This window comes from Semicossyphus pulcher, unplaced genomic scaffold (assembly GCF_022749685.1).
Source record: "Semicossyphus pulcher isolate SPU_LCO1_2020_fin unplaced genomic scaffold, fSemPul1.0.p SCAF_8, whole genome shotgun sequence".
In the NCBI taxonomy this organism is placed as follows: Eukaryota; Metazoa; Chordata; class Actinopteri; order Labriformes; family Labridae; genus Semicossyphus; species Semicossyphus pulcher.
Window position 1 is genome coordinate 3539576 of NW_027211759.1, and position 69453 is coordinate 3609028.

The following is a 69453-nucleotide window of genomic DNA, read 5'->3' on the forward strand; positions in this document are numbered from 1 at the left end:
AGGAAAGATGTCTACAGAAGGACTTTGCTTCCTCAGAAGATGTGAAGACTTTTGCCTTTCCCTCCACTATCACTCTCAGCTTTGCCGGATACAACAGGGAATACTTAATATCCGCGGCACGGAGATCCCTTTTGACATCGTCAAACTGTCGACGTTTCTTCACCAAACCGGCACTGAAGTCAGGATATATGTAGACTCGGGTCCCCATATAGGTGATCTCACGTTTCTCCCTGGCCAGTCTTAAGATCCTTACTTTGTCCTGGAATTTTAAGAACTTCACCAGGATCGGTCGAGGAGGAACAGATCTGGTGTTGGAGCTAAAGGTGGGGGAGCGGTGGGCTCTTTCAATGACCGGCAACGTGGGAAAGTTTTCTTTACCGAACAGCTGAGGAATCAGCTGGTTCACAAAGGCGATCATGTCTCTTCCTTCCTTTTGTTCCGGAATATTAATGAAGCGAAGGTTGGAGGACCGACTTCTGTTCTCGGCATCCTCAACTTTATCCTTCAGGTAGGCATTATCCTTTTCCAGAGCTTGTACCTGTTTTACCAGGTCGTCAATGTTGTCTTCATTAGCGGACACCCGCTGTTGGATCTCCGATATTTGTTCACTCATTGTTGACAGAGATCCCTGAATAAGACTCAGGCCAGCTTGAACGGTCTCGATTTTTGAGTCAAAATGAGCCGTCAGATCAACTTTGACTTGTTGAATGGCTTGGCAAATAGTTTGTAAGTTGACTTCAGCCATGACGCTGGACAAACAATTTACCACCCGAGAAAAATCACTCAAAAAAAGAGGTCTTCCACGGGAAAATAAAATTGAAGATAAAAAAAAATCAAAACCAGCGCTATGTAATTATCTCAAACCTTGCGGTTGGGGCAATTAGAGCAGTTATAGCAGAGAGCAGAGAGACAGACGCTCATGCAGCTGTGGCCATCTTGGAAAACTGTGCATTTCTAATGTTGGTCGTAAAACATGTTCATCTGCTGGCCGCTCCAGCAACAGGTCTTCAAGGTCCTCAGCCGCCTCTGCCCGTCTAAAAGCAGAGGCTGAAAGGGCTGCTCTGTTTGCTATGGCAGCCACCTTAAAAGAAAAACATGAATTGGAAGCTCAGGAGGAGCAAATCAGGCAGAAAAAGGAGCTTCTTGCATTACAAAGCCAAATTGCTGCTCACACTGCAAGGGTTAATGTGCTGAAGTCCGGAGAATCTGATGTTCAGAGCTCCGGAGCCCATTCTAATGGAATGAATTCATATCTGGAAAGGTCAAAACGCAAATCATCTCTCAGACCCTCTGCTGTAGAATTTGTTCCACAAAGTTCAAACCCCCAGTTCCATCATTCACCACTAGGAGGCAACAAGGCTGCAATGCCAATGGAGGCAAAGCCGAAACATTCAAACTCCCAGTTCCATCATCTACCACTAGGAGGCAGCAAATCTGCCATGTCAATGGGTGCACGGCCCAAGGAAAGCTTTGTGCAGGATGGAACAGGGGTTCATGCTCTGAATCCAAACCCAAGCATGTCTCAAGGACTTCAGGAAACATATCATGTTCATCACACCCAAGAACCCACCACCTGTTTTAAGCAGGAATCCATTCAGTGCAATGACCTAATGCAAACCAGCACGGATCAAGGCAAATTTCTTGCCATAATGCAACGGCAAAATGACATTACAGCTCTTCTGGTGCAGCAGCAGTCCTCATTGTCACTGCCACCAAGAGATATACCAACCTTTGATGGAGACCCACTCGAATACAGTACATTCATCGGAGCATTTCAGCACGGAGTGGAAGGAAAGGCAGCTAGCAGCATAGACCGCCTATATTTCTTGGAGCAATATACAAAAGGACAACCAAGAGAACTGGTTAAGAGCTGTCAACACATGCCACCTGACAGGGGATATCAAAGAGCAAGAGAACTCTTACAAGAACGCTTTGGAAATGAGCAAAAAATAGCCAGTGCATACATGGAGAAAGCTCTTGGATGGCCACCAGTAAAATCAGAGGACATCAAGGATTTGCAAGCTTTTGCATTGTTTCTCCGTGTCTGCTGTAATGCTATGGAGGATGTCAGTTACATGTCAGAGATGAACATGCCATCTAACATGCGTGCCATTATCCTGAAGCTACCTTATAAACTAAGGGAAAAATGGAGGAACACTGCTTATGAAATGCAGGAGAAGCACCACCGTCAAGCAGGCTACAGTGATATTGTCAAATTTATTGAGAGACAAGTATCTATTGTTTCTAATCCAGTCTTTGGAAACATTCAGGATATAGCCATCTCATCACAAAATAATAAAAATGGAAACAAAGTTTTTCAGGCTCGCATCAAGAGAAAAGGAAGCAGTTTCGCAACTTCTGTGGCAGCTGCCAATTCTAAAACTGTGACCCAAATGCAAAAGGAGAAAAGCTTGCCTGATAAACTCATAAAGGTGTTTTGTCTGCTGTGTGAAGAGGGTCACAATTTGGAGTCGTGTCCCAAGATGGAGAAGAAGTTACACCGAGAGAAAATAGACTTCTTAAAAGAGAAAGGTGCTTGTTTTGGGTGTTTATCTGTTGGACACATGAGCAAAGACTGTCATAGGCGTCTGACATGCAAATTGTGTAACCTGAAGCATCCTACCATCCTCCACATTCCTTCAGGAAAAGAGATTAAATCAGAGGACACACAGCAGGAAACACCAGAGGACAGTCGTGTAGTTTCTCCCAAGACATGCGGCCATATAAGGGCCGGAGCACAGGATTGCGTCTTGGCAATTGTACCTGTACAGGTCAAGGTTAACAAAGGCAGCAAGATAGTAACCACCTATGCGTTCTTAGATCCTCGCAGCACAGCCACTTTCTGTTCTGAGCGACTCATGAGGGAGCTAAAGGTCAGAGGAAGAAGTGCCAAATTTCTCCTGACAACGATGAACCAAGAAAGGTTTGTTGACAGTCACATAATCTCAGGACTGGAGGTAGCTGCACTCAATAGTAACGCTTACTTTGAGTTGCCTGACGTGTACACACAGTGCCAGATGCCTGTGACCCGTGATAACATCCCACTGCAGGAAGAGTTAAGTGCCTGGTCTCACCTATACTCTGTTGAAATTCCCGTCATTGATGCCGATGTGGAGTTGTTAATTGGAACCAATGTTCCAAAAGTAATGGAACCATGGGAGGTGGTTAACAGTAATGGTGAAGGACCGTATGCCATCCGAACCCTATTGGGCTGGATTATTAACGGGCTACTGAGAGGAGGCAGTGAGACTGAGAGCAGCTGTCACACCATTACAGCCAACCGGATATCCATCGCTCACATAGAGGAACTGCTGGTGACGCAGTATAACCACGATTTCAATGAAAAAACGACAGATGAAAAGCCAGAAATGTCCAGAGAAGATCTTAAATCAGACTTTCTCTTCAAGGATGAAAGAGAATGGCCCACTAATATTGTGGAGTCCACTTCTATCAGCAGTGATGATACTGAGGTCAAAGGAGAGGCCATAGTTAATACTGTGATCATCAAAGATGCACCAAATGCAACGACCCAGCTAATAACCTACTTCTCTTCATGGAAAAGGTTAAAGATTTCAGTAGCATGGCTTCTCCAGCTGAGAAAGGCATTGCAGATGTTGAGTCAGAAGAGGAAGGAAATGAAGGCTTCTGTGTCGAGCAATGGGCTTGACATAACTCAACAAAGAAAGAAAGGCGAAGAGGAGATGAGAACGCTCAGAGCCACATTGGGTGGTCAAATCTTGTCTCCTGAAGATATTTCTGCTGCTGAGAGTGCCATCATTCAGTATTGCCAGCTGGAGAGGTTCAGTTGTGAAATCGCTGCACTGAAAGTTGGAACATTAGGAGTGAAGAAAAGCAGTCACATTTACAAACTCGACCCAGTGCTGGAAAATGGACTTTTGAGAATGGGAGGACGGCTTAGCAAAGCAGCTATGCCAGATGACACGAAACATCCAGTCATTCTCGCTAAAGATCAGCACATTTCCACTCTCATCTTACGCCACATTCATGAGCAGTTAGGACATTGTGGAAGAAATCACCTGCTCTCCAGACTTCGCCAACAGTATTGGATCACTAATGCAAATGCTGCTGTCAGAAGGCTCCTCTCCTCTTGTGTCATGTGTAGACGCTACAGGGGGAAGCTGGGTGAACAAAAGATGGCAGATTTGCCAAAAGAGAGACTTCAGCCTGACCTCCCACCATTCACAAATGTGGGTGTTGACTATTTCGGCCCTTTTGAAGTTAAGGCAGGCCGCAGCCTCATTAAACGCTACGGTGTCATATTCACTTGTATGGCCAGTAGAGCAGTGCATTTGGAAATGGCATACTCGTTGGATACCAGTTCTTGCATCAATGCACTGCGCAGATTCATTTCTAGAAGAGGCCAAGTATCACACATCAGGTCAGATAACGGAACCAACTTTGAGGGAGCGGAACGCGAACTGAGAGAAGCTCTGTCTGCTTTGAACCACAAGAAAATCCAAAGTGCGTTACTTCAGTCTGGAGTGAAATGGAGCTTTAATACTCCTGCGGCATCCCATCATGGGGGAGCATGGGAAAGAATCATTCGTATGGTCCGGAAGGTACTGAACTTGGTACTTCAGCAGCAACACATGGATGGTGAAGGATTGCAAACTCTTCTGTGCGAGGTAGAATCCATATTAAATGACCGTCCTCTTACAAAAGCCTCAGATGATCCCAATGATTTAGATCCCTTAACTCCAAATCACATCCTGTTGTTGAAAGGCAAACCCGCTTTACCACCTGGTCTTTTTGAGAAAAGCGACCTTTACAGCAGACGACGCTGGAGGCAAGTTCAATTCCTCGCAGATCTCTTCTGGCACAGATGGATTCGGGAGTACTTACCTCTGTTACAGGAACGACAGCGGTGGATAAAGGACAAGAGAAGCTTTGTTGCAGGAGATATTGTTCTGGTGGCGGACTCCACTGCTCCTCGCGGATCCTGGCTGTTAGGGAAGGTACTGCAGACCTTTCCTGACACACATGGACTGGTGCGGTCTGTCAAAGTTCAGACCGAGTACAATATATTGGAGCGACCGATTACGAAGATCTGTCTGCTGTTGGAAGAGGATTAAAGACTCTTGTAAAGACTCTGAGCTTGGGATCAAATCGACTCTGGACACATGAACATCATTGAAAAAAGAAGAAACTATTGTAATTGGCTTCAAATGTTCTATGGCATTGAATTGTTATGTTATTATACAGTAACAATTAGGGGCCGGTGTGTTGCAGCCAATTTAGACTTGTGTATGTTTGTGTGCGTGAATGTGGGTGTGTGTTCATGATAGGCACTATGGTTGCTATTGGTTACCTGCGCTGCTGTGGGCATAGGTGGTGATTAGTCACATCGAGGCTAGATAGGGGAGACACAGGTGATCAGTGATTAGGGAAATGAGAATCAGGGGAAGCCACACAGTTTTTCAACCGTGTCTGTGTCTGTGTCGAGAAAATGAGTTTTTGGTACAGTCGTTTTACACCCGTCTTTTTGTAGGTGTTATTAATGTTGTGATCTAATAAAGTGTTAAACGCATACGATGGAGGACCTCATTTTTTACACACCAGCATGAGTTGGAAAGGCTTCAAGTTCCCTCAAGCGGCATTTTTTGTGGATCGATTGCCGCTACAACAGCAATAAAAAAGAGATCCAAGAACATACTGTGTGTTTGGATCAGCAGGCAGCAACTCTGCCTTTACAGTCTGTCTACAATCCCACAAACACTCCTCAAATGTTCAGCTCACTGTTTCGCCTGTAATTTCACTTTTCTGCTGCTTTCCAGACTGTTGACCAACTTTTCTTTGTGTCACAGATTTCTACCTGAACACATTGCAGGTAGAAAATCAAAGAAAAACTGAGATGAGGAAACTTTTATCCCTTTTAAAAGTTGTAAAGTAAAATACGTCTTTCAAAGAACTCTTCAGTCATTTAAAATGTTGGAAAAAGCTCTGTAATAAAAGAAAGTAGTGCGTCTTAATTTGGCTCCACAGCTGGAGAAGCAAAGTAACAGGGATGTATGAATATTATTTCAGTAGACATTTTAATGTCTCAGTCAGGCTGCAGTTTCTATAAGCTCCACTGGAGGGCGCCCTCAGCTCTCATGTGTTCTCTGCAGACTGTGGTTTATTGTTCTTCTCACCTGCCTAACTCAACTCAACATAACAAAAGCTTTACAGCACGTTAGATGACCTCACACACTGAGCATTATTTCACTGTATCACTCTCAGGGCCTTAACGGGCTCACTGTGATTCTCTCACAACACTTTTTAAGTTCAAGTCTTCAAACTACAAAACAACTTCATGAGACGACAAAAACTTTATTTTTCTGTTTTTATTTCAAATTAAAGCCGAGAAAACAAACAGCTGTTGTCTTATTCATAGACTGATCTTTAGTCATTAGTGCTGGTGTGAAACTCCTCTCATATTTACAATAATCAGACAATAAACAGGTTTTAAATTTGGCAGAAGGACATTTAAGATCTGTGGAAATTCATGTTTCTGAGTAAATTGTTTTCAGATGATTCAACAGACTTTAAAACACAAAAAAGTGCATCAACATCATCAATAATGTACATTTATTATGTTAAATGACAGTGAATATTCCTGTATTAAATCAAATGGTTGTTCTACTCAGTGTGATTGACAGGAGAGATGATCAGAGGAGCAGAGTTTTTACCATCAAAGTTAAGATCAGGACTAAAGAGTGGGTGTAGTCTCTCAGTGAAGGAGCAGCCAGTGAAGGAGTAGATCAGAGCTGCAGCATCGACGTCATAAAAAGAGACCAGACCCTCCTCATAATCCACAAACACCCCCACCTTCTCAGGCTGAGACTTCAGAGAGAGACGGACTGAAGGGCCAGCACAAGCTTTATACTTATTTTCATTCCTCAGACATATCGTCCAGTAACCCTTCTGAGGAGTCGGTATGATCTTTCCCTTCCTGTTGATCGACTCTCTGGCCACTCCTAAATCCCAGCCAGTCTTCCCTTTAACCTGAACCTCGTAATAAAATCTGCCTGAAGAGAAACTCTGCTTTGCTAAGACACAACAACAACTATCAAATCTCTCTGGAGTGTCTGGGAGATTCTTCTTTACATCACTATTATAAACTTGTTTTCCATCATCAGACAGGATGAGCCAGGGTTGTGCTGTATCAGGATCAAGTGTCACATCCACCTCATGCTGCTGGACTCTCTTCAGCTCGACCTTCTTCATCTGTTTCCTGAGCGTCTCCTCCAGCTGGTTCACAGCTCTCACCACAGTCCCCTCATATGAAGGTGGACAGACGCTGACTTCTGTCCAGTCCTTGGTGGGTGGAGCAGCGTTAAGGGACGTGAAGCTTTGCAGGAGGTGGAGGTGGTCTTCAGAGCGTGAGAGCTGCTCCACCTCAGAGCTTCTCTTCTCCAGCTCAGAGATTTCCTGTTCCAGCTCTTTGATGAAGCCTTCAGCCTGTTTCTCTGTCTTTCTCAGCTTCTCTTTGATCGTGTGGACGAGCTCGGCCTGACTTCTCTCTACAGATTCCATCAGAGCGGTGAAGACCTGAACACCTTCTGCTATCTCTCTGTCTGCATTCTGATTACTGAGCTCCACTGAGCGTTTGATCTCTTGAATCTTCAGTCGTCTCTTCTGGATCATTTCTTGAGTTTCAGCCTCTGTCTTCCCCAGCTCGGCCTTCTTTCCTTCATATTCGTCTTCCAGAGGAACAACATCATGTGTCTTGTGGTCTAAAACTGTGCAGAGCACGCAGACACACATCTGGTCGGTCTTACAGAACAGCTCCAGCAGTTTATCGTGCTTCCCACACATCCTGCCTTCCAGGTTCTCCACAGGGTCGATCAGCTGATGTCTTTTCAGGCCTGACATTGTCAGATGAGGCTCCAGGTGAGTCTCACAGTAGGAGGCCAGACACACCAGGCAGGACTTCAGGGCCTTCAGTTTGGTTCCTGTGCAGTCGTCACAGGGAACTTCTCCTGGTTTGGACACTTGTTGCTCTGAGCTGCTGCTGCTGGCTTTCTGTTGAGCTGACTGTCTGAACTGAGCAGCCACCTCAGAGATGAAAGTGTTGACCTGCAGCTCAGGTCTGGTGTTGAAAACCTTTTGACAGTTGGGACACTGACAGGAGACATTAACATCCCAGTGTTGAGTGATGCAGGTTTTACAGAAGTTGTGTCCACATGGTGTGCTGACTGGATCAGTGAACACATCCAGACAGATGGAGCACAGGAACTGATCTTCAGTCAGCAGACAGCTGGCAGCAGACATGTCTACACTCTGAGGACGAGAAGAGTGAAAAACTGTGACTTTTTGAAACAACTGTCATTTATTTGTCTAATAAAGAGAAACTATGATGAGTGCAATGTAAGAAGAGTTGTCCTGAACTCTGTTGATATAAACGTAAATGACACTGATGGAAAAATCTTCATGTATAATCTGAAGGCTAAATCTCAATCATCTCCACCACAGAGCAGTTTGATGGTAGAAACACTGTCAGTACTATTTTTTGGTACTTGTACTTTACATATTTCTATTTGTTGCTACTTATTCTTCACCTGCACATGATTTCAGAAGGAATTTCTCTACTTTGTAATTGACATCAATGTAATACCTTGCACCAACAAGGACTGAGGATTTCAATTGTTTCCAAGAGCACAAAGTTCTTCATACATCTAGGCTCTTAACCCATTAATGTCCACAGTGGAATTTTAGGATTTCCTTCACAGCACTCAAAGTACCAGCTGAGCTGAGAACAAATCCACTGAAATGTTTCAAACCTGTCAGAGTATGAGGCCACAGCACCAGCTTTTCTTAAACGACTACTTTTAGTTGTTAGTCACAAGGGGGAGCAGGTTTTTTGATTCTTCACAAAAAAACCTCTAAACCAACAGGTTAGGAATATCACATCCTTATAATTCTTCATACACGCAGAGTCCAGACTCTTACAATTTATATTCAAAAATAACTTTGATAATGCACTGCTTTTTCTTTGTCCAGGAGTCATATTTAGCAGAAATTAGGGACCTTTTCTCTGGTATTCTATGGTGTTTCTATGTTGTCCTGTGGGGTTTACTCTATGAACAACATGACTGTTTTAATCTCAAACTCATCCAAACCAAATATCCATGTCACTTATACACACACACACACACACACACACACACACACACACACACACACACACACACACACTCTACTAATACTACTACTGCACCATTATTACACAATCCTCTGAAATCTGTACAAAAAGTAGTTTTGATTTTACTTCAAAGGAATAAAAATAGTTGGACTGGCAGTGACCAACTGAGCAACAAACAAGATAACTGAATGTGTGTGAGTGTGTGTGCGTGTGTGTGTGTGTGTGTGCATGTGTTTATGCATGTGTATGTTTGTGTGTAAATGTGTTTACTCGTGGTTGAGGCACCTCAAAGGTCTTTGGCTAATCAGACTACATTCATTCCTATGGGCCCATTAGCCATTAGCATGTATCCTTGAAATACATTGAAGTGAATGGAAGCCCTGTTGGAAACGCCTGGTTTAGAAGCTACATTTCTCTTCATTTCTTCCTAAAAGTTGATTGGAAAATATTTTTTAGGATTAATTCTTGCTTGAGTCTATCTGGTCTCTAAGTGCATGAGAGCTTTTGAACATGTGACCACAGGAACCTGTATTTACAGTCGATTTTTTGTACAAACTCAAAAAACCTCACTACCCTTGTGTCGATCAGCTAAAACAAGCATGTTACAGAAATGTCTGTATCTCAAAAGCTACAAGGAGTTAAATCAAATGCTTGGTATCATTGGATTCAGAACAACTTGAATTTCAATAATATATGCATTGATTCAGTGTAAGTTGGATATTTAGCATGACAAATGATTGTTGAACTTGTTTTTGTGAATTTTTAGCGTTTTTAACACAACTTTGTGAACCAATTAAGGCGTGATTAATATTCAAAATCAAAAATTTTAATTTTGTTTTGTGTAGCCAAATGTATTTACAGTTTCCACCGCAAATCTTGTCTATCCACCTCCAACAGAAAAAATATCTGTGGGACATTTCCTTAACCTACTAAATTTAGTTGATATTCATTAATGGTTAATTCTGCTCTCAAAGTGCAGCAGATTGATGCATTTAACACAGAAAAGAGTTCTGACGTCTCTGCATCCATGTGTTGTTTGCATTACAGTGGTTAGATATGTTGTTCATTACCAGCCTTGTTGGTCCATTTTATATTTTTATATTTTTATAATTAACAATCTCAGTTTGTACATGTTAATGACATGTCCTCTATTCACATCAAAGTCAGTCACAGAGTTCCACAAGGCTCTGTGCTCGGGACGTTTCTTTTCACCCCATATGCTTCCTATAGGTAATATCATGAGGAATAATTGTCATGCAGATGATGCTCAATTATACTGATCAATGAAGCCAGATGAAACCAATCAGCTATCTAAACTGCATGCGTTAATGATATAAAGACCTGGATGACCAGAAATGTTCTGATACTTAACTCTGAAGTTATTGTGCTCGGGCCCAAACACCTCTGAGATTCTTCCTCTCATGATATAGCTGCCCTAGATGGCATCAGCCTGGCATCCAGCACTACTGTTAGAATCCTGGGAGTTCTATTTGATCAGGATATGTCCTTCATCTCCCGAATAAAACACACTTTAAAGACAGTTTTTATTTACCTTCGCAACACAGCAAGAATCAGACACATCCAGTCTGATAACGATGCAGAAAAACACAACTCTCCCAAACACAACCTGGCATTTGTCTCCAGTAAGTATCTGCTCTATGTTGCTTTTGGTTACTAAAATGACTAAAATGATGTCTTATTATTATCTTATTATTATTATTATATATATTATTAGTCATTTATGCAGGTCTGCTGAAACACTCACTTCTTTTTAATCAAGCCTGAAGACTCACCTGTTCACAGCTGCCTTTTATTAAACTATTTTAATACATTTGTTTGAATAACTATTCTAATTATTTATATCTGCACTAGCTTTTACTTTTTATATTTTGGCTTCTGTTTTAGCTGTTTTTATTTTATCTTCACTTTGCTTTTTAATGTCTTGTTTTATTTTGTGTTTCTTTGCTTTTGTTGTTCTGTTTAAAGCATTTCAGCAACAATTGTCTTGTTGCTGAAATGTGCTCTATAAATAAACCTGCCTTGCCTTGTGAAATGCAGTGATAACTTCCAAAGCCATTTGGTTCTTGTTGATATAATCATTTCATATATCAACATTTTAATCCTTATTCAATATGGAATTGAACACAAGTTAATAAGACATGTTTAGCTTTATAAATGAAATAAACTTGTGAAAGTGTATTTCTGCTGTGAAATATTGCTACTTGTATTAAGTAAAGGAGCTGAGGCTTCCTTCCTGCTTTCTTACAGTGCAGACGCTTTGCTGCTCGCTCTCCGCTTTGCTTACATTCTTTTGCTGATATCTTCATTTCTTTTCACTCTAACTTATGGACAGTGGATCCTGGACAATTATAAATCACTGGGACTGTAATTTTTTATAGATTTTTAATAGGTCTATTGGCATATTTTAACAATTGTATGACCTACGCAGGGCTACATGACTGCGGCCTAACAACAGCACAAGCCTGTACTGCAGCACTTGGAAACGTAGCACACAGCTAGCACACAGCTAAAGCTAACTAGCTTTAGCTGCCTCCCTTCTCCATGGGCGACTATTCGCCCATGGAGATTCACCGCCTAGAAGTGAATGTGGAGGTGAACGGTCTGTGTGGGAATGACACCACTTTGGCGTTGACTCAAAACAGTGGACAAGAGCAAGCTAACACACGGCTAAGGGACACAGACAAAACTACTGAGAAACAGGGGGGCTCTGTACTGTGGAATAAATCATAGAGTGGTAGTCCTCCTTGGAACTATCTGGGGCAAAGCCCAAGAGTAAATCACATCCCTGGGAAATGGGAGGACGAATAACAGGCAGAGCACAGCACGCTGAGATATGTGATGAGACCGGCTGGCCTTCACTACCTCCCAGGCAGAGCGCCTCCTCAACCCCGGTTGTTGGTAAGACACAGCGGTGGACAGCTGCGAAAGGGAGGGTTAGCAACAAACCTCCCCAACAACCGAGTGTGGCAGCGCACAACAAATTTGCTCTACTGTTGCTGGACCCTGGATCTTCATCTGATGACCTAGATAATGTCCAGGATAAGCCCGGGCCCTGTATGCCAATAGGTTCCACAATTTCTGTCCTGATAGGTAATAGAAAAAGAAAGGCGATTGTACTGCGAAACATCTCCTCCTTGGAAAAATGCCACACTGGTAAGAGCTGAAAAAAGAGAGTGTCGGAAAGCTGAACGCAGGAGGCGAAAAACAAATCTTCAGATTCATTATGACATCTATAAAGAGAAACTTCACATTTATAATTCACAACTGAGGAATGCAAGGCAATCGTTCTTCTCTGACATCATCACCAAGAACAGTAATAACACACGCGCCTTGTTTGCCACTGTCGACAGGCTAACAAACCCTCCTGTGTCAGTAGCACCTGAACTTCATTCAGCCAGGGCCTGCAATGAATTTGCCTCCTTCTTTACAGAAAAAATACTGAAAATCAGACAAGCAGTCAGTAACTCGGTATTAGGTTCAGGTTATGTGCTGTGTTTAACTAAAACCAGTTTAAACACCATGGCACAATTTTATCTGATCAACAATAAAGACCTGGAGGACATTATACAACACCTAAAATCCTCCCACTGCTGCATGGATATTATGCCTACAGATTTTTTCCAAAAGGTCTCAAAAGTCATGGCATCAGATCTGATACAGATTGTGAACTTGTCTCTTCTCTCAGGTGTCTTCCCACAGGCCCTGAAAACAGCAGTCATCAAGCCACTGTTAAAAAAGAACAACCTAGACAACTCACTGATGAAGAACTACAGGCCTATATCCAATCTACCATTTTTAAGTAAGATAATTGAGAAGGCTGTCTTTCAACAGTTGAACCACTTTTTTACAGTGAACAACTACTTTGATGTCTTACAGCATAGATTCTCAAAGTGCGGCCCCCGGGCCAATGGCGGCCCGCAGAAACATTTCTGGCGGCCCGCAATGAATTACAGTTGTTAATTTTAATCCAACAAAGGATGAATCTCTTTAGCGGCATCTATAGGGATAAGCGGTAATTGCAGGTGTGGTTTAGACCTCACTTGACCTCACTCCCAGAGGTCCACGGTGCAATGTTTTATTTAACCACTGGGGTGCTGACGGTGTCTCCCGCATCACTCTGCCTCTGGGAAGAGACTGTGACCGCAGCTGTGACAATGGAGTCGGAGCGGGAGCCGGGCCCCTCGAGAAAAAAACGTTGTTTCGGCGAGGAAAAAAGGCGGTTTGAAGATAAGTGGACAAAGGCTTACTTTGTCGTACCTCACGGGTCGGATAAAGTCATGTGCCTGATCTGCAAGCAGGTTAATGCAATGCTCAAGGACTTCAACATAAAACGCCATTATAATACCAACCATAAAACCTACGACAAACTCACCGGCGAGGAGCGCACCAGTAAGCTTGAACAACTTAAAAGAGGCTACACTGCACAGCAGTCAGTTTTCACAAATCTGGCCAAATCCGGAGAAGCTGTGACACAGGCTAGCTACGTGGTAGCTCAAGAAATAGCCAGGCGGAGCAAGCCGTTCAGTGACAGAGAATTTGTGCGAGACTGCATTTTGAAAGTGGCCGACATTGTTTGCCCGGAGCAGAAAACAAAGGTCCGTGACATAAGTCTGTCAAATGACACAGTGACACGACGAATCGAAGATCTGGCCAACGATCTCAAAGAGCAACTGGGACAACGTGTGGAGGGCCTGGAAACGGGAGCCTTTTCTATCGCACTGGATGAAAGCACGGACATTTCCGATACAGCGCAATTGCTGATTTTCATCCGAACAGTCACGGAGAACTTTGAAATAGGCGGGGAGCTACTAAGCTTGGAGAGTATCAAAGACAGAGCAAGGGGAGTCGACATTTGTGATGCTGTGTGTCGCAGTCTCGATGCATACAATGTGAAGCTGCCGTCTATGGTCGGTGTCACGACAGATGGAGCACCGGCAATGATCGGGAGAAAGACAGGTGCAGTGTCGCTGCTCTCTGAGAAAGTGGCCAACAACGGAGGTGAGAAGCTAATCAAATATCACTGTATCATACACCAAGAAGCTCTCGCTGCCCAAACGCTTAATATGAAACATGTCATGGATATTGTTGTGAAGACAGTTAATTTCCTTAAGTCCAGAGGTCTGAATCACCGCCAATTCAAGACTTTTTTGGAGCAATCAGAGGCAGATTTTGGTGATGTCATATACTTCACTGCCGTCAGGTGGCTGAGCAGAGGTGCCACACTGAAGCGTTTTTTTAACCTGAGAAAAGAAATAAGTCAAAAGGTCAAGATGTGACACATTTAAGTGACACTAAATGGCTCTGTGACCTAGCGCTCCTTGTTGACCTGAATACTTGGCTCAGCGATCTCAATGTGAAGCTGCAGGGCCATGGGAAGCTCATTTCCACACTATTTGACAATGTCAAAGCTTTCCAGCGAAAACTTGAACTGCTGCAGGGACAGCTCAAACAGGGAGATCTAACCCATTTTCCCGCCTGCAAGGCACTCGTAGATGACACAGACACAGATGGGCGCCGCGTTTTACGTCACCTGCGTTCAGACAAGAACCATAACCTCATAAAAAAACTCAGAGAGGAATTCGACCACCGCTTCTCCGACTTCAGGGACCATGAGAAGTCATTCAACCTCTTCCAAAATCCTTTCTCATGTGTCCCTGAGGAAGAGCCTGCAGAAATGCAGTTTGAGCTCATCGACCTGCAGGAGAGCTCCGAGGCAAGAGCGGCATATCGTGACAAGAATCTCATCGAGTTCTACAAAGGACTTTCCCCTTCTACATACCCTGCACTTCGCCAGCATGCTATCAGAATGGTCTCTTTATTCGGAAGCACATACATTTGTGAGCAGACCTTCTCCACCATGGCCATCAACAAATCCAAGCTGAGATCCAGGCTGACAGATGGCCATCTACATGCTGTCCTTCGTATCGCAACGCCGGAGATGGAGCCGGACATCAGAGGAATCGTGGCCAACCGAAAACAGCACCACAAATCCCATGCCAATAAAAAAAGGTATGTTGACCATAAATAACAAATATTCTGTGTGACTTAATGACAAGCTTATTGATTACAGGCAATGATAGATATTAATGATGGTAATGATGATGACTTGTTTGGTGAGCTTCTATTTTAAAAGTCCCTCTCTCTCTCTTTCTCCCCCTCCCTCTGTGTGTGTGTGTGTGTGTGTGTGTCTGTGTGTCTGTCTGTCTCTGCAGGTTTTCCTGTGGTGCTTTAGTAGCTGGAATTGCTCCTGAATAAGGTCCATGCTGATAAGACAGGAAGCAAGGCACACTGAGACTGACTTTTTGTTCTAAATAAGTTTTTACATATATTCTGAAATGGACTGCACACAGGACTGTTATATCCCAAATTTTACTGTAGAGGGCAGAAAACCCCAGGGATTTTATGTGTATTACAATGTTTCTCAAGGTTTTCTCAAGTTTTGCCAGGTTTAGCCTCATTTATTAATTGAAATGTGTTTATTGCACATTACTGGATGCAGACCAATAAATGTGAATTGTAGAGATGCAACCTGGTCATTAAAATGATTACAAATGGGATTTTTTTCTGTGTTTTCAATTTTTTTTTCCTTCGGCGGCCCTCAGTCCAACGATGGGTTCTTAAATTGGCCCTCAGCTATCAAAACTTTGAGAACCCCTGTCTTCCAGTCAGGCTTTCGACCACACCACAGCACAGAGACGGCTCTTGTCAAAGAGATTAATGACATCAGCTTAAACACAGACAATGGTAGAGTTTCAGTCTTAGTACTACTCAATCTTAGTGCTGCATTCGACACAGTTGATTATAAGATATTACTCGACCGTCTGGAAAACTGGGTTGGACTTTCTGGCACAGTACTGAACTGGTTTGGTTCTTATTTAAAGGACAGGGACTACTTTGTGTCTATAGGTAACTTTACATCTGAGCAGACAAAGATTACATGTGGAGTTCCCCAAGGCTCCATTCTTGGGCCTCTTCTGTTTAACATCTACATGCTTCCACTGGCTCAGATTATGGAACAAAATCAGCTACCATAACTATGCAGACGACACACAGATCTACATCACAGTGTCACCAGGGGACCATGGCCCCATACAAGCACTAGTTAAATGTATTGAACAAATCAATGAGTGGATGTGCCAAAATTTTCTTCAGTTAAACAAAGACAAAACTGAGGTAGTTATTTTTGGAGCTAAGGAGGAGCGATTAAAAGTCAGCGCACAGCTTCAGTCATTCGTGTTGAAAACCACTGACCAAGCCAGAAATCTGGGTGTAGTCATGGACTCAGACCTGAACTTTCAAAGCCACATTAAAACAATCACAAAGTCGGCCTACTATCACCTCAAGAATATATCCAGGATTAAAGGACTTATGTCTCGGCAGGATCTAGAAAAACTGGTCCATGCATTTATCTTCAGTCGACTCGATTACTGTAACAGTGTCTTTACAGGTCTCCCTAAAAATCGATCAGACAACTGCAGCTGATTCAGAACGCTGCTGCTCGAGTCCTCACTAAGACCAAGAAAGTAGATCACATCACTCCAGCTCTGAGGTCTTTACACTGGCTCCCTGTCTGTCAGAGAAGAGACTTCAAAGTACTACTGCTGGTTTACAAAGCGCTGAACGGTCAAGGGCCAAAATATATTTGTGATCTCCTGACACAGTACGAACCATCCAGACCCCTCAGGTCGTCAGGGACAGGTCTGCTTTCTGTCCCCAGAGTCAGAACCAAACATGGAGAAGCAGCATTCAGTTTTTATGCTCCGTATATCTGGAACAAACTCCCAGAAACATGCAGGTCTGCTGAAACACTCACTTCTTTTAAATCAAGCCTGAAGACTCACCTGTTCACAGCTGCCTTTTATTAAACTACTTTAATACATTTATTTTAATAACTATTCTAATTATTTATATCTGCACTGTAGTTTTTACCCTTATTTTTATTTTATTTTATTTTTATATTTTAGCTTCTATTTTAGCTGTTTTTAGTTTATCTTCACTTTGCTTTTTAATGTCCTGTTTATGATGTGTTTCTTTGCTTTTGTTGTTCTGTGTAAAGCACTTTGAATTGTCTTGATGCTGAAATGTGCTATATAAATAAACTTGCCTTGCCTTGAGTACTTCTCTAAACACTGGTTAATGTTCAGCTTAAGTGGAACTTCTTGTTTGAGTGGCGTTCGTGTTTTGAATTACTGTCAGAAACACGTCAGGGAGAGTCTGCTAGTTAGCTTAAGCTAAGGCTAGCTGTGGCTGTCAATCATTAACTAGCCGGAGTGAAGTCACTGTGGTTTGGTTTTAACCTGTTTCGTAGCTCAGGTAAATCTAGGCTACGTGTGTTTTTTTCATTTAAGTTACATATCTCGACGGCACAACAGTTTTATGTCGTTTAAAACAGATGTTTAAAACAGAAGTCAGGTTCTGGTTTGAACTAAAGTCAAACTAAACATTTAGTTGGTGCATGTTTGATTCGTAGGGCTGTGTACTCACCGGTGTTTGTCAGAAAAAACTTGATGAATTCAGTTGAATTTGTCTTCAGAGAGAAACAGGGACTCGTCTCGACCGCAGCTCTGCTGTGGCTCAGACAAACTTTCACTTTCATTTCAGGACACGTGACGTTGAAGCTTCTCCTCTTTCAGTGCTGCTCCTCCTCTCACTGGAGCTCTGTAAGGGAGGGTTTAACGCCTCTTTAGGAAACACCCCGACAGAGTTTTGGTATAAGATGAGACTTATTGTTTTATTCAACTGTTACAATTACGATTACCTCAGCCTTTATCATTACTCTGCTTCTCTCGCTAATTTATTTATTTATGTATTTTTCTAATCTTCACCCTAGTCTACCACTATTATTGGCATTGTAACCATAAGTATGTGTCTGTTGTTGTAACAAGGACATATGTTGTTGTTGCTCTCTTTGCCTGTCTCTATCCTGCATCTCCTTCTATCCCATCTTGTTAAAAGGAAGTTTTTCTGCTAATGTGCCGAATATTGCTAAGTGCTACTCATGGTGATTCATGTTGGGCCTCTCTTTAAATAACATAACAAAGAGTCGGTCTAGACCTGCTCTGTCTGTAAAGTGTCTCGAGATAACTCTGGTTATGATTTGGCGCTATACAAATAAAATTTGATTTGATTTGATTTGAATTTGATTCTCAGCATTTGTACAATGAAAGAATACAGCAGCATAAAAGAACACACAGATACTCAGGAGGCAAGAAGTCATATTTAAGAACATACTTTTCTCTTTTAAAAGACAAAAACACTTTTACACATTTATCACTTTTACTTTAAAGCATGAATTATACAATGTGTGAGAGTGGAGGAGATGAACAGTTGCTGCGTTCACGTCATTTGTTTCAGAATCAGACTGCATGTCTATTAATGTCTTCATCAAAAGACTGCACATCACATTACATGACACGATGTTTTGTTTCTTTTAAAGATTATAATGACTGTTAAAGCTGCATAATGTTTGTATTGATGCAACCAGGAGCACTTCATGTCCATCCGAGTTGAAGAGAATTCAAATGGACATGGACATCATCAGAAGACGCCACCTTTGTCACAGGTTGGAAACTGAAGCTGCTCCAGGGTTTGTGCCTCTGTACAGATTCTCCCTCAGAAACACCAGCGTCTTCCTCCAGGCGTCTTCCTGAGCGTGGGAATGTGCCACCGTCTCTCCTCCCCACAGAGCGATTACTGCAAAGACAACACACAGCTGAAACACACTCCAAAACTCAGTCTGAAGTCCGGCTCATTAAGAGAGTGTCCGAGTCTGACACTGAACGCACCCTCTCTACGTAGGCGGCCTGATTCAAAGAGACTCGCTCTAGAGTGCAGCGTGTACGGAGGTTCAATCAGGTGACCGGCGTTCGGGTATGAAAGGACAGTGAGCAGGTGGCTGTTCCCGGCGCGCTCCATCATCTCCTTCATCTGGAAACAGGAAGTAGAAAAATTCCAATTAGGTCCACGATGTGTTTCATGTTTCTTTAACTGCACTCCTTAGTTATAGCGTATTGTTTTTCATATCTGTGAGGAAACTTTACAGAACACACACAAGATTTTAAGAACTAAACTTACTGTGTGATTGTAAGACAACTTTACAGAAATCAATTAAAACCATTTCAATCAGTTAAACATCCTCTAAGAGTGGATCGAGCCTGACCTCAAGAAAGCAGTGAATCTTAGAGAACTCGCAGTCTGACTTATAACCTCTCCAAAGTCCAGAAGCTTACGGGACAAATCTTAAGAGAATCTAAACATTATCATTTAAAACATTACACTTTCTGTATTGTTTGGTTTCCACTAAGGTTAGGATGATTTTTAAGGTTATATGAAGATCACTGTCTTGTTTGAGCAGGCAGCCTCAGAGACAGTATGTCGATGTGTACCTTAACATTACATTTTGGTCTGCACCTTGTTGATAATTTAGAAATTTGCACTCTTTCCTACTTTGTAGAGGATTTACTGAAGTCCAGTGTTCTCTGTTGTATACTATAGATATTGACATTTATTGATTGTTATATAAATTTAAATATCAATGATATACTGTAAAATTCGTTGTATAAGACGCACTTTTGATACTTTTTTTTTTCCATCTAAAAAGTGGGCTGCGTCCTATAAACCGGTTTGACCAATGTACCAGTATAAAATGCAGAGAGGTATGTTACTGTGTTACAATATTTTACCCAGAAGATGGCGCCAAGTGGTGCGACACACCTCCAGATGAAACTGTTTCTGGGTCCGAGCCGCTACAACGTCTCCTATTTATAAAATGCCGCAGTGCCGCTTCGTCACGAACATGCACCGTCATGATCGCCAGTGCAGCTGCCACCGTCACAACAATCAACGTGACCGCAACGGTAGCAAGATTGCAAACTCTCCAAGGTGAAAACAGATGGTGGGCTGTAATCTGTGTGTTTTAAATTGAAATAGTGTTGAAATAACTTGTATACAAGTTTTATTAATAAAAAGCTATAGAAAACCTTTTTGCCTCTGTGATACGCCCAAAAACAGACTGCGTTTTATATTCCGGTGTGACTTATAATCTGGATTTTACGGTAGTTGTCTCAGGTGTTATTTGAAAATTGTTCTTGGTTGTTGCAGCTTCTGGCTCCAGTAAAAACTTATTTTTATTTTGTTTTGAGTTTAGTGTCTTAATTTAAAGTTCTGTGACTAAAATGTTACTTTCAACTTCACCTTGTACTGACAGTGAGTGCTCATTCAACACGCTGTGTTTTCATACGATATTGGACATTAAACGTGCCAGCATTAAAAAAACAAACACTAGTCAGTGGGAGAGCTCTCCTGTGTCAAATAGTGGAAGACACATGGCAGGCAAAAAAACACAGCAGCTTTTACACCTGTAAGCTCTCTTTATTACCTGTCTTAATGTTTGCTGTGCTTGTAAAATAATAAAATACATTTGAAATGGGAAATTTATTTCTCAATGAAATTCTTACTATTTATTACTTTGAAAATAAATAAATAATAGAGTTTAAACAACCTACAGTTAACATATTTTTAGCTAAAATAATTTATAATTCCATATATTCCTGTAACTATATTTCTGTAGCGATCAGATAAGACGAAAACAACTTCTGTCATCCTGTGAGCCTGTTAATCACACAGGATGTGCTCATGTCGTTAGACTCACGTCGGTTGCAGACTCGTGGGCGGGCCAGTTCTGATCGTCCTCTCCTACAACCAGCAACAGAGGACACTGGATCCGTCCCACCTGCTCAGAGACAAACAGCAGCAGCGCTTCAGATTAGAATGTTTCTGCTTCGCCTCCAGAGTCATTTATCTGTGGATTGACCACAAATCAGTCGTAGCGAGAGGCAAATTTATTCACACATACTTCTAAAATTAAATTAAATACTAATTTAAATTCTATAACAGTTTAGTCTCTTGACAAATGCTCTAACCTTAAAGATATTATCGCGACCTTTTTCATTAAATAAATGTCTGTAAGTCTCTATCAATCGCTGAATGAGGTAACACAATGGTGACTGAGCCTATGGCCCACTGACGAAAGCATGTGCATTTGCAGTATATAGTATTATTATGTCTGTTGGTGGCGACATTCATGGAAAAAATCTCAAGCGGCGCCCAGTTAGTGACACGTTTTCCATCAGCCAGCAGTGGTTGGTCTGCCAGAGAGGGTGGGCGGAGCTAAGCGGCTGCTTTTCCGCTCTCTCTAAACAGTAATCTACTATAGCTGAACAAACAGAGAAAAGATGGATGACTACAGATACAACTTCAACAAGAAGTGAAAATCCAAAGAAACAAACTCGACGCTCAGATGAAGCAAACAGTCTGAAAAGCAAAGTGAGGAAAATCAAGAGTTAGAAACGTGACAAAGAGAGCCAGCCATAGACGTCTGGTTAAACTGGGAAGAGTGTTCTCATAATTATTGATTATTGTCAGTGGGAGGCGCTCAAGAGTGCAAACATTGAAATCTTTGAGTTTGTATCTTTAATCCAAAAGGCAACTGGACTTGGCTGAAGTTCTTTCACTTCTCACCTGACAGGCTTATTCAGTTCTAAACTGACGGGTGGACAGAGCTATAAGTATGAGCCTCTGTAGGTCATTAGATTCAAGATATTTCTTGTCACTTCGCTTATACAAATGTTGAGTCCTTGATGATCCTCAGGGACTTCCTGAGGCACCACTGGGCGTACAGCTCCCACATCCTGTGATGTGCCGGGCCGTGCGCACCACCCTCTCCAGCGCTTTACGGCCCATGCTGGTGCAGCTGCCGTACCAAGTGGTGAAGCATCCTGTCAGGAGCCAGGAGGCCAAATTTCTTTAGGCGCCTGAGGCCATACAGTCTTTGCTGGGCTTTTTTAACAACCACAGCAGTGTAGCTAGCCCATGTTAAGTCCTTGTGGATGTTTAGCCCCAGGTAGGTAACCTTAAATAAGCTACAGATTGAACATAAGTAACCAAAAACTAACCTAAAATAACTAAAACTAACCCTAACAAAGTCGCCCTCCTCCAACGGCACCAGTCCCTCTTTAGTGTGCTCATAAATGTGTAATCAAGGGTGAGTCGTTAACCTCGGCTGGTGACCCAGAAACTACCTGTAAACTACACAGCAACAAATGTTTATTGATTATTCATACATTTTAACTCCTTTCTAGTTTTGTCCTATAAAATAAAGACAAATATTTTAATCCTGCAGAATAAACATTAAACACTGTGTTGGAGCCATTTTTTGCTTGAATCTAATTATTTCTGAGAGTTTGAGAATTGTTTGATGTGAGATTTTATTTGCATAATTACTAACCTGATTTACCTTATTAAATGGCTCTTTCACTTTAAAATGACGGTCTCCTTGCTGAAGCTACAATGCATTTTAAAGGGCAGCAGGGGGAGAACATAACCTGCATGTCCATGTAGGGCAGAGTAAGGTGGAGACAGACAAACATGGGGAGACCAACGACTGTATATATAGATGGACGACGCGTCTCCATCTGCTCCCATTGTACGAAAGTGATGCCAAAATAGCCCCATGATGGGCGCTGCCATCTTGAGATGGTGACGTCATTTGGAGCCAGAGTCTGCGCAGTAGAGATCGGTGGGTTGATCATTCTTTGTGAACTTGAATAATCCTTTGCTCTTGAGCTTTTTAGCCTAAAAAACAAATGAATACATTCCACAGACAGGCTACGTGAAGCAGTGGTTAACCGGATTTGTTGTAAGAAACCAGAAAACAAATTCTGGGGAGCACCTGGTAGTTTAGCAGTTAAGACTTAAACCATGCAGCTCCACCTTCGCAGGTTTAATTCATGCTGGGATATCTTGTACCAAATACAGATAAAAATACCAGTTCACTCTGAAATGAAAAACAGTTACAACATAAGAAAAGAGCTGTTCAAGGAAAAGAAGAGAGAAAATCCAGCTTCACTCACATCCACTTTGAACGCCGGGTCAGTGGGGATGGGCAGGGGCAGATCTCGATAGATCACCTGCTGCTCCTCGGTGTAGCGAGTCTTCCCGGCGTTTCTGATAAAGTAAGAGTCAGAGGATGAACAGGAACAAAGAGACAGGACTCGAATGCAGACTGCTGAAGCACAACGGGTGCAGCTGAAGTTGTTATAATATAAACTAAGAAGATGATGAGGCAGACAAGAGCCAAAACCAGCAAAATGCAAATAATCAATGTCCCATAGACATGAGAGGGCTGCACGGTGGGGAAGTGGTTAGTGCTGGCGCCTCAGAAGGTTCCTGGCTTGAATCCCGGTTCAGACGTAGTGGCTCTTTCTGTGTGGAGTTTGCCTTTCTCCCCGTGCATGCATGGGTTCCCTCCAGGTACTCCGGCTTCTTCCCACAGTCCAAAGACATGCTCGCTAGGTTCATTGGTGACTCTAAAATTGCCCGTAGGTGTGAATGTGAGTGTGTAAGGTCGTCTGTCTCTATATGTCAGCCCTGTGATTACCAGGGTGTAACCCCGCCTCTCACCCAATGACAGCTGGGATAGGCTCCAGCCCCCCGTGTCCCTGAACAGCATCAGCGATATATAGATAATGGAGTTGGAATGAGCACTAGTGAAGGGCTGGAACGCTTGACCCGTGACGACAACAAACTGGTAGATGCAGAGAAAGTTTCTATACAGGGGAGGCAAGAATATTTATCTTGCTTTTCAACTCAGCAACAAGAGAAGAACAGATGGAGCTGTGCGCGCAAGATCTGTCGCAGTGTGCCGAGGCGGGGCTTTGACGGGGTTAACCAACAGTGAAGAGCATCAGAGAGCCAAACATGAGAGCAACAGAGTCATAAAGCAACCAGCTGGATCAACTTACTGTTTAAAAAAATTGATAATTTGTTCCAAAGATCCGTCAACTGGCTGCACGTGACATCCACCGATACACACTGCACATCTGAGCTGAGAGACCACACACACACACACATACACTTTAAATATACATTGGTTAACAGAAGAACAGCTTTTACTTTAAACACAGAAAGTTCTGAGAGATCTTCATTAAAGAAGTGGAGCTACCTTGCTAAAGTGGCAGAGTCTTACCTTCACAACTTTGGAGTAAGCAGCCATTTTGAGGGTGAAACTGGAGCCGAGAGAAAAACCCAACATGGCGATCCTGCTGCCGATGACCTGAGGATGCTGCTCCAGGACTCTATAGGCCTTCTGCAGCAGGACAACATGTCAGAAGACAAACTGTTACCGCTGCAAGACGGAGGCCAGGCAATCAACATTTTGTGATGCAAGAATAAAATATTTAAATAAATATAAATTGTAGTTTTGTGTGGATTCTATGCTTCATATAAACATAGATTGCTTTTACTATTGTACAAGATAAAGCATTGGAAATGTTTCCTTTACATGTTTGGTAGTCAAGGTGAAGGTGGCAACCAGTTTGTATTTTAGACCAAATCTAGGATGATGATTTATGCACCTAAGAGGGATCCCCCCCCCCTGTTGCTTTTCCTGAGGTTCTGCCTATTAGAGGGTTTTGTTTGTGGATTAGCAGTATCTGAACCGCGAGTGAAGGAGCGAGCGTGTTGATCATTTAAGAGATTACCTTCAGCCAATCAAAACTGCTTCAGCTGCCTAGTTACAAGTTTTTATGTCCTATACCATTTGGTTGAATTGTGGATATATAGAGCCTGATGACGCGCCGCATCACAGTGTGGTACGGCAGCTGCACTGAGGCAGACAGGAGGCTTCAGAGGGGAATTGAAATGGCTCAGAAAATTGTGGGCTGCCCTCTCCCCTCCCTGATGGACATTTACACCTCCTGCTGCCTGAAAAAGTATGGCGTTTAATTAGTGTCAAAACTTGCACGCGCACGATACGAGCGCACAAAACAGTAACCGCGAGCGGAAAACTGATCTGAGATAAATATTCATGAAGCTACACTCACAGCTCTGTTAGAATGAAATGTGTTTAGTTCCTATTTGACTCTAAAAGACGCCTCAAACGTGTCTCAGATATACTCCTACTTTTTAAGATGGATGAGACCAAAATCAAACAGCAATAGTACATCCAGACGACTTTTGTTTAACTTGTTTGTAAATGATTGAAATTAGCTGAGCTAGCTTCTTTTTTAAACAACCCAAGTGAATCTCTTCACAATCTTTTTTTTTTTTTACTGAGGCGTCTTTTAGAGTCAAATAGACACTTTACAAAGACACGCAGATCAATACAAAGACGACTGAAGGTGTTTGTCAGACTCAGAACATTTAAAACAGCACTGCAGCATATTGTGAATAGGAGATGTTGTTGCGGCTTAGACCCGGAAACAGTTTAATGTGGAAGTGTGACGTCAAGCCTTAACCACCGGATTGGTCAAACTAAACAGCCAATAATTGATTCACATTCAAATAAGCTAACCTAGCTGTTGTTACTCACGTTAAAATAAGCTAATCCAGCTGTTGTTACTCACATTAAAATAAGCTAACCTAGCTGTTGTTACTCACATTCAAATAAGCTAACCTAGCTGCTATTACCCACATTAAAATGAGCTAACCTAGCTGTTGTTACTCACATTAAAATAAGCTAACCTAGCTGTTGTTACTCACATTCAAATAAGCTAACCTAGCTGCTATTACTCACATTCAAATAAGCTAACCTAGCTGTTATTACTCACATTCAAATAAGCTAACCTAGCTGTTGTTACTCACATTCAAATAAGCTAACCTAGCTGCTATTACCCACATTAAATTGAGCTAACCTAGCAGTTATTTCTCACATTAAAATAAGCTAACCTAGCTGTTGTTAATCACATTAAAATAAGCTAATCCAGCTGTTGTTACTCACATTAAAATAAGCTAACCTAGCTGTTGTTAATCACATTAAAATAAGCTAATCCAGCTGTTGTTACTCACATTAAAATAAGCTAACCTAGCAGTTATTTCTCACATTAAATGGAAACATTTCCACTGATGGTGAAATAAGACACGATGAACGGGACCACAGGATCGAGGTTTTCTGCCTCGTCACTGTCAGAGACTGTTTTCCTTTCCATTCCCCGTCTTTAAACACCGCTGTATCCCGTACTGAGTTCTGTTTAGTGTTTACTTCACTGCCATCTTCCGTTTTGCAGATCTCTCCATCATAGCCTTCGGTTTTTGCATCTTTTAACCTTTATTGCTTTTCTCTGTGCTGTTTCGTCTCTTTTCTTTCTTTCCCGAAGTAAACAGACCAACGTCAAATTACCAGACTTCTTTCAGCAGACTGATACGTGATTACAGTTAGTCCTCCTGAGTATCCCTAGCAACGGTCTGTTCTTCATAGCAACGGCCTGTTATCAAGAAAAAGACCTTGGAATGCCGTACTTAACCAGTCAGAGTCAAGTATTTGACACAGATGTGTAATAATGTATTGTATAATAATGTAACAGTTCTTTCTCTTGGTAAAACTCCTGGTATGCATATCACTTCACAAAAACATTATAAACAAAATAACATGGAAAATTTAATACAAAGTTTTTTCTTAGTTCTATTCAAAACTTGCTTTGATATCATTTCAGAATATTTCCATGACCATCGTGATCAGGCATGCCCTGCATTGTGTGCATTGTTTTTTTGCCAAGTGCAGGGTGTTAAGAAATCTCATCGTATAAGATAACCTCCAACTCATATCTAATCTCACACCATATCAAATACCGTCTGTCAGAGAATGAACTCTGCTGCCCTGAGGGAACCTGAACGTTGATTTCAAACTGTTTGAACAAAGTCAATGAAAGCAGCAGAATCATTTGATCAAGGCTAACAGCGGCTCGAGGCGCTAAAACTCAGCTTTGTTTTGTTTTTTTACATTCCTTATTGTTCTTGAAGAATGAACTTGGATCTGAAGAAACAGTTGAAACATGTTGTGCTTTACAATGACAAAGCTGCAGCTGCTGAGCCTGGGCATCACAGAGTCAGGTTAGGATGTAAATATTAACTTTGCTTCGGCAGAAATAGTTTGTTTTGGAGTTTTGCTGCTGTGCTAGACATTGATTTGATTTTTTTTAAATAGAAAGTCATGTATTTACCTCAAAGTACTGGTCATCCACCATCTTCCCAGTTTCCATGGTGATATTTGGTGTCAGGTAGTCGAGAGTCAGGGAGGCAATGCCGTGGGATGCCAGGAGTGCTGCACGATACTCCACCAACTGCCCTCCACCTCCCCACAGGTCCAGGAGGCCGGGGAACAGTCCCAGTCCTTCAGAGGAGACAAAACACCAACATGACAATATGTTGATTTTTGATCTTAAGTTCCTGCTTTCTTTTTTTATTTTAAGTACCAGCAAGTTGCAACTAACTGAGGCAATAACTGCTTAACTTTCATGGTTAGTGGAAGTCCATAAGGTATTGTTGCTTTGAATGTCACACCTGACCTTCACCCAGAGGACACCTTTCTCTTGACTCTTCTCTGGTCATACCTGAGGGCAGGAAGAGGGTCGCAGTGAGGTCGCCCTCTGTAATCGGGACCCTGCGGACGCCTGGCGCCATGTACCAGCGTTCCACCACCACACCGGCCAGCGGCACCTGATCCGGGAAGCCCTCAGTCTGGTGACCCCGGTACACCGAGATCGTGATCTCCATGGGAGTCTGCACATTTTTCTTTTTAAGCCTGTGAGTTAATAGTCAAATAACACAAGAGCCGACTCTGATACATAGAATTATTTGGTATTGATTCGTGTAATGTAAACAGCTCTATCCTTATGGGTCTACCTGAGCCAAGGTTTGCTGCCTGGAACTGGTCTGAGGCTCCACAGGAGACCCATCTGTTCAACCCCAGAATATGTCCCACCCTGACTGGGGTCCTCTGAAACTGTAAGATAAACTGGTATAAACAAGTGTTTGTCTTTCTAAATTCTTACAAGATCTTATGATGCTTTAACTATTAATACTTTATTATGAATCCATCGATTATCATGCGCTCGTTTGGCTGTATCATGTAAGCAGTAGGTTCAGTAAGTTATTCCAGATGTCCCTGCACCCAGCGCTGTGTTCCAGCTCTTCCTCTGGGATGCCAGAGTGTTCCCTAGCAAGATGAAACATGTGCCAGCATGTTCAGGGTTTACCTCACTTCACCTTTACTATTTGGGCGCTCCCAGAAAAATAATGGAAAGCATTATTGTCTACATTATTTCTACATTTCAAACTGTAAAAACCTGTTCTGTGTGCAATTACACGATCATACAAAACCAGGGACATTTTAAATGTTTTTTTCATGTCAAACAAAAACTTGATGATTCATGTACCGTTCACAGTCCCGGTGTTGTTGGCTTTGTAGTGAGCAAACGCCTCCCAGCTGTGTCCGTCTTCACATTTGTGCAGGGCATGGATCGTCAGCTGGAAACCAGGCGGGGTGTTCTGGACCAAGATGCTGAACTTCTCGTCCACGAGCCCTCTGGGTGGCTGGACCGACAGCTTCACAAAACACTGTTTCATGTCCATCCTGAACTGAGCACAAACATGAACTGACTCGACTGTGGACGGCTCCTGAGGAGTGTTTGAGTTTGCTCTGAATCATTATCCTCTGTGGTTACGTTTTATTCTCTGGGCATTAATTAAACCCGGAAACACGTTTCCCCTTCATGCTTTAAAACAGCTAAGATATGACTCTTACACTCACTGCCTAGTTTAGTATGTGTTGATCTCTGAATATGCAAATAGCCCCCTAAATCTCCACCCAAGTCTCAAGTCCATCCCAGCTGTCATTGGGCGAGAGGCGAGGTCACACCTGGAGTGATCGCCAGTCATTCACAGGGCTGACACATAGAGACAGACAACCTTCCTCACATTCACACCTACGGGCAGTGTTTCTTTTCAAACCGAGCGAACATCAACGTGACCAGCTGACTTGGACTCAGTATTTCGCCGTGGTTTGGGGATCTAGTTCATCCTCAGGGATGCTAGCGTAGCTGTAGAACTGTCAAGTCACGTGCAGAGTTCTCCTCTGGGTGGTTGTGTCATCCGGCATGCATGATGCTCTGCTCTGTGTGTGTGTGTGTGTGTGTGTGTGTGTGTGTGTGTGTGTGTGTGTGTGTGTGTTAATCCCCTTGAGAGGTGTATGTTGTGTGCTCTTTTAGAGATAGTTTTAGAGGCATTCATTATCCACACATGTTAATGTATAAAAGTATGGAATCACTCATTACATGATAAGCACACATTTAACTGTGATGGACTTTATCTTCATGTTTGTGGCCCTTTAAAAAAAGTCCGCCCTTCTGAAAAAGACGCGAATGCACATTTGATCATTTTTGCCCCGTCTCAATCATTTACTATTATATGTATGATGCACGCATACGTGACTAATTACACGCGTGAGTTCACAATAATTCCTTTTACAAGTCTGAAGAAGAGCACGTTGGCTCAAAGCGTCACTCCTTTGTGCAGAATAAAACCCTTCATGGGAGCTTCCTGGTGTGCGGATCTTGTTATATTTTTTCACAATAATGGCACCGTCAGTTACACATGCAGACTCTTCTCAACACATGCCTAAAGGCCTGAATACTAATCTAAGTCCCTTTTGACGCTTAAAACTGCTTTTACATCCCTTAAAATCACATCTTTAAACACTTACTGTACAAGCAGCTTGAGAACAGATGCAGACCTCACAGCTGTCCTCTTCAGGTTCGGTGTCTAACACACTGATAAACATGTTTCATTATTTTCAGGACACCCCCGTGGCACTTCAGTCTCCTCCCACACTGTCAGCAGACTGTCTCGACCCAGGGTGGAGCCATGCAGTCACTGAAACTCCAGATTCTGGCTGTACTAAGAGCAACTTTGCTGCACTGGCCTGTAGATCACGTATCTTTTTCAATTAGACTCACATGTGATGGACCAGAAAAACAGTCATTATCAACAATACTTGCTGCCAAATATTTAATGGAATATCTGCAGAGGAGTACAGAGGTCTTCACTCCTGTGTCCTAAGGGTTTGAGGGGAAAAGAACTGGTTTGACAGGAGACCATGTTTAAGTAATATCACATGAGAGGGAGTGAAGTTACTGCATATCATCCCCTAGGCACAAGGCTGCAGGCTTACAGTTACACAAGCAACATTTACACAAGCAGCAAATTGTAATTATTTTTTGCTCCACCAACTCGACTACTTCCACAACTTACCAGAAACCGGACTGTTGTCGCCAAGCAACCCAAACATCCTCCTGTCGCCAAGCAACCCAAACATCCTCCTGTCGCCAAGCAACCCAAACATCCTCCTGTAGCCAAGCAACCCAAACATCCTCCTGCACTCTGTGTTTACAGGTTATCACAGATCAGCTGTCTTTTTTAATCATCAGCCAGTGAAATAAGAGTCCGTCACCAGCTTGATTAATGTAGACACGGTCTGCTGTAATGTTGTTTATCAGTGCACAACAGTTAGCTCCGACCAAGTAATCTGATTGGATAAGAGGCATTCCATGAGTGCTGATACAGAGAACAACATCACTCCACCCCAGCCGGGTGTTCTGAGTACTTATTTCCCTGGTTATTGATGAACTAAAGAGCAGCTCCAGTCAAGTTGATAGACATATAAAATGCTCTGCTTGAAATAATAAATTGTGTCTGACATGTTTTAATATGTTTAATTACCTTAAAAAATCCTCCCAATGTGTCTCCTCCTTCTCCCTCATTAAACACACCTGGATCTGCACTACCCGAAGCCCCGACAGGAGAAAGGCAGGACAGGTCAGCGAGGGCCCCTCGCCCCCCCCATTTTCAGTATCTGCACACAGGCTTGAACATGAACTCAAAAGAAAAGTTATGTGTCTCTTAACACTTACTGTGCACGCAGCTTGAGAACAGATGCCGTCTGCCAGCTGGCCGTGTGCAAAAAACTCTGATAGACGAGACTTTTATTTAGTGTCTCATGCTCAGGCTGAACCTGATGAACTTAAGTCTCCTCCCACAGCAACATCCGTCTGTTCTGGACAGAAGATGGTGCCACTGAGTTAAATGAACTCCAGATTCGGTGTGAAGTGTTGAACAAGCAACTTTGACACTGACTGGGTCTGACAGGAAAAGAGGGGGTTCACTAAGAATCATCATTTGCCCCCGCTATCTGCTCTGATATTCAGACGCAAAAACACCCATTAAGTTTCGCAGCTCGTGCAGTTCGCTCTTGTTTTGCGTCCGATAATGAAGAGGAGCTGTCAGCACCTCCACTCTCTGCTCTCCTGTATTAACTGAGCTGCACACAGGTGGATGATGAGCATGGAGAGGAGGGGGCAGCTCTTTTAACAGTTTATTGTAAAGCCCACACTCGACAGGTGTTTACTAGTTTGTAACGCAGCTTCATTCCTTGAGCGAGCCCGCAGTAGCAGCTCGTCCATATATAATCATCCTCGTCGATCATGGAGTCTTGTGCCAGGGCTGAGCCTCGCACAGCCCGGACTGAGAATATTATTAAGTGAATACTTTTTTTCATCACACAAAAGGTGGAGCTGTCGTCACGATCAGTGTAAACTCAGAGTGTGACAGCCCTTATAATACTGCGCTGCAGTTCCCACCAGCTCTCTGCAGACGGTGACATAAAAATGGCCCAAAAACAGAAGCAATATAGCCGGGACAGGAGACGTGTTTGTTTGTATTATATTTTATTTATGTAAACACATTCTATGATTGTACGTTATGACAGAATGCAGAAATGAATTGATCGCAGTCTTAGTAAATAATCCAAAGAACATTTATTCACATCTTGATTATTAATGAATCAGTTAAGATATTCATCACTCAGCTTCTCCAGCGTGAGGAAATGATGCTTCTTCCTTTGTTGATCAATATAAGCTTAAGCAATATAAAGATGTCACCTTGGACTTTAAGAAACTGGGATGGAAAACAGTTTTTACACTGAAAAATGTGCATTAAAAAAATAATTACATTAAATCACATTAAATGTACAAAACATCCTTCAAGCTTTAACTTCTTCATTTTCTCATTAGCTCATGAAGATTACTGTGTTGGTCTCCTCTCTCAAAGTAGGACCTTTCCAGGATATCATCCAGTTTTTCTTGACAATGCAGGACGGAATTTGCTCACAGCCCAAAATATTGCATATATTTATTGCTGTAAATGTCTGAAGCAAGACCACTGGTATAAATGTTCATATGCACTTCCTCTCTTGAGCGCCGGCTGCCTTTGGAAGACGAGCGGCATATCAATGAGGGGATCTGCAGCTGAACTATCGGCACACACAGCGACACGTGCTGCTGAACTACCGGCACACACGGCGACACGTGCAGCTGAACTACCGGCACACACGGCGACACGTGCAGCTGAACTACCGGCACACACAGCGACACGTGCTGCTGAACTACCGGCACACACAGCGACACGTGCTGCTGAACTACCGGCACACACAGCGACACGTGCAGCTGAACTACCGGCACACACAGCGACACGTGCTGCTGAACTACCGGCACACACTGTGGCTGTGGCTCAGTGGTAGAGTCAGTCATCTTTCAATCGGAAGGTCGGAGGTTCGATCCCAGCTCCCTCAGGCTACATGTCAAAGTGTCCTTGGGCAAGACACTGAACCCCAAAATTGCTCCAGGTGGCATAGCCAACTGGTTTGAATGTGATATCTGATTGACAGTTGGGCACTTTGCGTAGCAGCCTCTGCCATCAGTGTATGTACGTGTGTGAATGGGTGAATGTGACATGTAGTGTAAAAGCAGCTTTGAGTGGTCGCAAAGACTAGAAAAGGGCTTTATAAGTACAGTCCATTTACCATTTACTGTGTAAACGTCCCGCAGCATGCCATCAGCCACTTCTCGATCTCTGCGCTGTAGTTAAATAAACAGAACATACTCCGACCGGCAAGGGGGCGCTAGTGTTTCACTGTGGTTAGTGACATTCAGTACTTTGACAGCCCTAGAAATCCTTCCTATAAAAACAAAGAAAACAGCTCTACATTGCCTCACCCCAAACTATTTGCCCCTATTTTATTTGCCCTAATCATCAGTCTGAGGTGTTACGGTAGATTACACAGGACGAGGCTTTTATTGTTGTGGCATCTCACCTGAGGACCGAGCTGCCGCACCAAGTCAGACTTTGAAAATCAGTGTTCTAAATCGTTTCTGATTATATATTGATCTAACAGCATAATTATATTCCAGTAATTCAACCAGGAAAATTTTCGTGTCCATCATAATCAGAAGACGTCACCTTTGTTACAGGTGGGAAACCGAAGCTGCTCCGGGGTTTGTGGCTCCGTACAGATTCTCCCTCAGAAACACCAGCGTCTTCCTCCAGGCGTCCTCCTGAGCGTGGGAATGTGCCACCGTCTCTCCTCCCCACAGAGCGACCACTGCAAACACAACAGAGACGACCCCGAATCATTCAAAGATTCTCCGTCGTGTCACTGCGGCCCACCAGTCTGAGGTTGAACCTACCCTTCTGACGTGTGTCGACTGTTCTAAAGGCGCTGGCTCGAAAGTGCGGCGTGTACGGGGGCTCGATCAGATGACCTGTGTTCGGGTACGACAGGACAGTCAGCAGGTGGCTGTTCCCCGCCCGCTCCATCATCTCCTTTATCTTGAAAACAGGAAGTGAAAACATATTAGTGAGAGGATGTGTTTATTTGTCATTATTGTTTGTACTTGTTGGATACGACTGTCTTTGCAGAGCAGACACTACATTTCAAGTTACAGTAAGATGTCCTGCTGTCACGCCTCGGACGGGTCATCTCATTACTTACAGGCTTTGTAATTAATTGATCGCAATTAATTGGATATATCAAAAATGTATGTGAGAAGCACATCACATGTAGACTTACACTTCCATACTGTAATTGTTCTCTCTTCTTCACCTTATTAAAGTTTTAATTCACACTTTAATCTGATCACTTTGCTTCAGTCCCCCAACACACCTGCACCTCTGCACACAGCTGCTGGCCCCGCCCCCTCTCTCCGTCTGTCTCTGTCTGCTGTGTTGACTGTCTCCATCAGCAGTCTGTTTCATTAAGTCACAAAAGTTAAATATTTTCTCCCGCAATTCAGTTCTGACAGCTCGTGAGCCGCGTGTGCACGAGGGACGTTATTGATGACGTAGCGATCAAAACGATCGATCGTTACTAAATGACACCTGCAGCTTTAATAAGCTTTATCAACAGCGACAATCAATGCATTTACAGGAGGGACATACGGAGATACACAGTAGGATTGTTTACATCGCGTAACAGAACAGCATATGACTGTGTGCGGACAGAGAGCGTCCGATGACGGACCCTCTTTTGCCGTTAGAACACTGTGTGAGCAGTAAACTGGTCCTACTGTTGTTTATTTGGTTGCCACGACTACAAGTGTGAGTGACGTCCTGTGACTGCTGTCACTGTTTCATTGCTGGAACGACGGTTCATTTGGAAATCTCTGTCGTTTAATTGCAACTTCGGGACACGTTATAAAAATCTGAAGCAGTGGCGGCAATTATTTAGCAAATTTTTCTTTATTTTTTTGGCTTTATTTGACAGGACAGCTGAAGACAGACAGAAAGTGTGAGCGGGGGATGACATGCACCAAATGACCGACAGACCGGGAGTCGAACCTGCGATCAGTGCAACGAGGACTGTAGCCTCTGTACATGGGGCGCCCGCTCTACCAACTGAGCTAAACCAGCGCCCCATTTTGCTAAACGTATGTAGCGGAAACACTGGTTCACTAATTCATCATAAACTTTTGTTCAACTTGGGACAGCTTACACATGCACACACACGTCAGTGTCGTAAGGGCGACACACAAACAGAAGGGATTGCTGGTGGGTGCTAACACCCAATGAAACACCTGCACCTTCTGCTCAGAGGTATAAATATCAGAGCTCTAACATTAGTCATTCTCTCTGTCTTTAGCTTATAGGTGGAAGACTTGGGAAACTGACTGTGTAATCACTGAAACCATAAAAGGAAGTAGTAACTCATATAGGCACACAGACATACTTGAGCGTTCAGAAAAGAAAATAATCAGAGAAACAGAAAAATCTTCTATTATTTTCCCAAAGAAGGGCCTCGTTCTCTCCCTGGTGAGCATGCGACCCTCCCAGCATTCTCCCTCGACAATTGAGGTTGTTCATGAGTGACGGTGAAGCTGCACACATTAAAGGGACAGGACCCGAGATCAGGCCTGGGTGTGTCGCGCCCCCGGTGATCTCCTGACAAATATACATTATCAAACAACTCACGTCCATTGCAGACTCATGGGCGGGCCAGTTCTGGTCGTCCTCACCGACGAGCAGCATCAGAGGACACTGGATTCGTCCCATCTGCTCGGAGACAAAGGACAGCTCATCTACTAACACCGTGCATCTCAAACAGAATTCCTTTCTGTCACAAAAGGCTGGAGCCTCTCCCAGCTGTCATTGGTTGAGAGGCGGGGTTACACCTGGACACCTGACACACAGAGACAGGCAACCTTTCACACTCACATTCACACCAACAGGCAATTTAGAGTCACCAATGAACCTCACGAGCATGTCTTTGGACGGAGGGAGGAAGTCGGAGCACCCGGTAGAGATGGCAGTTATCGGTCGCTGCAGTGATCCGGAGCTTCTGCAAGAATCGTTCCTTACACTCGTTCACCGAGTCGTCCGGTGACACTTCCGGTTTTCCCGTAATGACATAGAAACAACTCGCTCACTCCTTCCTCACTCTCGCTCGTTCATGAACGATGATGGCTCCCGTTGCATTCACTGCTCTTCTCGTAACATCATCACAATAGAACAGTTACTTGGCCCGACTCGTCCATTTCTAAACCTGCTGACGTTAAAATGTCTTCAGAAATAAACATCATTTAGTTTGTGTTCATCTGTTAGCGGTTTAACGCCGCCCCACTTTCGTTCCTAATCGGGTCGTATTGGTCAGGAGGACCATTCTCGTTCAGTGGACGAGTGAGTGAGTGAGAGAGAGAGATACGTTCAGTAGTCCTCTGAACCGATGACATTGTCGTTTGATGAATACAGCCCTCCTCCGAAAGGCTATCGGCGCATGCTAACATCAGTCAGTCTGGTCTCCTTAAAGGAAGATGGAAGGGATTGGGAAGCTGCGAGCAGAGCAGAGTGAACGGCAGGAACGAATCAATGCAACTGAATGGATCTTTCCGTTCACTAAAAAGAGTAGTTCTTTTTGAACGAATCGTTCACGACTGAAACATCTCTCGTACCCGGAGAGAACCCACGCACGCACGGGGAGAACATGCAAACTCCACACAGAAAAACAAACAAAAGGTTTGAACCATTTTTAAAGACATCGACATACTGAACCCGCAGTGACTGCCACTGGACAATAACTGTTTAGAAGAGTAAACAAACAGTGAAATGATGGGTAAACTACAGGAGTGGCTGCAACATTTCTTTTTCTACTTTATAAGGAAACAGAGAAATTCTCTGCTGGCACTCACGTCAACTTTGAAAGCGGGGTCAGTGGGGATGGGCAGCAGCAGGTCTCGCCAGATCGCCTGGTTCTCCTCGTTGAAGCGAGTCTTTCCAGCGTTTCTGATTGGATGAAAGAATCTTGCTGAACTTGAACTGGTCACGACTCAACTCGGACTTGAATTATGGTGGACTCATTGGCCTGAACCAGAAATCAGACTTTCATGTGTTTGTAACAGAGTTTAAGTCAACTTACTTGTTAAAATATTCCAGTGTTTCTTTCACATTTCCATCGATCGGCTGCACATGACTTCCACTGACACACAATGCACACCGGAGCTGGAAACACAACAAACGTCAGGATGTATTTTAATCACCAGGCAGGAAACAAGGTGCAACACAAAGCAGAGAAACTGTCCTAAACTTGTCCTACCTTAATAACTTCGGAGTAAGCCGCCATTTTGAAGGTCATAGAGGTGCCAAAGGACAGACCCAACATGGCGATCCTGCTGCCGAGGACCTGAGGATGCTGCACCAGGACGTTATAGGCTTTCTGCAGGATAACAGAAGTCAGGCTTTCAACATTTTGTGACAAATAAGGAAAGAATAAAATAGAAAATTTACTTAACATCAGGAAACACAAAAGCCCCTTTTACACTGCCAGTTCAAGGCGGTTTGGTATGCCTCTTGATCTATGTAACACGCACGGAGGCTGAATGGTGGCGTGAAGTCGTTCTGCCTCTGAGGGAGTAACAGAGGCGAAAAAATGCGTCTGTGTAAAGGACAAAGGCGGCATGGCGGTGGAGCTTCGTTACGGTGCTGCTGCAGAGTTGCAGTGTAAAAAGGGCTAAAGAGAATCTGTATGCGTGTGTGACAAACTGACAGAATGAGTGTTGCTTTAAATGTGACTGAACCTCGGACCCAGACTTTAATGTGTTTATTGATACAAAAACACACCCACAGATAACAAACACACATCCTGGTATCGACTGTCACCAACACCTGCATAAGTCTCAACATGATCCGAAAGAATTTCGCTCTCTGTCTCACGGTGGACAGAAATGATTTGAGCCTGTTTTCAAAATGTGTTCTGGTGGACCTCTGGGATCTAAAGTGCAATCTATACAGTCATGGCCAAAAATATTGGCACCCCTGCACTTCTGTCAGATAATGCACCACTTCTCCCAGAAAATTGTTGCAATTACAAATGCTTTGGTATTCACATGTTTATTTCTTTTGTTTGCATTGGAACAACACAAAAAAGCAGAGAAAAAAAGTCAAATCTGACATAATTCTACACAGAACTCCAAAAATGGACTGGACAAAATTATTGGCACCCTCAACTTAATATTTGGTAGCACACCCTTTGGAAAAAATAACTGAAATCAATCGCTTCCTATAACCATCAGTGAGTTTCTTACACCTCTCTACTGGAATTTTGGACCACTCTTCTTTTGCCAACTGCTCCAGGTCTCTCAGACTTGAAGGGTGCCTTCTCCCAGCTGCTGTTTTGAGATCTCTCCACAGGTGTTCTATGGGATTTAGATCTGGACTCATTGCTGGCCACTTCAGAACTCTCCAGCGCTTTGTCTTAAACCATTCCTGGGTGCTTTTTGAAGTATGCTTTGGGTCATTGTCCTGCTGGAAGACCCATGACCTCTGACGGAGACCCAGCTTTCTGACACTGGGCCCTACATTGCGACCCAAAATTCTTTGGTAGTCTTCAGATTTCATGATGCCATACACACAGTCAAGGCATCCGGTGCCAGAAGCAGCAAAACAACCCCAAAACATCTGTGAACCTCCACCATGTTTGACCGTAGGGATCGTGTTCTTTTCTTTGAAGGCCTCATTTTGTTTTCTGTAAACAGTGCAATGCTGTGCTTTACCAAAAAGCTCTACTTTGGTCTCATCTGTCCACAGAACGTTCTCCCAGAAGGATTTTGGCTTCCTCGGGTAAGTTTAGGCAAACTCCTGTCTGGCTTTTTTATGTTTCTGTGTCAGCAGTGGGGTCCTCCTGGGCCTCCTGCCATAGCGTCCCATTTCATTCAGATGGCGACGGATAGTGCGAGCTGACACTGTTGTACCCTGTGTCTGCAGGTCAGCTTGAATTTGTTTGGATGTTGACTGAGGTTCTTTATCCACCATTCAAACAATCCTTCGTTGCGATCTTTTATCAATTTTTCTCTTCCGTCCACGTCCAGGGAGGTTAGCTACAGTACCATGGGCTGTAAACGTCTTGATGACATGGCGCACAGTGGACACAGGAACATTAAGAGCTCTGGAGATGGACTTGTAGCCTTGAGATTGTCCATGCTTTTCCACAATTCTGGTTCTCAAATCCTCGGACAATTCTTTGCTCTCTCTTTTCTCCATGCTCAGTGTGGTACACACAGACACACAACACAAAGGTTTAGTCAACTTTTCTCCATTTTAACTGGCTGCAAATGTGATTTCTATATTGCCAGCACCTGTTACTTGCCACAGGTGAGTTTACAAGCAAATTAAAGGAGCATCACATGCTTGAAATACAATTATTTCTTAAAATTTTGAAAAGGTGCCAATCATTTTGTCCAATCCATTTTTGGAGTTCTGTGAAGAATTATATCAGATTTGACTTTTTTTCTCTGCTTTTTTGTGTTGTTCCAATGCAAACAAAAGGAATAAACATGTGAATACCAAAGCATTTGTAATTGCAACAATTTTCTGGGAGAAGTGGTGCATTATCAGACAGAAGTGCAGGGGTGCCAATATTTTTGGCCATGACTGTAACTTGATAGGTAAAGTTGCACCTTTTAAAACTTGGAGGATTTGACATTTCACCAAACTCAAAGAATGTTGCTTCGTCTGGCAAGAAGGTCTCGAAACATAGAGGACAACTTCTGTAGTGCAAAAACCTACATACACAAGAGGAAGAGGGTTTGGTCGTGTTTACGGTATTTACAGAGAGCGTGGATTGGCCTTGGGTTCAGTGAGGACGTATACATAAAAAACAGGGTGAAATTAAACAAAGACAATAAATAATCAGGATCAGGATTTTGACCAGAATACGTCTTTAAGGACAGCTCTGTTGTACCCCGTTAACACTGCAGAAACAAAAGGCAGAAAGATATCGACATATACTGCTGCTTCTGTAAGAACAAGATAAAGGATCATATTCCTCCCTGAATGGTCAGGCACCAACGTCGGCTTGAAGAATTCAGGCTTCCTTTCTGTGCCAAGACTTTCATCACGTACTACGGGAGTAACAGCCTTCAATTATCAGGCTCCTCCACGTCTTTCAGATTTGGTCCGAGAGGCAGACACCCTTTTTTTTTTATGGAGTAGGATTACATCTTTCCTTTTAGATAAAGCTGAACCTTCTGGCTCCATATAAAGAACAATGATTGATTGATTCAAGTGAAATGGCTTATTTATGGCTGTGGTTACACGGTTACGAGTGAGCACTGACAGAGCTATATCAACACTTTGTTTTTAGGGCTGTATCAGCCGAGAGAACCATCCGGCTGAACCCATCGTAATCCTGCGAGGAGGAAAACCCTCTTTGTAGTTTGGCTTGCACCTGATGCTTAATCCCACCACATGTACCTCTGTGACGGAGGCAGACAGGGTCCAGCTTTTTACAAACTCCTTGATAAGTTTTCTGAATGAACGTTGATTTGATTCATTCGCTTATAGACACTCACTTCAAAGTAGTCATTTTCAATCATCTTTCCGGTTTCCATGGTGATTTTAGGTGTCAGGTAGTCGAGGGCCAGAGAGGCGATGCCGTGAGAGGCCAGCAGTGATGCACGGTACTCCACCAACTGCCCTCCACCCCCCCACAGGTCCAGGAGGCCGGGGAAAGGTCCCGGTCCTTCAGAGGAGACAGAAACACGATGGTATTGTATGTTTCTGACGTTCCTACAACTCTGGCATTAAAAATATAGATAATACTGGCAGGTTCTGAATGTCACACCTTCCTCCAGACTCTTCTCTGGTCATACCTGAGGGCAGGAAGAGGGTCGCAGTGAGGCCGTCCTCTGTGATCGGGACCCTGCGGACGCCTGGCGCCATGTACCAGCGCTCCACCACCACACCGGCCAGCGGCACCTGGTCCAGGAAGCCCTCAGTCTGGTGACCCCGGTACACCGAGATCGTGAACTCCATGGGAGTCTGGACATTCATCTTCCTCATCCTGAGGGACAAAGATCGAACTCTGAGACTGATAACCGATTCATTAATGATTGGTAGCATCTGAACAGCTCTATCCTTATGGGCCTACCTGAGCCAAGGTTTGCTGCCTGGAACTGGTCTGAGACTCCACAGGAGACCCATCTGTTCAACCCCAGAATATGTCCCTCCCAGACTGGGGTCCTCTGAAACTGTAGAGTTAAAGGCATGACAATAATTACCAATTTTTGACGTTCAAAATTTGACGTCAGCAACTCACAATCTTTTCAATACCTGCAATCATGTACATTTGATTTTCCTGACTTTTCTAGGTCTAGGTTTTGAACCATGTACCGTTCACAGTCCCGGTGTTGTTGGCGGTGTAGTGAGCAAACGCCTCCCAGCTGTGTCCGTCCTCACTCAGATGGAGGGCGTGGACGGTCAGCTGGAAACCAGGCGGGGTGTTCTGGACCAAGATGCTGAACTTCTCATCTACAAGTCCTCTGGACGGCTGGACTGACAGCTTCACACAACACTGTTTCTTCTCCATCATTCACTAATGAATTCCTGAAAAGATAAACCAAATCTATATGACTGGACAGATAGCACTCTACAGAAGACAGGAAATGTTTCCTCCTAATGATGGAAGATGGTGTCACACCTCCCACATGAATGTCTGGCCAAAAAGGCAGTCGATGTGCAGTGGAAAAGGCAATGCATAGTAAAACTCCAGAGGGACATCAGGCGATAATTCAAGTTGATTCAAATTGGTTGAGGTGGAAACATTTTAAATAGGGATGCACGATATTATCGGCACGTTATCGGCATCGGCAGGTCTGTCATTTTTCTGCCGATGTTCCGGCAATAACACAACGCTTTCATTTTGCCTGAATGCTCAATGATTCCCTAAAAAAAGCAAGGTTGATTTCATTTTTGTATTTGTTCTGTGCAACAGGTAGAATTTGCCCTAGTTGTGGCTATAGTCAGGATTGTCTCAGGGAGAGCATCATCCAAGCCTGTCTAAGTTGTATGAATATTAGTTTTATTTAAAAGAAAATGTTACAAATAAATATGGCATTTTGTACATAACCTAAGTGAAAGTAGTTTTCTTAAAGAGTAGGCATGAAATCAATTCCACTACAGGGGAGACTTGATGTTCTCAGCAAATAGGAAAAACACGTGCCTAATATATCGGTATCGAAATCAGCAATCATCAAAAAGGGTTGAAAATATCAGCATATCGGATATCAGCAGAAAATCTAAAATCGTGCATCACTCATTTTAAATGCATTTTATGCTGCTGGGTAGTATATATAGGCCTAAAACAATGTATGGCACTTTATAAAGTGATCATAAGTTAGAATAATGTATGCAAAATCTCAGCGTACATCTAAACATTAGGCGCATTCGTTTTCAGACAAATATAGAGGATTTAAAAGTAAAATATTTCATCTTGAACTGTAGCGGAAATTAAGTATAAAGTAACCTAAAAATGTAAAAACTCAAGAGTACCTCAGAGTTGACTAAACGTAACCCGTAAATCTCCACCACAGAAGACTCGGTGATTTGCACAAACAGAGCTGTCGTCTTCAAGTTCGTCGTGTGAACCTCCGTGTGTTTCTCTTGTCACAGAATCCGGAAACAAACACCTTTCACTCATATAAAACTCCACCACAGAAAGGTGACCGTCAAGCGAGCTTCATTAAGTGTAAAGTTCAGCCTCACGGGTGGAGCGTCACTCTTCTTTCAGAGAAACATAACGGTTATTGGACACAAGATGGCGGTATCGAGTCACCGAAACTCCCCATTCTGTCTGTTTGTACGTCTTGGGGTGAACTTTTTGTGGGGAAAAATGAAGCATTTCGCGGTCTTTACATGAGATTTTGTCAATGTAAAACAGCATGTCAATTAATACACGATTTACACTTTATAATAATTCTTCGTCAGCATGGAGAAGCCGTTCGGCGGAGTGTGCGGCCATGGTTATTTTTCCTTCTTCTTCTTCTTCTTCTACTGTGTTTGCCGCACCTTCCTCTTCTTCTACTGCTTTTCTCAAGTTTAACCGGCGGATAACAAACAGCTCAACTGTGCATACCGCCACCTACTGTACATGAGCGTATATAGGATCACAATATTACAAGTCTTTCCGGGGTTTTCATTCATACTATGCTATTATAACAAATCTTTAATAATAATGTGTTAATTATTTTTTCTAACTCCACACATGTTACTGTACTTTTTCCCGGCACAGACAAAGAGTCATTTAAGTCATGCCGTGATAATTGCTGACTTTGTCATCCTTTTTTAATATCTAGTACTCGACTTTGACTTGTATTTGTTTTTTTTTCATATTTTCTTTCCATTACCAAAATAATCCTATCGCCTGTCACTGTGTTACTTACAGTTGGAATTGATACAAAAACGTAGAAGAGAATTAATAAACTAGACAATAGTTAATTAATAAAAAATAATATTTAGTGAGAAAAATAACCGAAAATAAAATAAAAAAATGTGAGTATAAATCTAGATAAATTATAAATGTATGATATGAATAAATAAATATATGATGCTGATGGAAATGAAAGCACTGTCAGCCTCATGTCTCCAGACGAACCCACACGCCCTCTGACCTTTGACTTCTGTAAAGAATGGGGAGTTGGAATGGGGGCGGGGCTCGCTGTTAGCCAACTGATTGCACAACAACAACAACAAAATGCAGTCTTTTGGTTGTTAGTCGGCACTGAAACATCTGTCCCTTGGGGGCCCCTGACTTTTTTAATCTAATATATCTATAATTAATCTTATTTCTTTCACTTTTTAAACAAATGAATCTCCGGCCTTTTTCTCACTGTAACTCAAATATACTGAATGTATCACTGAGGTTCATCTACAATCTGTTAAGCTTAAACCTTTCCTAACTGAGTAAAATAAGCCTATGAATACAAAATGATAACATAACCCTATTAAGGAGGAATCTTAGAAGTTTTGTGTTCTTCTCTACACTTATTTACACTGTACAACACAAAGACAAAACTGTTGGCTGACTTTGTACCACAACAAATCTGAGGACTTACCTGTAAGGTAGCCTTTCAAATGAGGCAGTGAAGGCACTAAAAAGTGGAGCAAACTCAACAAAGGAAAGTTGTCTGGATGTTTAAACAAGACAAAAACTTTAAATGACACCACTGGGGAGTACGTTCCAGCAACACACAGTCTGACCACAGATAAATGGACATAGCCAGCGATTATGAAGCAGTCCAAGCCTATTGTATCTCAGACTATGTACTGTGGTAGGCTAAGTGTGTATGCTATACTATCATATGCTTTATGCTATGCTATATGCTGCTTTGAAATACATTTAAACTTATTTGAGAAAGTGAAAGCCTCACTGTTTCTGGGCCGGACTCCCTCGTAAATATATCACTCTTTATTACCCCATTTACGCCTGGTATTAAAATGCGACCTGTATTCGGAGTCATTATCTGGATAACAACTGCTACTGGAAACTGCTAGCCTAGCTACAACATAAAAAGATAACAAATATACCTTAAAACCCACTGTATCAAACAAGATGCAGCAGCAACATTTTGTTAGTAAAAACTAAACTAGTTAAAGAGTCAGAAACGGGAGGATTTACTGTTTTGGATAATAAGCTGCTTGCTTGCTAACTAGCTTGCTAACTATGCGTTTATTCTCCATTTCTGCTGAACCAGATGCTCCTCTATCACAGAGATAAATGTGCTCTGTGTCTCTGAAGATGATCCTGATTTATTTCTCGCTCTGATGATGAATGACTCGCTCTGATGATGAATGACTCTTAGCTACCAGCGGCCTCCTGGATGCTACGTCGCTAATCATGCTAATAACAACTCAATGTGCGAAAAACATATTGAGACTAGTTACGAGGTCAAAGGTCGGCTGTCTCCGGTCTGGTGAGAAATGTCTTGAGCCACGCCTCATCGCCGCCTCACCGGCTGTCCACACACACGCACACACACTTTAAATCATTGACAACAGAGACTGGTTAAGGGAAGCAGACTGAAACGCTCAGCTGCTTTCAAATTTATTCACTCATTTAATATTCATGGGTGCAACATATCATTGTCTCCTTATTCTGACGGGGGAGGATGGGGTGAGTTAGGTTTTGGGGTGGGGTGGGGTCTCATTCAAAGACACAAAGGAGGGGACACATGTTCAGGACTGAGGCTGCCTGTTTGTTTTCATTATGTTTGACTCATTTGAGAACTTCAATTTAAATAAAGTGTTTAAAAGTGAAACTCAAAGATTATTTTAGGGTTTTAGGACATTATCTATTAGACATGGTTGCATGTTTTAGACAAATGAGTCATTCAAAGCAGCCACACCACTGATCCTTTGAAATCAACAGACACAAACTCAGATGCGCAATTATATACAGCTACACAAACTAAATTACATTCACCTCCATTTTATTGGGATGGAAACAAAAGTAGAAAGTTAACTCAAACACAAATTAAAAAACTAAGAAAATGTATGATAATGTATTTTCTGTTTCACAAAGGAGGATGGGGTTCGCTTTAAAGTTGAAATAATAACACACAATTAAACATCTAAGAGTAGATAACAAAACCACCTAAGCAGAAAAAACTTGGCAAACTTGCCCAACAAACTGTTTGTCTCTTTGGCAGTGATGAAAGATTAGCTACTGATGTAGCTACTGTCGACTTCCTAAGTACATTTTTGAGGTAATTTAACTTAGAGGGAAAAAAAGTGCTTTGCTTTGAATGAGTGCTTCTTAAGGTTAACAGGGTTAATACGTTTTATTTTTATGTAATGATTTATTTACATTTTATCAACCAACCCTAACGTAGTGCTTATTACAAGTAGAAGCTACAAAAAGCATAGTTAACTGTTAATAAGTGCATAATAAATGATTTATTAACCTTAGTAAGGCACAGTTCTCGCTTTAGATCCAGTAGCTGCAAATAAAACAGAATTAACTGACATAGTTAACTGTTAATTACTGCATAATAAAGTATGTATTAATCTTAATAAAGCAACTGTAAAGCTTAACGATGTTGGGTAAGACTTGATGAATTAGTTTGTAATGCTATTATAATTGTAAGAATTATTTTCTTATACAATTATAAGAAACGTATAAATCTTTTATTAAGGCTCTTAAGCTGTCTATAAATTGTTAACAAGTTTCTGCAAGTGCTTATAAATGTCTTAAAACCTAACAATAAACATGATTATGATGATATTAACTTATATAGTCTTATTAACATATATCAAATGTTAATAAACATCATATACGGACTTATAAGGGTCTTATTACCTATTAACTAACGCTTACAAGGACCTTAATATAAAGCGTTACCAAAGTGCTTTTTATTTTATCTACATTTATTTGCTAACTTAAGACGAATTCAGATTAAAAATAACAAATATAATCCACTAATAGATGATGATTTGTTGATATAGTTCAAGAAAAAAATGTAATTGATTATCTGGAATAATTTACAAGCTACGGAGAAGCCTAAAATAATGTTTACATAAATGTGATGAACTCATTAATGCTTCAATAATTATAATCAAACTTTACTAAATAATATACATCTATCTGTAAAGGGCAATTCTGAATAATGATTACTTTTATTTAAGTATATTAAAAGAGTTCTTCTTCCACCACTGCTCTTTGGTGTCCATGTGTAACAGCATCACAGTCCTGCAGTAATGACCTGCATTTCCTGTTCTGACCGGCAGGGGGCAGCAGGAGAGGCTTGTCTCATTGCTTCAGTGTCGAGGTCAGCAGGTTCAGGCGGCTCTGTCGTCTCCTTTTGTCTCTCCTTCACGCTGATTTTTAACCGTCTTCATCCATCTTTTTTTTTTTAACATGACGAGTTTCAGAAGAAACGTAAACGCTGCAGCAGTAATGAGATTTAAACAGTTTGACTTTTGATACACTGATTCCTTGAACTGTGTGTGTTTCTCTTTAAGAGCAATGAGAGGACAGCTTGATGCTGAAGCAGCAGAGAGGTGAACTGAGGACACGCTGGTTCTGAGTCCAAATTCACACATACACACAGAAATATTCAGCAGACACAGAGGAGCTGCAGGGGTTTTTCAATGGTCAACGTCACAGCATGAGCACGTACAGTATTAACTCTATCTCAGAGAGAGCAAAGAAAAAGGAAAGAAGGAGGGAGAAAGAAGAGGCAGGAGGAGGAGAGAGATGGTGGGTCTTTGTCTAAAATTCACTTTTTAAGAGCTTTTTCTTAAAATGCACATAAAACAAACAGAAATGAAAGTTACATCCATCTATTCATGTCATTTTCTGCACAAAGTCAATAAAATATATATAACCTTTTGACACCTCTCCTGCAAAGACAGACAGCAGAGCAATCCAACTGTCATCGCTGATCCTCCTTAATACCACGTTTGTTTAAAGAAGACCAACTTTATGTTCCCTCACTCTGCACTCTATAAATAGGCTCTTTTTCCCACTGAGAGAGAGAGTGTGAGTGAGAGAGAGAGACGACCATTTACGGCCTGAAAGTCTGAATCAGGAGACAACACTCGTCTTTGTGTCAGAGGCTGTCAAGAGGAGACGTTTGTGGGGGGTGGGTAGTATCTCCTGATGGATTAGCCTCTTTACTTCTAATACATGATGTACAGAGCAGAGAAAATCCCCCTTCTTATAAAACTACAGAGAGAGCCAGAGAAGCAGCTCATCTGCAGAAAGCAGTGAGTTCACAATTCTGTTTCATTCTATAAAATTCAATCATGTGTAAAATCAGAGGAAAATATTTTCTTTAAATCACAGAAAGATTTTAGTTGATTTCTCTCTGAACATACATTTTAAACAGTGTATAGTCTGTCTCAGAGGTCAAAGGTCAATAGAGGGGGAGCTCAGCTTCAGGGGGTATTGAAGGACTTCTTGACTTTAGTTAGAATGCTTAACCCTGATTAAACACACACACACACACACTTTCTTTCCTTTACTCTAATTTTACTAAACCAAATCCTTTAGTTTTCTATCTTCAAAAATACACTAATAACAATAACAATAATTAAAGTTTTTTGAGCCTTTTGAGTTGTAGTTTTTAATAACTTCTCCTCTGTATACTGGATCAATTTAAGGTGGATCGGATGAAAGCCCGGGGAGGAGTTTGTTAAAGTACAACTCCTCAAAACACGCTGTTTTTTGACCAAAAAAATTGACTTCCTGTTGGTTTTACAATATGGGTCCAAGAGGCTTTTTTGTAGGTCTTAACATCGTACATATCTGTATGAAATTCAAGAAAATCTAGTTTTAACGTGCTATGGGGCTGAATTTTTGAAAAACTGGAGCTGAGCCGTTTAGCCACGCCCACTAACAACACCTAAATTAATCTTCCCTTTTCCCCCCCGGGGACATGTGTCAGTGTCGTAGCTGTACTTCGTAGCTTCCTGTTGGGTTGTAGGTACGGGTTTAAGGCGTTTTTTATGGCCTGACGTTGTTAATATGCAAACCAAATTTCATCATGTAGGTGAAAGTAACCTCCACTTTTTGAAAATGTCAAGGTGGTGCTATTAAGCCAATTTGCCGCGCCTGTTTAAATCCCATAAAATGTAACGTTTTTGATGAGCATGCAAAGTTCCCTGAGGTTTTGTGCATGGTGGCCCCCTTAAGTGGTCTGCAAAGAATAATAATAATCCCAACAAACACCAAAGGGTCCTCACGCCCGTTGGTGCTCATGCCCTAGTAATATTAAAAATGCAATTAAATAATTTAATGTAATTTAAAGATAGTACGCTATCATTAATGGATAATCTACACGTTTTAAGTGGTTTCAAGGGAATAAAATCCATCAAATACTTTAAATAACATGAAAGTCTTGATTCATATTTTTACCCTTTAAAATCCCTGAAAACAAACTGATAATCTGTAAAAAAGAATTAAAAAACTTGATATATGTCAGACCTTCAAGTGATCCGTTTATATATACTGTTTTAGGAGATGGAACAGAGAGCAAACTTCTTAGTGTGCTCATTAAAGGGGAAGTCATGAACCTCTTTAAAACCTACATAATTAAAGGCTCTGGGATTTTAAAGGGGTTGCCTTAACTTGTCAGAGCTCCCTGTATCTCTTTAACATCTAAAACACTTTAAACAGTTAAGGATTAGATTTGTTTTATTTTTAATTAAAGGGAAATTATTATATTTAATATTTTACTACTCACTATTAAAGTATTTGTTGTAGTGTTGGTTGTAAGTGAATGATTAATGATACTTTAATGGGTTCTTGTCTCACACTGACAGCAGCACAGTGAGAGGTCGAGCTCCACTGAATGCCTCACATGTCAGGGTTAAAAACCCGGGTCGCCCGGGGGTCAACGGCACCACGGCAGTGATGACATCACCATTTCAAACCATCAGTCAGAGTATGTGTGTGTGTTTGTGTGTGTGTAAAGGCTGTATTTAGACTGACCTAGTTCCTCTGCAGAGCTGGTTGGATGAAAACACTCTGCATGTAAACACATAAAGCCCGTCACCTCGCTGACCTCAGCCTGACGACACATATACGTTAGCGTGTTAGCAGCCCGTGTTCGTCTTTGGTTTTTAAAACGTGTTATTTGTCAGTTTGGACAGAAGACACAAACGTTACTTTCTCACTTCCTGCTCTGAGGCTGGACGTCTCTGTCAGCTTCTGGAGGCTTCAGAGCTCTAAACTGATCCATCTTTAGAGACACATGACCTTTGTGGAGCTTATTTATATTGTTTATAGTCTAATAACATTATCAAGATGGATGCTCTGCTATTGTACTGACTGCTTTCAGTGGGATAAATATATCTGCTTTACTTGTTCCTCCTTTGAACGACTCACCGCTGTCTGTCTTTGAGTGTTGCTTCATATGATATATCATTTAATACTTATATCTGTAAAAAGTAGCATATTTAGTGTGTTACCTGTGTCGATCCAGTTGTCCTGTTACAGTGTATGTTTATCTGTGTCTGTACACTCAGAGTAATGTTAACTGAAATTCCTTGTATGTGTTCACTTGGCCAGTAAAGCTGATTCTGATTGACACAGTGTCTGAATGTGTAAAATCAGTTGCTACCCTAATGTTATGCAAATCTCAAAAACACTTAATTTATTGTTTGACTGTTGTTTAAGAAGTATTCAGATCATTCACTGTCAAAGATCTGAACACCTCTTACTTCATATTAAGTGCCGCCATCCTTGTCCACAGTCTCGTCACTTCCCGTGTGGATTGCTGTAACTCCCTCTTCTTCTACCTCCCTCACAAATCCATCCATAAACTTCAACTGGTCCAGAATTCAGCTGCCCGTATCATTACTCGAACCCCCTCCATCCACCACATCGCTCCTGTCCTCCAACAGCTCCACTGGCTCCCGGTTCAGTTCCGTATTCAATTCCTCCTGTTGACAAAACGTCGCCCCCCCCCCCATATCTGTCCCTCCATGTTCCCACTCCCTCCCGCTCCCTCAGATCCTCTTCCTCCTTACACCTGTCTGTCCCCTCCGCCCGTCTCACCACGATGGGGAGCAGAGCATTCAGCCGCTCTGCTGCCCGTCTCTGGAATCATTTCCACCCCAACTCAGAAACATCGATTCATTCCTCGATTTTAAATCACAACTCAAAACACATCTGTTAAAATCTGCCTTTTCCACATGACGCTAACTGCTTGGTCACTTTTATTGTTTTTTCTCTCTTTTAATGTGTATTTTGTGTGTATATATATATATATATATATCTATGTACGGTGTCCTTGAATGCCTTCAAATAAAATGTATTATTATTATTATTATTAAGTTGAACTCTGTGTATGCGTGCAAATATTCTGTAACATTTTAAAATCTCACTTGTGTTAAAGCAGGATTAAAATGACAAGCTGTAAGAATTAAAGGATAAGCGCCATGACACCTTCGAGTTTGGACGACTGTTTTGAAACCTTTGAGGGCATTTTGGCCGTCGCATCATTTTATGTTCTTTGAGCCAGAATGGATCATGTTCGAAGGAGAGGCTGGAGCCGAGGAGAAGAAAGGGGTATTGTGCCATCAACATCTGGCAAACGGGACTACGGATGAAAACTCGCGTGCATTTACATGTTGTTTGAATGTTGATTAATGTGCATTGTCCTTTTCTTCTTCAAATAAATCATCAAACACATAATAATCAGTTAACGTTCGAGATCTGTAACTCACTGTAACTGTGGACATATCTGAAAACACTGAATGAACAGCTGACAACACACAAGCACACAATGATCACATTTTTCAAGACTTTGGTAGCAACGCACAAAAGCATACCCTGCTTTATCGTCTATGTGACTCTAAACGGGAGCAAGATTTACTAAATGAACATCATGTTGTTTTGAAGACGACTTGAAACCAGAGGCTGAGGCCATGAAGTCATTAGGAAACATTTTAATGAGGTGATAAATGAAGTGAGACGCAGCTCTCATAGGCCCCATGAAAGCTGAGTAATTTAGGATAGTCCATTTAGTAATAATAATAGCCTACATATTATATTATAACTCTGATGACTTAATGTGTAAAATGACATTTGATGTATCTGCCTGTAAAAGAGGGCTCCATTTTCATCAGCTGCTCCCACTTCATCTGAAATAAAACCTGATCATTTATAGACGAACGTTTGTGTTCATTATGAGCATCTGCAGAGTAAATAAAGCTTTTGAACAAATGAAGGTGAGTCAAAAACATGACAAGTGGTTGGAAAAGAGGTCTCATGTGGCATACTGTGTGTACATGAGGAGGATTTTCTGCCCTTTGCTTTGTGTTTTTGTTGAAATCAGGTTTGACAGACGCTGATCATTTTAAAGTGGATTTTAAATGTGAAGCCGACAGCAGACCCCTCACATCACGTGGTCCGACTCTGATAACCTGATTAACATCCACAGATACTCATCCATCACTGGTGCAGAGCTCTGCTTCCTGGCTTCACTCCCAGACTGAAGCTGGAGGTTGTTGAGGGCGTCGGCCACAGAGCCGTGTCCCGGCCTGACCCCGGCCTCCCTCTTTACTCTGGGTCAGATTTAACATCACTGCCTGCTGCTGGCGTCCTGCCCGGCCGGCCGTGGTGCCTGGCTCTGCCTGCCGTTCCCCTCCATCATCATCATCATCATCAGCATCGCTCCGTGCTCAGAGGAAGCAGAGGCTGCTGCAGGAAACAGAAGCTCAGTGTGAGGACGAACACTGGAGCTCACATGGAGCCAGCAGGCCGACTGAATGAGATGAGTCAGATTTACATTAATGTTTATATAATACATCCTGATGACATAATGAAGGGCTTCTAGTGGTACAGACTTTAGTTCTGTTTTGCCCTAAAGTGACGGATTTGCTTTGCATGAATCCCAGCGTTTTAACATTTAACTACAGACTTTGTGTGATGGATAAGACGTACGACACAGATCTCTGGCAGAAAACCCTAAAAAAAACCAGCTTCTGTTACCAGTCGAAGCTCTGTGTTCTCAGTATACGGACATCATGGCAGAGGCATCCATCCATCCATCCATTATCTTCTGCTTATCCGGGGCCGGGTCGCGGTGGCAGCAAGCTAAGCAAGGTGACCCAGGCGTCCCTCTCCCCAACATTTTCCAGCTCCTCCTGGGGGATCCTGAGGCGTTCCCAGGCCAGATGGGATATATAATCCCTCTAGCGAGCTCTGGGTCTGCCCAGGGGTCTCCTCCCAGTTGGACGTGCCTGGAAAACCTCCAGAGGGAGCCGCCCAGGAGGCATCCTAATCAGATGCCCGATCCACCTCAACTGGCTCCTTTCAATGCAAAGGAATAGCGGCTCTACTCCGAGCTCCCCCCCGGATGTCTGAGCTCCTTACGCTATCTCTGAGCCCCGACGCCCTGTGGAGGAAACTCATTTCAGCAGCTTATATCCGCGACCTCACTCTTTTGGTCACGACCCACAGCTCGTGACCACAGGTGAGGGTTGGAACGTAGAGCGACTGGGGAATTGAAAGCTTTGTCTTCAGGCTCAGCTCCCTCTTCTTGAGGAGGGGATGACATGGAAAAGGACAATGACAGATATGAGAAAAGAGGAAATGTTGGGCTGGCATGATGTTGCTTAAATGGTAGTTGAAGTTGCACTAAAACTTCCTACCTACTTACCTTTACCAGAACTTAAACCCAACCTTACCTGAACACAAACAGCCGAGGGCAGCACAAGACCTCAGCAAACAGCTCGGTAACAGCATTAATATCATCACTAAAAGATGTCATGGACAAACCTACAAAGACCCAGGTTTACTAAACTGGAATAATGATTTATATTTATTGAAGCACAGGTGAGTAGAAAAAACATGAGTGTAAAAATATGTTGACAATCACACAGATCCAACAGAACATGTTGTCACTGCAGCATGAGAGCGTCTGGCAGCTGCAGCATAAACGTCCACACAGATCCACTTCTGGGGAAACCCTTCATCTGCCGTCGGGGCTTCCAGGTTTTACCATCGACGACGTACTCCAGAGTCATGCTCCTGTTGAGTGTGAACACAGAGTCGCCTTTCACCACGGCTGTAAACAGCGACCCTTTGCTGTTGGCGAAGTGTCCAGGCAGAGACGTCCACTGTCCCGAGCTCAGGCTATAGCAGTCCATCAGGCATCTCAGGAAGTCGTCCGACGGCCCGTTTCTAATGACGTACAGGTTGTCCCTGTGTCCGACCATGGAGTGACCATAGCTCTGGTGCCTGATCAGCGTGGTAACGAGCCGCCACTCGTCTTTTCTTGAGATATACTCGTAGATCTCTGTTGTCTCCATCGGCCTCCATAAACACACAAATATCCTGCTCATAGCTTTGGTGCACGCTGCTCCTGCAACTGGTCGAGGTAAGTGAGCGGCAAACTCCCACTTTCCAGTCTTAACGTCGTAGACTTCCACAGATGACATCACTGTTCGCTCGTACTCTCCTCCGATTGCGTAAAGACGACCGTCAAGACCCACAAGGCTCAGATTGTAGCGAAGCTGTGCCGGACTGGATATCCTGCCCCAGCTGTTGTCTTCAACATCGTAGCAGAAACAAGCCTCAACGACTTGTTTGTGAAGTCCATGAACTCCTCCGACGATGTAGAGTTTGTTGTCTAGAACAGTCACTCCAGCCATGGAGGTGCTGGCCTGTAGCGGAAGATCTGTTAATACCTTCCAGTTATTGCCTGTTTCATCCAGGTAGCAGACGGTCCTGGAGGCAGCGTGGACGGTTTCACCTCCTCCGCAGGTCACATGGGCCCCCACAGCTACAAAAACACTAGGGGTCAAAGACTCCACGTAGGAGATCATCTCTGATGGTAAGGATTTCCTAACCTCTGCCTCCAGGTCGGTGTACATATTACGGATAAACAGTGCAGCAGCGTGGTAAAGGTCCATGAGGCCAAAGGTTGCAGCCGTGTGATACATCAGCAAACAGTTGTCGGAGTCAATGAGGTTTATGAGATGCTTGGCTAGCAACGCCACCTGCAAGAAAGCAGCACATTCGATGGCTTCAACAATATCGTCGCCATCCAGTGCAGGCTTCTCTCCTCGTAACACTGCCAAGACGATAACGAAGCCCCGAGCACGCAGAGACCTGAGGTGGATTTGTTCCTGCCGACACTCCTTCATCCCAGAGCGATACAGAGCTCGGAAATAGTCACAGCTCTGAACAAGAAACATCTTCTCCTCAGAGAAGTGAGTGTCTCCAACCACGATGGTTAATTTAGCCGAGACTAAACCAGAGGCACGACATGGCAGATCTCTTTCATCTGCACCGTCACAGCTGCTGCCGTCCTCCGCTTCACTGCTCAGCGCTGACATAATTCCTTTCTGGCGGTGTTAAATATCCTGCATGAAAATGACAGAAGACGTTTCCAAAAAGTCACGATGTGGAGCTGGAGAGAAGTGACTCAGTATGAAGCAGCTTCACTCTTCAGTCGGGCTCAGTTGTTTCACAGCTTCCAAAATAGATGCAGCTAAACATAGAAGAGAACAAATGACCGGAGTCACATTCATGTTGTGGACAGGAGGGGAACAAGTGAACACAGGGGAAGTGATATCAGCTGCTGCAAACTTAAAGGGGAATTAGGGTGTTTTAGAACTCTGGTCCTATTTATATATAAATGTGAAGCTCTAAATGACTCCTGGGTTCAAAAACATTTGGAATCACGCAGTTGCACAATGGGCTGTAATGGCTGCAAAGTCCATCCTTTAAAAGTGCTTGTTTTGCCACCAACATGCTCAGATTGTTATTCTAGGTGTCTGAAAATATAACAGAATTAATCCCTACAGAGACAGACCTTTTTGTCAAGGTAAGAACCTTTTTTTTTATAAGAAACAGCCGTTACATAACTTTCTTCAAAGCCACCAGACTCCTTTGACAAAAACAGTGATTTAACCTTGCAGAACTGAGGAGTTGCTGTTCTACTGATGTGTTGATTGGTTAGTTTGGTTGTTTTATTGCGAGGTGAAGTAACCTTTTAAAACATCAAGGTCACTTTACAACACAAACAAACTAACCAGCGTAGGCAGCAGCAGGCCAACAACTCCCATGTTCTGCAAGGTAAAATAGTAGTTTTTTTCAATGGAGTTTGGTGGCTCTGCAAAGAGTGACGTAACTCTGGTTTGTGGTTAAAGAACAGCATCTTCCTCTTGAACAAGAATGTCTATCTTTGTAAGGATCCTTTCTGTGTTGTTGTCAGACACTTCAAATAACAATCTGAGCCTGTAGAGGCAAAAACAAGAACTCTTAGTGGATGGTGCATTTGCCCCCAAGAATTACAATGCAGCCATTACCGCTCGTTACGCTGCTGCTGAATTTTTCTAACATCTCATTGAGTTCAGACTCCATAATACATAAAGGTAGGGCTGAGGTCTAAAATGACCAGATCCCCTTTAAAGGATCAGTTCAACCAAAAGACAAAATAACACAATGAGGTCAACTGAAGTTTAATTCACTGTCACATGAACTGAATCTGCTGAACTGTATGTGTCACATAAATAGCTCTGTGATGTAAGCAGTAACAAACAAACTGTGCTCTTTAATCTCCTGATCATCATGTGATCAGGTGATCATGTGTTTGTCTCCAGAGAACAACACCAGCTTTCTGTTTGTGTCTTTAAATCTGTTTATTGCCAATCTGTCTCTTTACATTCACTTACAGTGTGTGGAGGAGGGGCTGACCCAGATTCGGACTCTGTGGGGAAGTAATGCCGGAGGTCATGTGACCTGGCCGCTGGCTCCTCAGTCAAAACAATCCCACCGGCTAACCTCGAGTAGTTTGTGAGCAGACAGAGAGCATTGTGGGAGCGTGGGGCTTCTCTTTTGACCTGTCCGACCTGCTGCGCGCGTTTAAAGAGCGACACAAGAAGAAGACAGTACCAGAGGTTTCAATTAGAAGATTAGAAAAACAAATACACTCTTATACTGCAGGGTATTGTTCACACCAGGAAGATATAGAAGATATTAAGTGGAGAAAATGGAGAGGAACATGTGATTTCAGATTATTATTCATGGAACAATTCAGGTAACATAGTGAAGTATTTCGCAGCTAAAGCGCCAGCTATTTGCTCAGTAAGTGGAGGAGACCAAAAACAGAGCTAAAAGAGAGTGAATATTTGCCTTACATTTAACAGAAGGACAAAAACATTACTCCATGTGAAGGATCATAATTGCTTGGTGTGTAAATTTTAGGGATTTATCTTAACCAGAATACATTATATGAGAAACGTAACAAATAATGCAAATGTAAACCAATATTTCCTCTACTTGAAGTTCCTCGTTTATGTCAGGTAAAAAAAGTCGTTCCATTACCCAAGACCTTCCGAGCCCATGATTACACTAACAACCAGTTTCACTTACTACACATTATTAAAAAGCAATCGCTATATAGTTGCATCTACCGGGTCAAGGTAGATTTGATGCTTTGAAGGCACAGCAACTGCATTGTAAATGAATATTAGGTAAGAAAATATATCATTTACATAATCTTCGGTGTAAAGCAGCATGCACACTTTGGTCTTCGGTTTGCTAACAAATTCATCATATCGAATTAAAAGAAGATAAAATATGAATAAAATAAAATAAAAATAAAAATATTTGTGACCTAAAGGGGCCAAAAACTCAGATATTGCTTTTTTAAATATCATAATGTGTATATAATTGATTGCCGGCAATTCTAAGCATTTAGAAACATGAAAAAGTTTGTACTGTAAAAGATTTGAATACAATATAAGATTTATATGTCATATATTTTTTCATTGCACTATTTGTATTGTTTTAGATATTACAGAACCACTTTGTACATATTGCTTATTGTTGATGATTGGTGGGTATTTCTGCATATAAATCTAATATATATATGTTTATACACATTTATATTTACATATATTTTGTGGTAATAATTTAATTATTTCAGAGCTTTAGTGACCATTTACTTCTGTGGTACTATTGTTACTTCTACACTGGTAAAGATCTGAATACTTACACATCAGCTGATCAGTCTTCTCTTCTGTCTGACGAGCCGCAGCACTTGCGTAGTGACCATCACTGGATCCCTGCGCCTGTCGTACTACGTAAAGTAGTCCCCTTGTTCTCAGTAGTTTTGGGCTCGTCTCCACGTGATTGCGTTAAAATACACCATGAACCGATACAATATGGCACACCACAGTTTATCTGTGTTAGTTTCAGTATGAAGTGAAAGTTCGGTGGCGTTACTTAATGATCAGCGTGGGGCGGAAGGATCTGTCTAATGTTTGTAAATATTGGCAGCGGCGGAGAGAGAAGCAGAGTGGCGCGCTTCCCTGGATACAACTAGGACTATACTATTTTTCCTCTCCGTTAATGGCCGGACTACCGATGGATTTGCACCGTTTTTTCGTCTTATTTCGCCCGTAGTAACGTCTGAGGACTAGCTTTTTGTTTGGGATTTATTACGTGAATATTTTTGTTGTATGTTCAAGGTTTTTGGGAGAAGTCACTAGCAGCATGCTGCTTTCCAAACTGGACTCCTTCTCTCACATTTCCTCCAGCATGGATCTGCCGGCGAAGCTCCAGCAAGGTAACAAACGGTGATAACGACAACATGCTAGTACTACATCGTCTTCTGTGACCCATTACATTCAGTGACCTGATTCTTTTATCCTTACCTAACCTCAAATTGGACGCATTACCAAAACCCCCAAGCTAGGTCATATCAGGTCACAAAATCGGACGGGTCACAAAATACAGCGTTACACGTGTACCAGTAATTAACAAGTTAACTGGCGGAAACTAACGGTCTTTTTTTTTGAAGAAGAAGAAGAATATAAAATCACCAGAATATTTAAATTTAATTTAAATCAACTTAGCCGATTGCATGAAAATGAGCATATCTTAACATCGTAGAGGCTACAATGTCGTATTTTAACTGAAGAATCGGAAATAATTTAAATTCATACATTTCCAATGCTACTACTGCATGACCTTTAAATAACACTGTTTGAGGGCATCTTGAACGCCAGGTGTGGTGCAGAAATGTGTAATTGTCTCGTAATAAAAGCTTCATCTCAAAAGAATATTGAAGGTATATATTCATGTTATACATTGGTCATGTTACTGTTAATAAGGGTGCTTTTTGGGGAGATGATGATGCCGTCCACCATTTTTAAACGGCTCACACAAGAACAACAGGGGTCATCTGAGGACATTTGGCTATGTTGCCGTGTGTATTCGGTGGTTTTTGTATATTTTTGTAGCTAATTGATGCAATATTTTTACATAAATGTATATATTAAGAGCAGACCCGTTTTAAAACAACAACTCACAAAGGACCCAACGATGGTATATCGACAGAGACACCGTTTCTTTTTTTATGAGGGGTTAAAAATTTTGGCGGAACAATGCAGGGTCTTAAACATTCAAATCACACGGACAAGTCCTGATTAATTTCCTCTCTGTTTTTCAGCTAAAACGGAGAAGCAGCCGTTTGAGAAACTGTACCGGCTCGGGTCGGTGCTCGGCAGCGGAGGATTCGGCACAGTCTACTCGGCTGTCCGCCTCGCCGATGGGCTGCCGGTAAGAGCGGGGAGCTGCTTTGTTTTGGTCCCGGTGTCTCGGCACATGGCGGCGGCTTGTATCGTCAAATGTACACAGGAAGCTCTTGCGTTTCCGGCGACGGCCCTACAAAATAAAAGCCGCACTAAATAATAATAAAATAGAGCGCAAACTCTTGGTCTTAAACAGTAGCTGACAATCTTCCTCCATCATTAGTTTCATCTTTAATAATAACTAACATTATTGTTGTTATATAATGAGAAGTAGTAATATGTTGTAAGTACTGAGATATATATATGTATATATATATATATATATATATTTGCTTTCTGATAAACAACAGTCTCAGATTTTAGATCTGCACTCATATTACAAGTATTGTATGTTTTTCTAAAAGACATGCAGGAGGAAACTGCTTCAGTGTAATGTTTGGTTGTAGCCACAGGTCATCTGAGAGGTTCCTTTGCAATTGATAGTCCAGAAGGAGGATCCCCAATTATAACCTCTAGTCATTATCACTCTATCAGTCTTGGTGATGCTGTATGAAACTTGCAAAACAGTCAGTGGATTGTCGCCCTTTTATATAATTGATTTAACAAAAATTATAACGCATTTCATACATGCACTCTGTCCTAGTCATCTGTCGTTGGTTTATGTATGTTTCTCCTGAAATGTCATTGATTTGACTGTTGTGATTTATTTATTTATTTTTTTGCCAACAAAGCCAACAACAGCTTCTGCAGTCAGTTTTATGTTTTGACTGTGTGCTTTTATTTGGAAGGCAGCGTGTATTCCCTCTACTTCCTGTTTTACTCGTGTCAGCTGGTGAGCTTGACATATCTCAGTCCTGGCATGTGGTCTTTGTTTTCACAAAGAAACATGGTCTATGGAGCTTTGAGCTCCCTTTTGATCTCATTTTTTTTGCTCTTTACTCTTACGGAGCAAAACATGTTTTCCCATTTGATAACATTTTCACCACATCAGCCAAAACTGGGAAAATCCTGTTAATGAATTACTAAAGAAAAAACATTCAGAGGCTGTGGCAAAGAACAAAAAGCTTCTTATTACTGTTAACAATAACAGATATTTAAAATGTCTGCTGATTACTCTATATTATAGAGTATTTTTCTTTGAAGAATGTTTTTATGTATACCATATAATGTTTATTTGTTATGTTTAACTGTGTGAATGCTGTTTGTAAATGTGGGTGTTTTTGTTTATGTGCAGGTGGCGGTGAAGCATGTGTGCAAGGAAAGAGTGACTGAGTGGGGCTCTCTGGTAAGTTTTACCTGTCTTTTAAGTACACAATTAACATATTAGTCCAACATATATGAAAAGGTCATTCAAAACGCATGCAAACCATTTTAAAATTAAATGATCATCAATTAACTTATCAGCTTAATGTTGCAGGTCTAAAATTTTTCCTACTGTAATTTAATGGGCAGTGAGTGATGAAATCTTCTGTCTGATACCCTCAGTGCGGCACCGTGGTCCCTCTGGAGATCGTGCTGTTGAAGAAGGTGGGCGGGGCGTTTGGCGGCGTCGTGCGGCTGTTGGACTGGTGGGAACGTGTGGACGGCTGGCTGCTGGTGATGGAGCGTCTCGAGCAGGGGCAGGACCTGTTCGATTACATCACAGATCGCGGTTCGCTGACTGAGCCGGCGGCGCGCGGCTTCTTCCTGCAGGTGCTGGAGGCTGTGCGTCACTGCTACACCTGCGGCGTCGTCCACAGAGACATCAAGGACGAGAACCTGCTGGTGGACCTGAGGACCGGACACATCAAACTCATCGACTTCGGCTCGGGGGCGCTCCTCAAAGACACCGCCTACACAGAGTTCGATGGTGAGTCTGATTATCCAACAGTTCTGCAAAAGCACCATCAACAGTCACATCAGTGTTTTATACTTGTGACAGCTGAGCACCAATGTTTTTAATACATGGGAAGAAGTCCAAAATGTCAGGAAATAATGTTCCTTAAACTCTGCTGTGTAAGGTGACCTTGAGTGCTTTGAAAGGCGCCTATGAATAAAATGTTATTATTATTATTATTATTATTATTATTATTATAACTAGTGTACACTGTGTAACATGTTAATTCCTAAGGCCCCTCTCTCCTCCCTGCAGGTACGCGGGTTTATAGTCCTCCAGAGTGGATCAGGTTCCGCAAGTATCACGGTCGCTCGGCCACTGTCTGGTCGCTCGGCGTGCTGCTGTATGACATGGTGTGTGGGGACATCCCCTTCGAACAGGACGAGGAGATCCTGAGAGGACGGGTCTGCTTCAGACAGAAAATCTCCTCAGGTCAGTTTGAGTAAGAAGAGCCGGCTCTGCTTAGCTCTGGTTTCAGGTTGATTGACATGAACTGCTTTTAATAAATATCTGTAAAGAGGAAGAGAGATAGCTCTGCCTGAAAGATTTAACTCGGGGCAAAGAGTCCTTTGCCATGGATGCGAGATGTAACGGTACCAAACAAGATGCTTCCTTCGGTTGCTGTCATGTGTCTTTCCCTGTTGAGGTTCCTCATCATCTCCTCCTGTTTTCATCACAGAATGCCAGCAGCTGATTGGCTGGTGTCTCAGCCAGCAGCCGTCTGACCGGCCGACCCTGGAGCAGATCCTCCTCCACCCGTGGGTGACGTGCAGCAACGGACAGAAGACTGACAACGGCAGCATCACGCTACACACCATCACAGCTGACTCTTCCTCCTCATCTGCCTCCTCTGGCCAGCAGAGCATCTGATTGGTCAATGAGAGACCGCCAGATGCCCTCTGGGCGTGGGCATGGACTTGATTAACAGCTGTCCTCTGGTGGTGTTAGATCAGTTTTCTTGGGACTGTGGCGTTACCTCCAGACGTGTTGGAGCGAGTAGCTCTTATAGAGCGTCATAACCTCTTTTGTACTCCATAGTGCCTTTAGTTTGAATGATGCTGAGGGTGAAGCTTTGAAAAGGTAACCAGGGGAGCGTTCAGGAAACAATGTGCACGGTTCTGTTCAGATTCTGCGTTGAGAAACATGTTCCCACAAAAAAGTGTGAGACGGTGTGCGACAGGCTTTGAGGTACCTTTTTATCCTCTTTGGTGGGTGCGTCAGAGTTTTACCCCATCACCAGCGTGGTGTATACATTCAGTGCACCACCGTTCCTGTTTAAATCAATGTTTTGCTGCGTTTTGTTGGGGTGGTTGTAAATCGTTTCAGAGAAACATGTTGTTCAACCCAGAAACAGGAGCACCTCGGTTCACACTGTCTTCAGAAAACAGTTTTTAGGTCTGTGAAAAGTTATAAATTACAATTGTGCGTTCTCATATATCTTGTCTTTGGTGAATGCATGAGTGAGTTTATAATGATTCCCTAAAAGATCAACCTACCCTCCCCCGTCAGACACACCCCACCCTCTGATTGATCCTCACCTGCTGACGTTATGTGATACTTGAAACACACAATCTACACTCTACCTACACACACACACCTCTGTGCAGTCTGGTTCAGGACACTAGAACCTGAGTGTTCGCTCAGATACCAAAACTTGATTTGTCTCTCTGCAGGGTATAAACGTTTTTTGTGTTACATCCTTTGGCCTCGTGGTGAAGGCTTACCTGGCTGAAATACGGGATAATGACCAACAAGATAAATCAGAAGTGTTCAGATTTAAGTGACTGTTTTTGACTCTGACTGTTTTTGACACTGACTGTGTTTACTCCTTCAAACATGTTTAGATTTGGATTTTTGTGTGGATATGATACCTCAGTGTCCGTATTGATACCACATTGATAATTATGATAAATACATATGTTCAGCCAGTTTTAAAAAGCACAGCCAGTCCTGTTTGTGTCATTTGTTTTCAGTGTCTCTCATCACGTCCTGATTGGCGTTCTGTCCTCCATCTAACTTCTCCCCCCCCCTCTCAGTCTCTGGGTATAAAATGCACATTCAATGCAAATTTTTGGTTTTGTATTTTGAATATATGTTTGTTTTTATCATGGTTTTTTTATTTTATTTATTTTGTAAAGAGACATGTACCCTCCTGTGGTTATTTATTTAAGTTGTCTTAATTTTTCTGGTGTTTTTTGTATTTTTCTTTGTACTGAGAACAAGATTATTATCAGGTTAAGAGTTCAGACTAATTTCTCATTATCATTTCATTTGTTACATGTTTTTGATGTTATATACGATTCTGACAGGAAATATTTTTTCATATTTTTTTTTTTTTTTTCAAATTAAAGCTTTTGTATATAAACTGATTTTCTGTGTGACGTGTATGCTGTTTTCAGACTCTTCCTATTTCTCCATACTGACTAAATCCCTTTTAAAAATGACCTCAGACTGCATCCATATTACTTCATGATAATGGTGAAAGGAAAATCTAGAAAGACAATTTTACATTACCCTCATATCAAAGAGTTAACCAACAGGTCCATAGTCCTCCTTAAAGGAAACAAATGTTTAAGTCACAGAGTAGCTTTAATTTAGACCAATAAATTAATCTGTTTACATGTAACACACTTTGGCTATAGGTATTTGGTCTTTCAATATTTTTAGCTATGAAATAATCCTGTAAAGACTGCAAAACTTGAGAGATAAAGCCCTTAATGGATACCTATTGTTTCACAAATTAATCCAAAAAACAGTTTTTTTCCCTATTTTATTTTCCCTTAAACAGAAAATAAATGTCTTAACTGTCGCCATCGACTAACAGTGAGATTTTCCTGTGATTTTTGCTTAAGGGTGTTTGCTCGGCTACACGTCCATATACACAGTCTTTGGTTTGTAAGGTAATGTCTTGAGTCTGCAGCGCCACCGTGTGGCCGCAAATGAGAAGACGCCTGTATAAAAATGAAACGTAATGTAATGCAAGGAAGCTAACAGGAAACAAAAAACAATCATTTGTCTTTAGAAATAATTAAAATTCATCCGGAGATATGCAATCTAATTTTCTTTTTGTCATGTTCGTAGTATCGCACTGCATTTAGTGTTTCAAAGGGTTAAATTCAACGTTTAACGTGTCAACTAAGTTCTTCACTTTATTAAACAGAAGAAACATCTTTTTGAAATAGATATTTTGATGAATTGATATTGTATAATTCAATGAAGGTAAATATTCAACATTTTGAACGGGCGCATCGGGGAACAGCTGTAGGCAGGGGTCCTTCCGTCGTCAACACCGGAACAGCACGTGAAGAGTATGTATAACAATTTGTAAATGGCTCATAAACTCTGATTTAATACGATAGCGTGTTCTTCTTTTAAATTTGTTTAATATAAATATGTATATATTTAACCCAGAGACGTACTCTGACCTAACAGTAGACAATAAGCTCAGCCTTGAAATGTGACGTTTCTTTTTCATTCGAAGCTAAACTCCGTTTAAAATCTGATTTCAGACAAAATAACTGTGCTGCAGCACATAAAAATGTTCACCAAGTTTAACCAAATGCATTTTTAGATTCATTGAGTGGCGCTCTTCAATTCGGCTCACATAGAATAAACGTATCATTTTTGGAAAATCTTGAATTGGTTTGATTACACGGTCTATTATTAGGGTGTCATTTGGCCGGATAGTGTAATAGAACTAATATTGTAAGTCGACCAAGTTGATGATGATGCGTTTTACATTCATTTGTAAAATTTATTTAAAGACTTCAACATATTATCTATAAATACACACATTTTGAACCATCTAGCGGAAATACTAAAATAATCAAACTAAATTGTATTTCTCAACATATCAGCATGTCATGGTAGTGACAACCCTGGAAAAAGAGAAACAAGTACAAATTTGGCTTGTGTTTCACTGGTTCTGTGTCATTTCATCAGAGGTGTCAGAGGTCAGAATGGGTCGCTCATCCAAAGACAAGCGGGACATTTATTACCGTCTGGCCAAAGAGGAGGGCTGGAGGGCGAGGAGTGCCTTCAAGCTGCTGCAGCTGGACGAAGAATTCAACCTATTCCCAGGTGACAGCAAGGGGACACCTGTTCATACCCTCAATCCATCCATGTATTATTAGGCAATGGGCTGAAATATGTTCCTTATCCCTTAATATGAACCTGTGCTTCATTTATTTAATGTCTGAAAGAGTCAAAAATGAATTTTTGAAGGAGTATTTTCTCACTCAGGTGTAAATAGAGCGGTGGATCTGTGTGCAGCTCCTGGCAGCTGGAGTCAGGTCCTCAGTCGGAAGCTCAGGTAATGCTTTTTAATTTTTGTATTTTACTGTGTCCATTTAAACATTAGTTATCTTTGTATCTTAAATTTGATGTTTTCATAAAACAATAAGGTAAATCCTGAGTCTGCATTTTTGTTACTTGTTTTGTTTTTCCCCTCAGAGGGCAGGAGGAGAAAGGTGAGAAGGGTGAGGGAGGTGAGGAGGTGAAGATCGTGGCAGTGGACCTGCAGGCCATGGCTCCACTGCCTGGAGTCACTCAGATCCAGGGAGACATCACCAAGGTGAGGACATGATGACTTGCATGTAACTCTGATCTTTCTCTACTACATCCGATAGGAGATAAGTAGAGAAATTTTAGTGTTAGTAAACCCATAGCATTTGTGGAGGGCTTCCCTATCCTTAAAAATAGACGTTAAACGTAATTTAGTCGTCTTTCCCTTTTAATGACTTAAATCTGATACGTCCCAGTTAGTAAAGCACATCAGAAACAGAAGAAGAATCGCCTGACTGAGTCACATGACCTGTATCATCTTCCTCCTCTCAGGTGTCGACAGCTCAGGAGATCATCCGTCACTTTGAGGGTCAGCCAGCCGACCTGGTGGTGTGTGATGGAGCTCCAGACGGTGAGACTCACTTCCTGTCTGTCCTGTCCCGCTCTTTAGTCTGTCCTTTTCTCCCTCTTTAATAATGTTTTCATTCAGCCATGAGGAGTAATTTCCTGTTCTGTCTTCATAGTAACGGGGCTCCATGATGTGGACGAGTACATCCAGGCTCAGCTCCTATTGGCTGTGAGTAAAGAGGTGTGTCTCTATTCACCTGTCAGTCTGTGATGTCATGCTAACAGCTGTTTGTCTCACAGGCTCTGAACATCACAACTCACGTTCTGAAACCTGGAGGGACGTTTGTGGCTAAAGTGAGTCCAAATTTTATTCATATGATAATTTAAAACACACTTCCTATAATAATAACCTGTCTACTTTAAATACATTTGCTGTAATAATAGGAAATATAATAATAATGATAATAACTTTATGTCTATTGAGCCTTCCAGTTTAGAGTAATAGTTGCGTGCAGTGTTGCATTGTGGGATCAGATCAGACTTTATTGAAACCCTGTCCCGTCCTGTGTGTCTCAGATCTTCAGGGGGAAAGACGTGACTCTGCTGTACTCTCAGCTAAAGGTCTTCTTCAGTGGTGTGACCTGCGCCAAGCCTCGCAGCAGCAGAAACTCCAGCATCGGTGAGTACCACAACCGTCGACCAATCACACAACTCGAACAGGAGACAAACCCCGCCCCCAACTCATGCAATTATCATTTGTGCATCTGAGGTTTTTATATTGTAGCCTGCTGCAGTCCAATATCAGAAATGGATGAATTTACTTTTGATTTAAAAGAAAGTAGAAACTGATTAAATTATGTGTTTAATACCATTTTTATTTGACCTCTTTGACTGACATGATATGTGTCTGTCTGCAGAGGCCTTTGTGGTGTGTCAGAATTACTCCCCTCCTGAAGGTTACGTCCCGAACATGTCCAACCCTCTGCTGGATCATTCTTATGGTAACTATGAGCTTGCTCTTTCTTTGAAGTAGACCTCAAAGACTATTCTAATGTGTTTGTGTGAATGTGTTTTTTTTTCTTACAAAGGTTCAAAGTATCTGTTCTATTTTTAGTCATTATAACTGTTTTTGTAGAATAAATCAGATCTCTATCAGTCTCCTGTGTGTCGTGTTCCTGCTTCTCATCTGCCTGTTCTGGTCTCTGTCCTTCAGATGTGGACTTTAACCAGTTAGAGGGTCCAAACCGTGTTATTGTTCCCTTCCTGGCATGTGGTGACCTCAGTGCCTTCGACTCAGACAGAACCTATCCTCTGCAGGTGAGGAGACCCAGGTTTATCCTGCCGCTTTTCACAGAGTCAAATAGAAACATGGTTCTTTTGTTAAAACGATTTTTTGGTTATCTTGCTTTGTTTTCAATATGAAACTAAAGTTACTGAATAACTTGAGGTAGATTTAGGTGTATTCAGGGGGGAAAGAGGGATACATTAAGGGATACTTGTTTAAATGTGATTCATGTGTTTGTTTTTATTTAGACACACACACACGGTCTCAACTTTGTTTTCACCTATTTATGACGGTTTTTTTTTCTCTTAGCTGGATGCAGGTAAACAGTACCAGTACACTCCCCCCACCCAGCCGCCCATACGCCCTCCCTACCAGCAGGCCTGCCACCTCCGCAAGAACAACCTGCTTTCCAGAGAGGACGCTCCGTCTAACTGTCCAAACCAGAGTCAAGACAAGAAGGAACCACCAGCTGAGTCCACCTGATCCTTCTGATGACTGCTCATTCGTGGAAATAAACACCTGGAGATGGAAGCAGAGTCATCTTTACAGGACAATCTGGCTTCCTGTGGATGATCTTTTTTTCTGTGTGAAGAGAAGATGGATATGTGCGTCAGTACGGAGATACATACTGTTTCCTCCCTGCTCCAGTCTTTATGCTAAGCTCAGCAAAACATGCTATGGACCTTAATCCGTAATGGATACTTAACGATCATAGGAGTATGTTTTTTTTAATGGTTTGTCTGATTTTATGTTGAGTATTTAGTGACAGGTCATCAAACAGACTGAGGAATTGTGAACATTTTATATTTAAAAAAAATAAAAGTAATTTCTTGGAGATGAACCTGTTTGTGGTTTACTTTTATTGAATTTTGTAAGTGATTAAACGACAAGAAAAAAACGTGAAAGAAAGAACTAATTGTGCTGCCATCTAGTGTTGCTGCTTAAGTGATTTTAGTTTTAGAGTTATTGACCCTTTAAAAGTTTCCTTTTATATCAGGTTTTTCCTGCATGAATTGAAATTTGAAGAGAAAATAATAAACGTTGAACTTTCGTGGATACTGAGAGTTTAGTGCAACTCTGCTCTCTCATTCTGTGCAGGAACATCCACTTGAGCATCATTGCTTTTCTAGTTTATTTTATATACATACATGTTTAAATATATTTTCTGTCCTTGTGCTGCAGCACCATCTGATTTCCTCTTCTGTGAATCAAGTAGAAAAAGGTCTTCTCAATGAGAAAAACCCAACCTACCAAAAATAAGCGATTCTACTTCCTGGTTTTCCTTTGTACGCGATGACGTAACGGCGTAAAGACTCACACAACCGCATTGTTGTTGGGGGAAGAGAAGCTCGGGCAGTTGCTGAGCTCTGCCACTTCCAACTGTCTTTAAAGAGTCACAACGATCCGTATTTGTTCTTTACAAAGTATAACACCCGAAACCGGTTCCGTCGCCCTGGATACCTGTCGGTCAATTCCAAATTTTACTCGGTTCAGCGTGAGCCGCGGCCGCCGTTGGATGAGCGGACTGAATGTGGATTTAACTGCTGCTTCGCTCCACAGGCCGCGCCGCCATTGCTGCTGGTTTTATAAGCTGAATTCGTGAAAATAAAGAGGTAAGTTCATCCTCACTCTGCCCTTGCATTTTTAATATCACCCGCTATAGTTTGAACAGGTTTAAATCCGAGAACAATCCTCACTGTTCCGAGGAAAAGCCACCTTTTCCGATCAAGGCAGTTTCTTGTTGTGTTGGTCGCCATATTTCCTCCCCCCTCAGTTAGATGTAATGCTAGCAGGCTATCGTTAGCCCAGTTTGTGGACGGAGTGTCCTAATGCGTTTAACGGGCTTCCGGAGAGGTCGCCGCCAGATAGGTGGGCACCGCCGGGTAATCTTTACTTTTATCAGACCTATGTTTGGTAGATAGCGTTGAAAGAGACGGTATTTATTGCACTGATCAATGTTGTGGTCCGGATGAGTGAAGCTAACGTTAGCATTGGCTAGCAGTAACCCGTCAACACGGTCAGGGAGAAGCTGAACGAGGAGAGGCTTCTGCTTCCGAGGATATTCAACAACAACCAGCTCTCAGCGGCTCCAGGCAGGCTCGCTGAGCCGACCGTGAGCTCGCTGTGGTCGGCGTGTAAGTGTGCTGCTCTCGGCACATTTCTTTCATTCATTGAACGTTATCACAGTCAGCCTGTTTCCGCCCCCTGGACTGTTTTTTCATTCAGCAGTCAACTGAAAGCACATCGATCTTATAAATTAAAGCTGCACACAGGGTCACAGGGGCTTTACTAAGACTTGTTAGCTGAGCTCCATGTCCCATCTGTTCCTGTAAAGATACCACTGTAATTGCATTAACAATATTGTTTCCTGCACAACAGAGGAGTGTCAGAATCCATTTCACTGGCCAAAAGTGTCGACACAGTGGGAAGATGCACAGACATACTGAACTCATCCACAGTTACTGAATCAACAACATAACTGATAATTGACTGATTGTTTAAAGGTTACCTCAGCATACTGTCAGACATTCTTTATAATTTAAAATGTCTAAAAGTGTTTTTGACTCCCCTGCGAGAGTTACCTAGGGATAATTAATTTAACATGAATGAATTTATACATTTTATAGTTAGTATGGAAAATAATTTATAGATTAATTTAATAATAGTTGCAGTGTGAATGTTGACACTATGGAACGTGACAATTGTTTTCAGTATCTGTCAGTGTACATGTAAACAGTGCACAGAATAAATGTACAGGAGGATACAGATACAGACAGCTAAACAAAGATA

At 42.2% G+C, this 69453-nt stretch overlaps 8 protein-coding genes across 10 annotated transcripts in view; 4 read left to right on the top strand and 4 right to left on the bottom strand.

The window, feature by feature from the left end:
- Positions 1–6608: 6608 nt before the first annotated feature.
- On the bottom strand, positions 6609–17811 carry LOC138613056 (E3 ubiquitin-protein ligase TRIM21-like). The gene is made up of 2 exons (XM_069686629.1): positions 17651–17811; positions 6609–8283 (listed from the first exon to the last, which is right to left on the bottom strand). Exon 2 carries the CDS (start codon positions 8272–8274, stop codon positions 6640–6642), a length of 1635 nt encoding a protein of 544 aa, XP_069542730.1. The 5' UTR covers positions 8275–8283; positions 17651–17811; the 3' UTR covers positions 6609–6639.
- On the top strand, positions 13321–17830 carry LOC138612628 (general transcription factor II-I repeat domain-containing protein 2-like). The gene is made up of 3 exons (XM_069685992.1): positions 13321–14164; positions 14479–15175; positions 17800–17830. The coding sequence occupies exons 1-3, from the start codon at positions 13321–13323 to the stop codon at positions 17828–17830; spliced, it is 1572 nt and encodes a 523-aa protein (XP_069542093.1).
- Positions 17831–18462: 632 nt separating this feature from the next.
- Positions 18463–28573, bottom strand: LOC138612936 (peroxisomal succinyl-coenzyme A thioesterase-like). The gene is made up of 10 exons (XM_069686470.1): positions 28378–28573; positions 27845–27944; positions 27553–27743; positions 27163–27332; positions 24192–24311; positions 23968–24050; positions 23077–23170; positions 20817–20897; positions 18952–19093; positions 18463–18859 (listed from the first exon to the last, which is right to left on the bottom strand). The coding sequence occupies exons 1-10, from the start codon at positions 28571–28573 to the stop codon at positions 18723–18725; spliced, it is 1314 nt and encodes a 437-aa protein (XP_069542571.1). The 3' UTR covers positions 18463–18722.
- A 3168-nt stretch (positions 28574–31741) lies between these two features.
- LOC138612797 (acyl-coenzyme A thioesterase 5-like) lies at positions 31742–42321 on the bottom strand. The gene is made up of 11 exons (XM_069686244.1): positions 42149–42321; positions 40991–41203; positions 40749–40848; positions 40471–40661; positions 40171–40340; positions 36918–37037; positions 36741–36823; positions 36514–36607; positions 35300–35380; positions 33520–33661; positions 31742–33434 (listed from the first exon to the last, which is right to left on the bottom strand). The coding sequence occupies exons 2-11, from the start codon at positions 41187–41189 to the stop codon at positions 33298–33300; spliced, it is 1317 nt and encodes a 438-aa protein (XP_069542345.1). The 5' UTR covers positions 41190–41203; positions 42149–42321; the 3' UTR covers positions 31742–33297.
- Positions 42322–52940: 10619 nt separating this feature from the next.
- Positions 52941–54445, bottom strand: kbtbd13b (kelch repeat and BTB domain containing 13b). The gene has a single exon (XM_069687028.1). The coding sequence runs from the start codon at positions 54443–54445 to the stop codon at positions 53006–53008; it is 1440 nt and encodes a 479-aa protein (XP_069543129.1). The 3' UTR covers positions 52941–53005.
- Positions 54446–57547: 3102 nt separating this feature from the next.
- Positions 57548–61397, top strand: LOC138613029 (serine/threonine-protein kinase pim-3-like). Of its 2 annotated transcripts, XM_069686594.1 has the most exons (7): positions 57548–57684; positions 57716–57724; positions 58570–58679; positions 59886–59936; positions 60137–60500; positions 60783–60959; positions 61207–61397. In XM_069686594.1, the coding sequence occupies exons 1-7, from the start codon at positions 57612–57614 to the stop codon at positions 61395–61397; spliced, it is 975 nt and encodes a 324-aa protein (XP_069542695.1). In that variant the 5' UTR covers positions 57548–57611. The 2 variants fall into 2 exon arrangements, with proteins under 2 accessions (XP_069542695.1, XP_069542694.1); XM_069686593.1 differs by lacking the exon at positions 57716–57724.
- A 2407-nt stretch (positions 61398–63804) lies between these two features.
- Positions 63805–67504, top strand: ftsj1 (FtsJ RNA 2'-O-methyltransferase 1). Its single transcript, XM_069686817.1, has 11 exons — positions 63805–63835; positions 64470–64607; positions 64770–64839; positions 64980–65100; positions 65364–65442; positions 65555–65607; positions 65679–65732; positions 65955–66057; positions 66296–66379; positions 66592–66695; positions 66973–67504. The coding sequence occupies exons 2-11, from the start codon at positions 64487–64489 to the stop codon at positions 67144–67146; spliced, it is 963 nt and encodes a 320-aa protein (XP_069542918.1). The 5' UTR covers positions 63805–63835; positions 64470–64486; the 3' UTR covers positions 67147–67504.
- Positions 67505–68004: 500 nt separating this feature from the next.
- The window catches only part of LOC138612972 (bromodomain-containing protein 1-like), a 10760-nt gene continuing 9311 nt past the window's right edge, over positions 68005–69453 (top strand). For both annotated transcript variants that reach the window (XM_069686516.1, XM_069686515.1), the window contains exon 1: positions 68005–68276. The gene's annotated coding sequence lies outside the window, so the exon portion shown is untranslated. The remainder of the gene's footprint in view (positions 68277–69453) is intronic.

What these genes read in the sequence shown, in the direction of transcription:
- ftsj1 (XM_069686817.1), top strand. Translation starts at nt 64,487, where the DNA reads ATGGGTCGCTCATCCAAAGACAAGCGGGACATTTATTACCGTCTGGCC. An exon ending in GTGTGATGGAGCTCCAGACG is followed by an intron (nt 65,443 to 65,554) that starts GTGAGACTCACT and finishes CTGTCTTCATAG; the next exon opens with TAACGGGGCTCCATGATGTG. An exon ending in CAGCAGAAACTCCAGCATCG is followed by an intron (nt 66,058 to 66,295) that starts GTGAGTACCACA and finishes GTCTGTCTGCAG; the next exon opens with AGGCCTTTGTGGTGTGTCAG.
- LOC138612628 (XM_069685992.1), top strand. Translation starts at nt 13,321, where the DNA reads ATGGAGTCGGAGCGGGAGCCGGGCCCCTCGAGAAAAAAACGTTGTTTC. An exon ending in GAAAGTGGCCAACAACGGAG is followed by an intron (nt 14,165 to 14,478) that starts GTGAGAAGCTAA and finishes TCTGTGACCTAG; the next exon opens with CGCTCCTTGTTGACCTGAAT. An exon ending in TCCCATGCCAATAAAAAAAG is followed by an intron (nt 15,176 to 17,799) that starts GTATGTTGACCA and finishes CTCCTCTTTCAG; the next exon opens with TGCTGCTCCTCCTCTCACTG.
- LOC138613029 (XM_069686594.1), top strand. Translation starts at nt 57,612, where the DNA reads ATGCTGCTTTCCAAACTGGACTCCTTCTCTCACATTTCCTCCAGCATG. An exon ending in GCCTCGCCGATGGGCTGCCG is followed by an intron (nt 58,680 to 59,885) that starts GTAAGAGCGGGG and finishes GTTTATGTGCAG; the next exon opens with GTGGCGGTGAAGCATGTGTG. An exon ending in TGACTGAGTGGGGCTCTCTG is followed by an intron (nt 59,937 to 60,136) that starts GTAAGTTTTACC and finishes TGATACCCTCAG; the next exon opens with TGCGGCACCGTGGTCCCTCT.
- kbtbd13b (XM_069687028.1), bottom strand. Translation starts at nt 54,445, where the DNA reads ATGTCAGCGCTGAGCAGTGAAGCGGAGGACGGCAGCAGCTGTGACGGT.
- LOC138612797 (XM_069686244.1), bottom strand. Translation starts at nt 41,189, where the DNA reads ATGATGGAGAAGAAACAGTGTTGTGTGAAGCTGTCAGTCCAGCCGTCC. An exon ending in CAACACCGGGACTGTGAACG is followed by an intron (nt 40,849 to 40,990) that starts GTACATGGTTCA and finishes TTAACTCTACAG; the next exon opens with TTTCAGAGGACCCCAGTCTG. An exon ending in CTTACTCCGAAGTTATTAAG is followed by an intron (nt 36,824 to 36,917) that starts GTAGGACAAGTT and finishes TTGTGTTTCCAG; the next exon opens with CTCCGGTGTGCATTGTGTGT.
- LOC138613056 (XM_069686629.1), bottom strand. Translation starts at nt 8,274, where the DNA reads ATGTCTGCTGCCAGCTGTCTGCTGACTGAAGATCAGTTCCTGTGCTCC.
- LOC138612936 (XM_069686470.1), bottom strand. Translation starts at nt 28,573, where the DNA reads ATGGACATGAAACAGTGTTTTGTGAAGCTGTCGGTCCAGCCACCCAGA. An exon ending in GACCCTCTTCCTGCCCTCAG is followed by an intron (nt 27,333 to 27,552) that starts GTATGACCAGAG and finishes TCTCCTCTGAAG; the next exon opens with GACTGGGACTGTTCCCCGGC. An exon ending in CCCACGAGTCTGCAACCGAC is followed by an intron (nt 19,094 to 20,816) that starts GTGAGTCTAACG and finishes TCCTGTTTCCAG; the next exon opens with ATGAAGGAGATGATGGAGCG.